The 72,089-nt window shown below is 38.5% G+C and overlaps 1 pseudogene; it reads left to right on the top strand.

Annotated features, from left to right (window-relative positions):
• Positions 1 to 20,391: 20,391 nt before the first annotated feature.
• LOC134376089 (zinc finger protein 717-like) lies at positions 20,392 to 39,563 on the top strand (annotated as a pseudogene).
• Positions 39,564 to 72,089: the final 32,526 nt, after the last annotated feature.

Genomic DNA, 72,089 nt, shown 5'->3' with positions numbered 1-72,089 from the left:
GAGGACATGTGAATGGTGCAGAGTGGCAGCCACTGCTCCCTGTCCTCCAGTTCTCCTAGATGCATCTCCCTCGCCACCCACCTCCCCAGAAACACCCTAGAAAGGGGATTCTAGGAACTGTCCTCTGGCCTAGGCAAGCTGACACTCAAAAAGTCCTCCAGATGGAGAGCAAAGGACAGAGTGCAACCAGCTTCTGCGGTATCTGACTTGCCCAGTGATGAGGTAGCAGATCAGATTATAAGGCTGCCTGTATTTATCACAGTTCACATTCATATTAGGTTAGGGATATTAACACCACGCATTTATGTGCAATTTCATACATCTCAAGCGTTTTCCCAACTCTAATTCATTTCTATTTTGTTTTCTTTTGCTTTGGGCTTTATAGAACACTTTCACATGGGTGGAATGGCTGTTATTCTCCCTCATTTTACAAACAGAGACACTGAAGGCCACAGAAGTTAAGTCTCTTGCTGAAGGTCACAAGAATAGTGCTTGGGAGGCCAGACATGTCTAGATTTTCTGACTCCAAGTTCAGTGCTCACTCCACTACCGCAGACTGCCCAAGATGAGATGCAGATAGCCCAGTGTCCAAAGCATTATCTCCACGGATATTTTTTTACCACTGAGTCTTCTAAAGCAATAGAAGACCTGAAAAGGTTATGTCCAAATTCTGGTTGTAGGCTATGCTTGCCTATGCATAAGTTCCCCTTTATGTAACTGATAGTCTTGCAACTTTGAAAATCACATAAAATCCAGTGTTATGCTCACAGGAAGTTCCATATTCAAAGAAAAACCACTAGGTTGTAAGCCCCTGTAAGGCAGGAATTTCTGTCTGCGCTGTTCACTGTTGTATCTATAGTGCTCAGAGTAAAGTCTGTCACACAGCAGGTTTTCAAATTTTTTGTGTGTGTAAACATTAATGCTTAATGAAGCTATGAATCCTGAATCAATGGGAAACATTTGTGTGTTGCTGAGTTTTGTAAAGTCAGATCATCAAACCTACCGGGTTTATTAATGGTATTAGTTTACTTGTCACTTTGTGGTAAAAATGCACATTATATACAAGCCATATCCTGGGAAACATGTCCTTAACATCTTCAAAGAGCTATGGCCTGGAGTCATCCTGGAGAAGACAGAGTTCTGCACCTTAATCTTGAAAGAGAGTGTTTCTCTGGGGCATAAGAGCAAAGCCTCTTTTGGTCTCAGCTCTATCTCCTTATGATGCTGGAGATAGGGTCTGGTGGGGGGTGGCTGATAGCTGGCCTCAACGCACACAGTCCTCTTAATGGGATCTTGACTCTGCCACAGGAAAGAATTCAAGGGCAGAGTCACAGTAGACAGTGAGAACAAGTTTAATAGGACAGATAAGAAATGCAGGTCCCACAGAGAGTGAGGCATAGCTCCAGAGACTGAGCAGGGCGCACACCAAGTCTAACACTAAAGGAAGTTCAGCACAGACATCAAGTCTATCAAAAGCAAGAAAAATTCAGTACAAAGCGCAGGTCGGCTCAGGAGAGTGAGCAGCTGCTGCTGACTTTCAGATGCAAAGTAGAGTGTTGGCCCCTCAGCCCACCATGTGCAGGCCGCCTCCAGCAAAGCGAGCGACAACCCGCCTTCGGCTGCCATTTGGTTTTTATAGTTTCTCCGTAGTTTTTGTTGCTGGTACATAGAAATGCAATTGAGTTTTTGCACAACTGGTGTTCTATCCAGTGGTCCTAGTAAACTCACATTGTTAATTTTAATAGTTACTCTGTACATTCTTTCGGGTTTTCTGAACACATGCTCATGTCGTCCATAAGGAATTACACTTTTGTTTCTTTCCATCCACCGGTAATGTTCCAGTTATTACACTTCGGTGGGTACATTGATTTTATTATATTGTTTAAGTCATTTTGAATGTTGAGATATTTCTAATAAAGTGAATATTTAATTGATCAAGAAAGTTTTTAGTGGTGATAAATTTTTCTTTAAGTAAAATTTCTTATAAAAATGTCAAAATCACTCTATTCATTTGAAACTGTCTCAAAATTTGCTCATAAAAATGCCTCTGAATCATGTTGCTGTGGACAATAGTAACATTTCTGTACTTCTCCCCCAAAACCGTTACTAGAGGTTAGAACTGGCCCAACATTTCTCCACTCTCCTCCTTTCTCACTTCTAAATACCTTGTAAAACTGTCCACAGTTTGAGGAGTGTCTATGAAGGACGTTTAATATTCTCGTACGGAATCTTTGAGGCCTGTGAGAACGGGTGGCCACGGATGCACTGCTTCTAAGACTGTATTGAAGTGGAACCTCCACAGAAAACAGGGAACGGGAAGATGATGAGCTGTCATTAACCAGGCAGTTTGAATGAGTCTGGCTGCCCCGGCAAACCTGCAATCCCCTGGATACAGCAGGGAGTCTGGGAACCACACGCGATCACATGGCGGTGGTGAAGACCACTCGCCCCTGACTGGGCCAGTAACACAGTTTTAGAACCAACACAGAATGAAGACTTATTTTATTACCTTTGTCCTCACACATGCAGTGAACTGAGATTTATCGTACTTATTCTAAGTACTCTACAAACAGTATGCTGCATACATTGTTAATGTTAAACTCTCAGTAAAAGCACTTGTTTCTGCAAAGTTGTTCTTAAAAAATTCAAGAATCCTCAATGAATAACTATGAGATCTGCAAATCCCGACAGTGCGTCTGCCTCACAGGACCTGAGTGTTTGTGCTGTCTGTAGAGAGACTGACAGCCAGACAGTAACCACAAAGTGTTTCCTCTCCACCACACTAAAACGTCCCCCAGACTGACATGCCACCCTCTCCATAACCCATGGCTCCTGCCTGTCTATTCTGTTCTATTCTAAAACCAAGCATTCATGAATTTAGAAAATTGGCATTGTATTTTCTTCATTACCATGAAGAAATGGAAACTTTAACTAGGTAAAGCAATGGATTATTTTGGCTAAATTTGACAAGTGATTCAATTCCCTCAGTGTAGTCTTACTACTCAGCCTTTAATATTTATTCCTTTATATCTCACTATATGCACTAAATACAGCCAAAAAATTGTTAACAGAGGAAGAAACATTTAAATAACAATTTATTTTAGTTTGATCTAAAATAAAATGCTTAATTTTGTAAACTATGATGACACTTTTTCCTGATAAATAAGAGAAATTTTAATTGAAAAAAAAAAAAAAGCCAGGAATGAACACATATTCAGTGACTCACCTCCTTTTTTCAAATCTGTACAGAGGCAGAATTGGCAGACATATAAAGGGTAGACCTGCATGTTCCTTAGATTCAAGGTATTGCTAGTTCAAATCAGACTCTTCTCTGTGTACAAATCAGAAATAAACATGAAACTGAAGTACCTCATAGAAACATGAAAGTGCAGCACAAATGGAGATGACCCTTATTTCAGAGATGGGGAAACTGGCCCAAGAGGAATTGGTGGCCCGCAAGGTGAGGCCGCCTGCCCCTACCCCAACCCTCTCTGCATTTTCCTAGATGTTATTTGTTTTCCACAAATGCTCACTTTTATAAAGCCACTCATGACAGTAATGCAGGGTGCCTCAGGCTGTGTGAGTACAGGGCAGGGAGAAGCCCCCCACATGTCCCCCACAGGGAGCAGGGAGCAGCAGGTCTGTGTTGGGAGGAACATGCAGGGACAGGTGTTACCAAGTGCTCTCCTCCCACTACCTCATTGGTTCAAATTCATAGGCTATTGCATTGCAATTGATTCCCAACTTGGTTTCAAGTCAGTTTTTTTATTATTATGAAATCAATTTTAAAAAGGACAAAGCAAAAAAAAAAGGTAGTTTTAAAAATAATAAGTCTGAGAAAAAAACATATTTATATATAATACAGATTATTATATCTTAAAAATATTTAGCTATACCATCTAGTGATTTACCCATGAGATGCTTCACACTGCATGATGTGTGAGAACAGCATTTAAGCCCATGCCATACTATGCATCTAGAAAGCAGTCTGCAGCCTAATTAGGCTGCCCCTCTGATCTCAGGCTGGCCCAGATAACCACACTCTGGACGCTGCCACCTGCCTTCTTTGTGGTCAGTTATGTGAATGATGGTTTGGGCTTGAAAAGAGCCCATCATGTCACCTTGTTTGGTGTCTGGCTGATAACCCCATCCTGGCCTGACATAAACCTGCATGAGGAGCTGAGTGGTACCTGGTCCTGCAAAGCTTTTCTGTGCTGTTTTCTCCCACCAGGGCCAATGACACGGTGCGCTTCCCTATGAGGGGCACCTGCCATCATGCCGATCGTCATCATGGGTGCTCACCATCCCGCCTCCAAAAGCTTATAAACTGCAGCCTCTGCTGTGCCAGGGATGGTAATGGAAAAATCAGGAATTCTGTCCTCATGGGTTTCTAAGTTTTATCTGGCCAGCAACAGACCCAGTGTTTATTACCACAAAATGGGTACAAATAGAAATTGTTTATCTAATGGGTTAGCAGGCCATAACAAATTTAGTAATACACTAAACAAAATCTGAAATTGTGTCTTTTGAATGAGAAATAAAATCCATTTGCATTTAGGGTGGCTATTGAAAATTATTGTCATACTCCTGGCATTTTGTTGATTTTTGTTTTGTTCTTTTGAGTACCTTTTGTTTCTTTCTTTCCCTTTAATGTTTGTCTTTGGTGTTCATTGGTTTTTTGATGTGGAAAGATACAGTTTCTTTCTCTTTCTTGATTGCATATCTGACATATCAGTGGGTTTTGTTGTTAATATATTCATGGGTGATTGTCATTTTGGATTTCTCATAGGGCTGATTGTGTGGTGGTGAACTCCTGCAGTTTTTGTTTGTCTGGGAAATACTCTATTTCTCCTTCATTTCTGAAGGATAGCATTGCTGGAAATAGTATTCTTGGCTGGCAGGGTTTTCTTCTTTTAGTACTTTGAATATATCATTATATTCTCTTCTGGCCTGTGGGATTTCTGCTTAGAAACCTGCTGTTAGTCTGATAGGGACTTCCTTATAGGAGATTTAGTGCTTTTCTCTTGTATTTAGTGTTCTCAGTCTGTCTTTGAGTTTTGACAGTTGGACTATAACATGTCTCAGAAAGGACCTTTGAATTGAATCTGTTTGGGGATCTTTGAGAGTTTTGGATCTGAAAGTCTGGGTCTCAGCCAATACCTGGGAGCGTTTCCACCATTATTTCATCAGGCAGGTTCTCAACTATTCATTCATCACCCTGTTTTTAATATTTAGAATCTGATTTGCCTTCAGAAAGATTGCGTTTGTGAGAGAAGGATGCAGACACAGAAAGGAAGATGAGCTGTGGGTTTTAAAGTGTCTGTAGAAGCTGATTCCCAATATGTGCATTAAAAGCATATAAAAAAGGTAACACATCTTCATGATTAAACACTCAACAAACTAGAAATAGAAGGAACCTTTTTCAGACTGATAAAGAATATCTGCTAAAATCTTACACCTACTTCAGAATAAATTTTTGAAAGTTCAAGATGTTTACAGCAAAAACAGAACTGCTTTTTTGAGTGAATTATAAAAGACCTAAATAAATAAAAATACATGTCTGGTTTAATTATTTAACATTCATTGTTAACATAATGATACTTGCCAAACTGAAATGTAGATTCAATACAATCTGTATTAAAACTTAAGCTACATTTTTTTCCTCTAGAAATGCTCATCTTAAGATTTATGTGAAAGTGCAAGTGACCCAGTCTGTTGTAGACAGGGGCTACAGAAAATAAGTATATCAGTTTTTCTCTTTATAAATTGTGGTGCTTGGAGCAAGTGACCCCAAGCGTTTCAGGTACTCAGAAAGTGTCTGCTGGCTTTGCTTTTCTATCAAAGACCCATTGTGTTCTGACTCCCTGGTAAAAAATATTTTTCACTCAGTTTAGATGGACAGCCTAAGTTTCTTTTCATCTGTTGGCCTGGATATTCCCTCAGATCTCTGCCATGTGGGCCTCTGCATAGGGAAGCTGATAACATAGGAGCTTGCATTCACAGTTTGAGAAATAGAATGGAAAAGAGAGAAACAGAAAACATTGAAGAGAGTAAAAGAAAATGACAGCTTTTTGTGTAATCAAATCTTGGAATCTGCAATGGTCTGAATGTTTTTGTACCACCTCGAAATTGTATGTTGAAATTCTAACAGCCAATGTGATAAAATTAGAAAGTGGGGCCTTTGGGAAGTAATTAGGTCATGAGGCTGGATCCCTCATGAAAGGGATGACTGGCCTTATAAAATGGACCACAGAGGGCTCTCTCCTCCCCTCTCTGCCAGGTTAAAAGACAACCTGAAGTCTGCAGTCTGCGACCTGGAAGGGAGTCCTCACCAGAACCCAGCCACAGTGGCACCTTGATTTCAAACTTCCAGGCTGCAGAATGGTGAGAAGTAAATTTCTGTTATTTACAAGTGATCTTGTCTACAGTGCTTTGTCACACACTCTGAAATGAATAAGACAGAAGTGATACTCTCACATTTGTTTTTATCCTGTTGGTCAGAAGCGAGTGAATAACCAGGCAGTGTTGGAGCCACCGTGGAGGCTGCCACCTCCTAGGCTGAGGGGAGGCTCATGGGTCTCATTGTAAACATGATGGACAGGAAGTGGAAGGTTTATTATCAAAGGATAAAAATATCTGAATTTTATTTAATGTTAAAGTTTTACCAGCATTGAATGAAAAAATGAGGCCAAAAAGAGAAGTGACTTCCCCAAGATCACACTGCTGGAACTCAGGCCTGTCAGAGCTCTAGTCCATGCTGCCTCTCACTCTTTTCCTCACCTCTTATCTCTAAACGTGTGCATTATCTTTCTACATGTGGCACCAAGCCTGAGATTTCTCAGTTTTATTTCATACACGCCTGATGAGTTTCCTATGAAGTAGATGCTGGCATGATTCCCATTGTGCATATTAAGAGACAAGAAGGACTTAGAGGACACAATGGTTGGTCTGGGGTCACAGAAATGGTAAGAAAAAGGAGGATCTGATCTAGCTCTGGGTCTTCAAACCTGAGACACCAGCTACATTCACTTTTTCCCAGGGGGCTGAGGAAGGGCTGTGTTTGCACAATCATGGACTCTGAAAGAGGTGACAAAGGAGAGGAGGGTGAGCAGCCAGCAGCCTAGTGGAATCTTTGAGTAGAGGGTATTGAAGACAGAGACCCAGGTCATGTAACATTGAAGATGTGACCTCACTTCCTTAACAATAGACCCAAAAAGAACTTAGAACTTTGGTAACCAGACACCTACATTTGAGAGAAAGCTCCCTGCTCAGCTCACTTGCCAAGAAACACTCAAGAGAGGAAGATATTCTGCTGTGTCCTGACTTTCTGAGGTGCTTGCCTCAGAAAAGCCTGGAGTGAGAAAATTTTTCAATAATGCAGACATTGGCTCAGTCCTCACCCCCAACACCTTTGGTCATTTGGTAGAAGGCAGTCACAGGTAACACAGGGCAGTCCAGGGAAGGTCTGTTTAGGCCAGTCCTCACCTGTGATCTTATCTGGGCAGTTTTTCACCTGTTCCTCATAACTCTGTGAGTGTGTGTGTGTGTTTCTGTGTCTGTGTAGCAGAGATGAAAGGGGCCCTTCCTGAACAGAATCAGGTTGGTAGGGGGTTGGAACCCTCATAGTCCTGTCATGTTTACAACCTGAGCCATGGCTGGCAGGATAGAAACGTGAATGTTTGTGACCAAGTTGATCTACTCAGATGGACTCAGAAACTAAAAGGGGAAGCCTTTAACCTGCCAAAATGTTTTTTAAAGCCCATAACTTGTAAAGACCGTAAGAGGTGTGCATCCCTTCAAATGCACAGACATTAATGCAAATGTAGCAGATAAAGAAGGATCAGTGAATCGTGATGACATTAAAAGAAACTTATAAACTCCAGTAACTTACTGCAAAGAAATGAGATCTATGAATTGGTAGAAAAATAATTCCAAATAACGGTCTTAATGAATCTCAGTGAGCTGCAAACAAACAGAGCAACCAAAAAAAAAAAAAAAAAAGGCCACTGATACAGAACTAAATACAATTTTAAAATACATAAACAAAATTGTGTTTATAAAAGAAATAGAAACCATAAAAAGGGAACCAAACAGAAATGATGGAGTTGAAGAAAACAATGAGAGAAGTGAAAAAAATGAATGGAGACCTTCAGCAGCAGTTGTGATCATGCAGAAATACCCAACAAACTCAAAGGTAGATTATTTGAAATAAGCCACTGAGAGGAACAACAGGAGCAGCAAAAACAGCAAAATGGAAAAAGGTGAAGAATACAAAAGGGACCAATGGAACACCATCAACTGTGAACACATAGAAGTTATGGGCATCTCAGCAGGAAAAGCGAGATAAAAAGGGGAGGAAGGTTTATTTAAAAAAAATACTGTCAGAAAACCTCCATATCTTGGGAGGAATGTGGACATCAAGAAGCTCAAAGAACCTGAGGCAAGATCAACATACATACACAATATAATCTGAAGTGAATTATCAAGATGTTAAAATTCAAAACAATGAGAGAGTCTTGAAAGCAGCTTGCAGACAAAAGACTCATCACATATAATGAAACCCCCATTAAGCTATCACCTGATTTATCAACAAAAGCCTTGCAATCCAAGGGATAGTGAAATGCTGAAAGATGGGGGGGAAAGCCAAACAAGAACAGTTCACATTGGGAAACTGTCCTTTAGAAATGGAAAAATGGAGACATTCCTAGACAAGCAAAAGTTGAAGGAATTTATTACCACCACCTCCCTTACAAGAAATGCTAACATGAGTTCTTCAAATTAAAGTGAAGAGACATTAACCTAAAACATGAAAACCTATGAAAGTAAAAATCATAATGCTAAAGATAAATATATATTCAAATTCAAAACACTATGATAATGTAACAGAGATGTGTAAATCACTTATATCTATAGAATAAAAGAGAAAAGAAAACTATTAAAAACTTCAATATCAATAAAAAATTGTTAAGAAATATACTATATAAAAATGTAAATTGTGACATCAAAAGCATGAAATGTTGGCTTAGAGCAAATGAATATAGATTTTGTTTGCAATCAAGGTTAAAATGTTATCAGCTTAAATTAAGATTTTATTACTCTCAGATATTTTATGAAAGGCTTGGTGATCACAAAGAAAAAAAAAACATGTAGGAGATAGACAAAATATTAATAACTGGGGTTCGTCCTTCCAAGATGGTGCCTTAAGCTTTTCATCCTCATAGCAATGGCAGTAGATAAAAAAAAGATCCAAATACTGTATAAAGAGTTCCTTTTACATAAGTCTTAATACCATTCATAAGAAAGGAGCCCTCATAATCTAATCACCTCTGAAGGGCCTACCTCTTAATGGAATTCAATTGGAGATTAAGGTTGAACATAAAATTTGGATGGACAAATTCAAATCATAGTGAAGAAGAAATTTGAAAAATTCACAAACATGTGAATTAAACAACATGCTCCAGAACAACTCATAGGTCAAAGTAGAAATCAAAATAAAAATTTTTAAAAATATTATGAGATAAACAGAAATGGAGACAAGAAATATCAAAACTTACAGGATGAGAAAAGAAGGTGTAACAGGAAAGTTTATAGTAGTAAATATCCACATTAAAAAAATGTCAGAGGAACAACCTAATATTACAATTCAAGGATCAGAAAACCAAGAACAACCACACCCAATGTTAGTAGAAGGAATGAAGTAACAAAAATGAGCAGAGACATAAATAAAATAGAAACTAAAAAACTAGAGAAGATCAACAGAACTGAGATTTTTTGGTTTTGTTTTTGTTTTCTTAAAAGACAAAGTTGATAAAACTTTACCTAGGTTAATAAGAAAAGTGAGAGGACACAAGTAAGTAAAATAAAAAATGAAAGAGAAGACATTTCAACTGATGTCAGAGAAAAACAAACATGAAAAAATTTAAACGACTCTCAGTGAGTTACAGCAACAAAATGGATACCTAGAATAAATGAATACATTTTTAGACACATACAACCTACTAGGATAAAATTACACAGAAATACAAAATCTGAACAGACAGATAACAAGTAAGGTGATTGAATAAATGATAATAATCTCCCTCCAAATTCTCATCAAATAAAAGCCCAGAACCCAAGGGCTTCATGTTTAAATTCTACCAGCCACTTAAAGAACTAATACCAGTGCTTCTCAAATCTTCTGAAATGTTCAGGATGGAATACTTACAACTCATTTTAGAAGGCCAGCATTACCTTATATAAAAGTTAGACAAGAACACTGCAAGAGAAAAATTATAGGCCAGTCTCACTCATAAATTCAGATGCAGAAAATTGAATTCAATAGCACATTAAAAGGTTTATTCACCATGAACAAGTGAGATTTATTTCTGTGAGGTAAGGGAGTTTTAACATATGCAAACCAATAAAGGTGACATACCATATTAACAGGCTAAAACACAGAAACCATGTGATCATATCAATAGATACGAAAAAGAAAAACGCAACTGAGAATATTGAACATATTTTTAACAAATGACTAAAATTTCAGTAAATTAGGTATAGAAAAATGTGCTTCTACACAATAAAGTTAATGTATGACAAGTTCAATCGAATACGATACTCGACAGTGAAAGGTTGAAAGCTTTTTATCAAGTTCAGAAATAGAAAAGAATAGCCACCCTTTTCAATTCTATTTAACATAGTACTGGAAGTCTTTGCCAAAATGTCAAGCAAGAAAAATAAATAAAAAGCATCCAAATCAGAAAGAAAGAAAAAAATAAAATATTTAGAAATAAATTTAACGAAGGTGGTGAAATGTCTGTGCACTGAAAGGATAAAGCATTGAAGGAAGAAATTGAAAAATACAAAAATAAATGGAAATATTTGGTGCTTATTATTTTGAAGAATTGATATGGAGAAAATACACATAATACCCAAAGTGATCTACAGATTCATTGCAATGTCTATCAAAATCCTATACCATTTTTTCACATAAATAGAAACAAATTCTAAAATTTGAATGGAACCACAAAAGACCCCAAACAGGCAAAGTAAAATTGAGTGAAAAGATCAAAGCTGATAGCATCACACTACCTGATTTAAAAATATAATATAAAGCTCTAGTAATCAATATAGCATGCCACTGGCGTAAAAACAGATACAAAGACCAATGGAATAGAATAGAGTGTCCTAAAGGAAACCCACACGTTTATGGTCAATTGATTTTTGACCAAAATATCATTAACAGACAATGGGAAATCAATAGGTTCTTTAAGAGTGTCAGAAACACTGAATATCTACATCCAGAAAAACAAAAATGGACCATATTTTACCCATGTAAAAAAAAAACCTAAAATAATTAAAGAATTAAACCTCAGACCAGAAACCGTAAAACTGCTAGAGGTAAAACCTTCATGCCTTTGGCCTGAGTAAAGACGTTTTGGACATGAACTCTAGAGCACAGCTCACCGAGGTAGAAATGGACACATGGCAGCTCATAAAACTAAAAGCTCACGTGAAGCACAGGAGACAGTCAACAGAGTAAAGGGACAACGTACAGGATAAGAAAACCATTTGAGAACCATATATCTTATAAGTGGTTAAGACCCAAAATAGATAAGGAACTTACCTCAATAGCAAGAAAGCAAATAACCCAATTAAAAGTGGTGAAAAAACGAACAAAAACTAAAATACGAAAAACTCTGGAAATGTATTTATCATAAGAAGATATACAAATACCACTAAGTATGTGGAAAAAGTAACGTTTAACATTACCAGTCATCAGGGAAAGGCAATTTAAAGAAACAACTAATAGACATTATGTCACAGCTGTTAGCATGGCTATTACTAAAAAAGAAAGAAAACTCTTGGAACGGGTGCAGAGATAAGCGGGCACTTGTACACTGTAGGTGGGAATGTAAGTTAGTAAAGGTATTATGTAAACCAGTATGATATTCTCAAAATATTAAAAATGGAACTACCATAAGATCCAGCAATTTTACATCTGGGTATATATATCTAAAATAAATGAAATCAGTATGTCAAAGAAATATTTTTACTCTTGTGTTTATTGTAATCTTATTCACGATAGCCAAGATATGAAGTTAATCAACATGTCCATCAGGACTAAATAAAGAAATGTGGTATATATATTATTAAAAAGACAGAGAATAACAAATGATGGTAAAGATATGGAGAGAGTGGAACCCTCCTGCACTGTCGATAGGGCTGTAAATTAGTACTGCCATTGTGGAGAACAGTACAAAGATTCCTTAAACAAATACAGATAGAACTTTCACATGATCCAGCAATCCGAGTCCTGGGGATATATCCAGAGGATTGTAAAACATCAGGTCAAAGAGATACCTGCACTCCCATGTTTATTGCAGCTCTATTTACAATAGCTAGATGTTGGAACCAACCTAAATGTCTACGGATGGATGACTGGATAAGGAAATTGTGGTATATAAACATAATGGAATACTACACAGCCATAAAAAAGAATAAAATTCTGCCATTTGCAACAACATGGGTGAGCCTGGGGAAAATTCTCCTAAGTGAAACAACCCAGGTACAGAAAGAGAAATACCACATATGCATAATCATAACTGGGAGCTGAATCCATAAATAAACAAATGAACAATAAAGAAAGACAGAGAGAAAGAAAGAAAGAAACAACAATCACAGTAATAGACTGAACTTTTAAAAAACTAGATGTGGCCACAACCAGCCCAGTGGCAGCCACCTAGCCACCACAGGAAGCAAGCCAGGCTTTCCTGAGCTGAGTTTGTGGGGGAGCTCAAGCTTTGGCCTCACACCCCCAACACCCACTGCCAGCTCAGCAGTGATCACTGAGTCACTGCAGGAAGCACCCTGGGCTCTCTAGAGCTGGGGTGGTGTGGGGCCTTGGGCCACAGCCACAACACCCTGACACCTGCAGCCAGTTCAGCAGTGAGCACTGAGCCACTGCAGGGAGTGCCACGAGCTGTCCCACCCAGGATGGCGGGGGCTCTTGGGCATCAGCCACATACCCCAACACATGCAACCAGCCCAGTGGCAACCACCAAGCTGTAGCAAGAAAGGCCCTGGGTTCCCAAGCTGGGACAGTGGGTGGTGAGGGCTTTTATCACACCTGCCTTACATCTGCACCCAGCCCAGCAATGAGCAAGCCACTGTTGGAATCCCCCCAGTCTCTCCTGTGGGAATGAGGGGATGCCACAGGCCTCAATACCACCTCTCCTCCTTCTTCCTTCTTCCACTCCATTTCCTTCCCATTTCTCCTCTCCCCCTCCCTCCCAACTGCATGGCAACCACATGCTAGAATGTAAAAAATAATATTAATAAAATTACATTTTCTTTACAAAAAACTAGAGGTGGAAAATGGGGGGGGTAGGAGAGGGGAGAGGGAAGGGGGCTAATAAGGATTTGGTCAACAGACACAAAAAACGATTGTATATTGTAATGATGAATACCCTAACTACACTGATCTAACCACCGCACGTTGAAAACAAGTATTGAAAATCAACATTGTACCCACATGCATGTACAGTAATTAAAAAAAACAACAACAGCAGGATACTTTTCATCCTTAAAAGAAAACTGCATGTACCTGGACGACATTATGCTGAATGAAATATGGCAGGCACAGAAAGACAAAAACTTCATGAACTCATTTATATGTGAATCCAAAATTGTCTCACTCATAGAAACAGAGTACCATGGTGGTTATCTGGGGTTCAGAGTGGGGTGACAAAAGGAGATATGTTGGTCAAAGGATAAAATATTTCAGATGGACAGAACAAGTAATTTCAGGATATATATTGTTGTACAACAGAGTGAGCATACTTTAAAATAATGTATTCTATACTTTCAACACTACTGAAAGAAATTAAAGAGGACACAAAAAGGTGGTAAGGCATACTATGCTCTTGGAATGGAAGAATTAACATCCTGAAAATGCCTATCTCACCCAAAGCAATCTACAGATTCAATGCAATCCTCATCAAAATACCAATGACATTCCTCACAATAAAAGAAAAAGCAATCCTAACATTCATATATAAAAACAAAAGACCTCAAATACCCAAAGCAATCCTGAGCAAAATCTAGAAATAAACCCGGTGGCATAACACTACCTGACTTCAAATTATATTACAAAGCTATTGTAACCAAAACAGCATGGTACTGGCATAAAAACGAACACTTGGATCAATGGAACAGTATAGAAAACCTGGGAATCAACCCACATACTTACAGCAAACTGATCTTTGACAAAATCAACAAGAACATACACTGGGGGAAAGACTGCCTCTTCAATAAATGGTGCTGGGAAAATTGGGCATCCCTATGCTGAAGAATGAAACTGGACTTGTACCTCTAACCACATAGCAAAATCAACTCAAAATGGACTAAAGACTTAAATATAAGACCAAAACCATAAAATTACTAATGGAAAACATAGGGGAAACACTTCAGCAAGTAGGATTGGACAAAGACTTTATGCAGAAGACCCCCAAAGCACAAGCAAGTAAAGAAAATATAAACAAATGAGATTATATCAAAGTAAATTGCTTCTGCATGGCAAAGGAAACAATCAACAGAGTGGAAAGACAACGTATGGAAGGGGAGAGAATATTTGCAAACTATACATCTGACAAGAGATTAATATCCAGAATATATAAAGAACTCAAACAACTATACAGTAAAAATAAATATATAGATGAATAATAACCCAATTAAGAAATGGGCAAAGAAGATGAATAGACGTTTTTCAAAGGAAGACATACAAATGTCCAGCAGACAAATGAAAAAATGCTCCGCATCACTAATCATTAGAGAAATGAAAATCAAAACCATATTGAGATATCATCTCACGCCAGTTAGACTGGCCATTATTAAAAGACTGAGAATAACAAATGCTGGCAAGGATGCGGGGAAAGGGGAACTCTTCTACACTGCTGGTTGAACTGTAAACTGGTGCAGTCGTTATGGGAAATGGTATGGAGGTTCCTGAAACAACTACAGATAGAACTACCATATGATCCAGCAATCCCAGTACTGGGCATATATCCAAAGGAATGGAAATAATCATGCTAAACGGATACGTGCACTCCCATGTTCATAGTAGCTCTATTTTCAATAGCCAAAATATGGAACCAACCTAAATGTCCTTCGATTGATGACTGGATAAGGAAAATGTGTATACATACTCAGCCATAAAAAGGAATGAAATTCTGCCATTTGCAGCAACATGGATGTGTCTGGAGAAAATCATGTTAAGTGAAATAAACCAAACAAGGAAGGGGAAATAACACATGTTCTCACTCTTAACAGGGAGGGAGGGAGGGAGGGAGGGAGGAAGGAAGGAGGGAAGGAAGGGAGGAAGGAAGGAAGAAGCCAAAACAATATGTTGAACATTCAGAAGGAGAGAACAAACCTAAAGATACTAGAGATGGGCGAAAAGCAAATTTTGGCCCTCACACTTTCTGATTTCCAAACATATTACAAAGTTACAGTAATCCAGATAGTACGAAACTTGCATAAAGACAGAGATTTAGACCAGTGGAATAAAACAGGAATCCCAGAAATAAAATCTCACACAAGAGGGTACTTCAAAATATTTGTGAAAAAATAAAATAAAAGATAGCTTTTTGAAGTACCCTCATATATGTTCAAATAATCCTCATCCAAAATGGCAAGACTACACAATCAGGAAAGGGTAGTCTATTCAACAAATAATGCTGGGAAAACAGGACACACATGTGCAAAAAAAATAAAGTCGGACCCTTACCTTACACCATTTAGGAAATTATATCTATTGAATTAAAAACCGACATGCTGTGCACCTTGGTTTTCTGTAATTGTAGTCAAATGCCTCCCTGAAAATCTCCCAGTCACTTGTAGGCTATTGTGGGAAGGAGTAAACACATTTGGCTGGGGTGGGGAGTCTCACTGGATGTCTGTAACCTGCTGCTCCCCTCCCCAGCCAAATGTTGTCTGCTCCTTCCCATAATAGCCTACAAGTGACTGGGAGATTGTCATTGAGGCATTTGACTACAATCACAGACAACCAGGGTGCACAGCATTTAGATTACAGATATCCCATGAGACTCAGGGAGAAGGAAACAGAGCGAGAACTCAAGAACAGCCTGTCACACGCTTTCCAGCTGAAGACCCACAGGTGACTCCCAGAGCCCTCTTACCTGTAACAGGAGAGAATGTGGAACAGACACTTCCCACACATGATGGAGGCAGACACAGTGGTTACCATCCAGACTTCTGAAATAGATAGGATGGTATCAGACCCCTCATAAAATAAACCAGAAGCAGTATTTTCAAAATGCACAAACGCACTTCTGAAATCTATGGCCAAAATCTTTTCTACTTCCTTCAACATAATCCTTGTGTAAATAAAGGTTTACTTATTTTTCTCTTTTATTTTCAGCTACACACACCTTTGATATGCTGTATTTTCTACAAGTTCTTCTCCCTTGGTGCTAATATTTCCACTTCACAGTAAATAAAGAGAAGACAAATTTCTAAAGTGTGCACTCTACAGGTATCCTCCTTCCTGCCCTCTAACATTATTGGTATTTGAATTTCTTTTTTGGGGGGGGGGTCGTTTTCGTGACCGGCACTCAGCCAGTGAGTGCACCGGTCATTCCTATATAGCATCCGAAACCGCGGTGGGAGCGTCGCCGCGCTCCCAGCGCTGCACGCTACCGAGTGTGGCATGGGCTCGGCCCCTGGTATTTGAATTTCTAATTTACATTTCATGGGAGTGAAAACCAAACCTCCTCAATAACACAGCAGTCAGCTGCAAGGATAACTGAGATCAAGGGTTCTCAACTACTCATTCATCCACTCACCCTGTTTTTAATACATAGAATCTGATTTGCCTTCAGAAAGATTGCGTTTGTGAGAGAAGGATCCAGAAACAGAAAGGAAGATGAACCGTTGGTTTTAAAGTGTCTGTAGAAGAAGCTGATTCCCAATATGTGCATTTAAAGCATAAAAAAAAGGTAACACATCTTCGTGATTAAACACACACAACAAACTGGAAATAGAAGGAACCTGATAAAGAATATCTGCTAAAATCTTACACCTACTTCAGAATAAATTTTTGAAAGTTCAAGATGTTTACAGCAAAAACAGAACTGCTTTTTTGAGTGAAATTATAAAAGACCTAAATAAATAAAAATACATGTCTGGTTTACGTAGCTAACATTCATTGTTAACATAATGATACTTGCCAAACTGAAATGTAGATTCAATACAATCCGTATTAAAACTTAAGCTACATTTTTTTCTTCTAGAAATGCTCATCTTAAGAATTATGTGAAAGTGCAAGCGACCCAGTATAATCAACATAATACTGAAAAATTTGCTATAAAGCATCAGTAATGAAGGCAATGTGATAGCGACAGAGCACAGAAAAAAATATATGTATCAGTAGAATAGAATTGAAAGTCAACAAACAAATCCTGACATTTATGGTAAATTGATTATCAACAAATACGAGAAGACAATGTAAAGGTAAAACTTAGGGTTTTCAACAAATAATGCTTAGAAAAATGGATACTTACAATGAAAATAATGAGGTTAAACTCTTGATTCGGTGCATACACAAAAATTAACTCAAAACGGATTATAAACCTAAATGTAAAAAGTAAACTCTTATGGGAGAATATAGAAGCAGAGTTTTGTGACCTTGCTTTGAGAAGTAGTTTCTTAGACATGACACCAGTGGACCTGTGACCAGCAGCTTAGTAAATGTGACTACCACTATGTACCAATGTGAACCTCATGGTAGAAGCATTTTGGTGTATTTCAAGCACTCTTTTTCTTCATCCCATTAAACACTGGTGTTAGACAATAAGTCAAACATGCACATTGACCTCAATGTGTCCATGTGGCTGGATGCTGAGATGATTGCTTTTGCATGGGCAGCATTTTTTATGAGACCCTCTCATGGAGAGTAATGTCCCTCAGCTGTGGCCAAACAGAAGGTCTGGGACTGTGGATTTCACACTAGGACCTCAGAAAATTCTAGCCTGGTGGTCTTCATCAGTTCTGGTATATTACATTTCTATATGTTGTAGGAAGAACAATACAATGTAGATATACAACTTTATGAGGTTTCTTTCTAAGTCAATTAAGAGAAGAAAGTAGAAACAATGTGCACTTATATTGCCTTTTATAGTTTCTCATTTACCTTTACAGTGGCTCCATGTTTTTTTTGTGTGTGAATTTGTATTATTGTCTGGGGTTATTTGCTTCCAGGCTTAAGAACACTTTTTCTATTTCTTGTATTCCCATCTACCAGCAACAAATTATTTCAGTTTTGTTAATCTGGGTATAGTATATATTGCACCTTCATTGTTGACACATAGCTTTTTCTCTTCTTTCCTCTTTATGATAAATTATTATGTCAGAACATATTTATTAAAATGCCATTCTTAGATTATCCTAAACAGTAGCCGCTGTTCTCAATCTTACTGACTATCACCAGATCCCCGTGATAATAATCTCTGAGCAATTTTGGTCTCATTCTACCACTCAAGCCCACATCAACCTTGATGACTCAAGCCAGGCATTTCTCTGTTTGAAAAGAAAATTCAGTGGTAGCAGGGGCTTGAGAAACCCATGCACAGAACTCCTTGCCAAGTCTGTGGCAGAAACCAGGGAAGAAAAGGGAAAGTTCAGGCCCATCACATACACTCAAAAACACACAAAAACATATAATGAAATATTTGACTGATGCATATATGGATGAATGAACAGGACCTGGGGGTTTGGGGGCAAATAATTATCAGATACTGCAAGTGTAAATTGACACAGGATTATGGAGTGCACCTACCCTATGACCTGCTATTTTATTTCACTATATACACAATAGCATTTTCCCAATTGTACAATAAAATCCATTGGAGACTCACAAATTAGTTTATTGGATGAAAACAAACATCTTTTGATGAACTGGAAGAAAGTTACCATAATAATTTCTGGCTTGTTAAATCTTTTCAAAGAATGATTACATATTGTGATGATGAATAAGCTAACTATCCTGATTCTACCGTCGCACGTAGTACACAACTACTGATAGTTAACTTCGTACTACACAAATATGTATAATAAGTTACTTCAAAAAAATTAAAAACATTAAAAAATAAAATAAAAATAAAATGAGGTCAAATAGGGAAACAGTTTTTTTCATACTTTAAAATGCATCTGTAGAAAATAGACTTGGGTTCTATAACAGCGATATATATATCTATATAACAGATATACTAATATCAGAAATAAAAATTTTAAAAAAGGAACTTATTAATATCATCTACTCATTTGCCCACATTGAATTTTCCCTTTATCACCACAATGTCTCTCATCAAATAAGGATTTAATCAAGAATCAGAATTCCTCATCACCAACATCTGGATAGAGACCACAGCTGTTCCATCACGGCCTGGTGTCCCAGTAGCAGATTTCCCGCTGGAGAAATAAAGATTTCCTCCATTGTTCCCAAGGGGGAACCACAGAGGCTTGTGGGAAATAAAGTCTCATCCTCCGTTGACATCGCCTGCAGAGAGCTATGGAACCGGCCTTGTGTTTCTTCTGCGCATGTGCCACTCAGTTCGCTCTGCAACCTAGGAAAGGTAGTTTGGCTTTGAAATGACGTCATCCGCACGGGATCCGGGCAGGGCTGTTCTGGGTTTCTGGTGCGCATGTGCGGCCTTGCCCGTTCCCCTCATCTTCCGGAGGCTGCTGCCACCTCCACGGTGCTGACGAGATTCTGTGGTTGGAGTCTGTGTCCTTGAAGGTGGGTGCGAGGGTGAAGGAGGGGACCCTGTGGAGCAGACGGGTGTCTCAGCGTTTGGTGGAACAGGTCCGCTGGTCGGTCTGAGGTGGGCGGAGCCTGATGGGCTGGTCTGAACCATGGACCTGGGCTGGGGAAGGGGGGCCTCCCCCTGTTCTGTCGACTGCTTCGTCAGAGGAATGTGGGCCTGCAGAAGGCGGGGCTTGTCCTTCCTGGAGAACAAAAGCCGGTTGCAGAAGCTCCGCCATTGGGGGCCAAGACCAAGATGGCGGCGGGTCTGGAGTGGGGGCGCCTGAAGACAGCGTGAGCTTGGGAGGTGTTCGGTGAGTTCCCGTTGCGGCCCTGCCATGAGGGCACCTGGTACTAAACTAGTGACATTCAGTTTACTGATGTGTAAGATGAGCGCATTCGCAATAGTAGCGAAATTGCCTCAAGTTCCCAGAGAAAGAATTGTGAAGCGTGTGCACACTCAGTGTTACTCTCTGCAAGTTGTATCTGTGGGGCGTCTTGGTGTCTCTTTTAGCAAGTGTAGTTTCTGTTCCCTCCAGCACTGTGTAGCCTGCCTAGCACTTCTGGTCCGAGTCTACAGATGTTTGTACATGACCGAGTCTCCAGGGACAGTGACTTCTAGGACAAAGATTGGGCCACTGGCTGATGGTCCAGTTCTCTTAGGAGTAAAGGAGGTGTTAAAAAGTTTGAAGGATGGTGCCCAGTGAATTGGAATCTCCCCTGCAAGAATTCCCCTCTGACCTGAGACCTCTCAATAGTGCTTCAGTGCACAGGCAAAAATGTCCCAGAAGGTCAAGATCCTAGCTTTGCACAGCCCAACCCATTACTGATCTCAGTGTCTGGAGTGAACACGAGTTGGTTGATTGAATGAGGTGTTCTCGTGCAATAGCTATTGGGGACTGGGTGCTATTGAAAGATTTGCACCATCTTTCAAAAGAGACATGAGTTTTGGGCCGAGCCTGTGGCGCACTCGGGAGGGTGCTGCGCTGGGAGCGCGGCAACGCTCCCAGCGGCCGCGGGTTCGGATCCTATATAGGAATGGCCGGTGCACTCACTGGCTGAGTGCCGGTCACGAAAAAAGAAAAAAAAAAAAGAGAGACATGAGTTTGAGTATAGGCGAGGGCCTAGGAAATGTTACTTATAGTAGGGGGCTTGAATGTATGGTCTGGAATGAAGGAATAACCTGTCATATCTGAGAGGATCTGCCTACAGTGCCCTCCAAACACGCTCTCGTTTCTTCTATCTTCCCTGATTGTTTCGAGTGTCTGAGCTCTCTCAAACATAGCCTATCACCATTTGTGGCATCTAGAGATAATCCTGAGGCTCTCACTATCCTGATAGTTGTTCTCAATAGTTCAGGAAGTGTTTGCCAAGTTATTCCTACCTTATTAGAAAGATTGTTTAAAAATGGATTTTAGGAGATGTGATTTGCCCATGGTCACATAATCTGTTGATGTTACACAGCCTGACTTTTTGGATAATGTTATCCTTTTGCCACACTTAAGTCAAAATAAGTGACTGCATGCCTTCACTCATAAGTGGGCACTAAAAAATAAATGTATAAATTAAAAGAAGGAAAGAAAAACAATCAATAATACATTGAACTTTTCAAAAGGAGAGCTGAGGTTACCAGAGGGGGGAAAGGGGAAGGGGGAGGGAGGAATTGATAAAGAGCTGTGAAAAATGATGACATTGTATATTGTTGAACATGCCAGTTATCCTTATTTGAGCATCACATGTTGCACACAGGTATCGATATTCAACTCTGAACCCCACAGATATGTACAATCAACTATGTTACAATAAAACTAAGATTAAAAAAATATAAAAAATCATTTGTTTACTTTTAAGATTATCTTTGTGAGAATGAAATTAACTTAGATTAAACATTGCTTTAATATACTTTGCCTTAAATATCACTATCCTTTTTTATTTCCAAAACTTTCTATGGATTATATGATTTCAAAGGGTAAACAACACAAGTGTTTTCCACTTAATGTCAGTAATCTGTTCTTAAAAATTATGAAATCTGCAAGGATATAATGGGAGCCTATTTAACATTATTTAAAATGGGCAAATTAGACTGCATCACTCTTCTCCTCCACACCTATGTCTTTTTTCTTTTCTTTTTTTTTTTTTTGTGACCGGTAAGGGGATCGTAACCCTTGGCTTGGTGTCGGCTGCACTGTGCTGAGCCAGTGAGCGCAATGGCCATCCCTATATAGGGTCTGAACCCGCGGCCTTGGCGCTGTGCAGCTGCGCTCCCAGCGCTGCACTCTCCCGAGTGAGCCACAAGGTGGCCCCACACCTATATCTTAAAATGTAATTAAGTTACAGTGTAATACTTGCTTATAAGTAACAGACACTTTTTATTTTTTATGTTTTTAGGTAAATAGACTTGTTTATGACTTGAAAAATAAATTTTAAAAACTTACAACATACTTTACTGATGCAACCAATTGCTTTATATAATTCACGTGGCCTCCCTGAGCTCTAACAACCTCACTGAAGTCCATCCAGTTGTCATTCTGTGTGATTTTCAAAACTTTTGTGTGTGATTTTGAATTTCTATTGACTATTTTTGACATGTAATTTAAAATGTCTTCTTCCAAATAATTTTGTTTCTATTGAGTTCTGGCATCTTCTGTGTAACAGTTGGTATTTGCTAAGGAAATTGGTAAGAAACTAACCAAAATTCAATGACTTATAAAACAGAAATAAACACAAAATGCATTTCATTTGCTACATGTGTATTTGCTATGGAAACGCTTTTTCGAGTGTGCTCAGGTGGGCAGTTTCTATGTTAGTGTTGCCTGGATTACAAATGAGGCTTCAGTCAGCTTGTGCCCCGACTGAGGCTGGTTGGTTTAAGATGTCATCACTCACTTGCCCTGTAGTTTTTGGTGGCTCTTGGGTAGGTCCTGTGTCTCCAACAGGGTAGCCCCAGGCTTCTTTACAACATAACTGTGTCTAAGAAGGCAAGCACCAACGGCAGTCACTTTCCGAAGCAATGTTTGCATCACATTTTCTAATGTCTTAGTGGCCAAAGAAAATCAATTGCAAAGCCCAGTTTATTGCGAGAACATACTATATGAGAAGATGGATACAGGGATACCTGACACTGGAAATTATTACTGGAAGAGTGTACCACAAGAAATATGTATCATGTACGTCTTTTCTTATACTTATGGGCAAAAAATGTTGGGGTGCAAGATGTACACTTTTCTGATGTTTAGGTATATAAAAGCAAGATATGTTATAGTGGAAACACTCATGTGGACTCCTGTGTGAAATCCCTGTATTAATAGGCAAATGGTTAATACAGCCTAGGTATATTTTATCACATTAATTTTAGTGAAGACATGATATTTTGTTCTTTGGTTTAAATGATTAAATTATATCTTAAGGTAAAATTAGATGTTGCTAAAGCAGTAGGTAATCTGTGAGGGGACTTCAAAAACTGTATTGAAGGATTCACATTATCTTTTAATTTAATGTTTATGCAGACTTTTTAAGTACCCTCATCGGTTTTCATTAACCCCAAATTAAATTGTCTGCTTTTTGTCAATTAATGTATTTGTAGATGCATCTTCAGTTAGTTATGTGCTGCCTCTTTTTGAGGCATAAAGGACTATCATCCAATAGGGAGAAAAGTCTGTTGTGTTGCTGGTGGTGGTGGTTCTTGTTTCCAGCTAATTGGCAGTGTTTTGGTCAGGAGAATCTAAGATCAAGTCACACCAGTTCTCTTCTTAATTCACTCCATTTTCTTTCTCCTTCAGCTGTGCAGCCAGAGTGCTATTTGCATTTCCAAGAGCAACAAAAAATGAATAAGTCTTTGGTGAGTTGTTTGTTTATGTTCTTTACTTTGTCTGACATTGTATATATGACCTTTATGGGGTCCATGAATTAAAATAGAAAAATATAAATAAGTAAAACTTAGCTTGTGGGAAATGTAGGAATAAAAGATAAAGTTGGCATGTAGACACAGCAGGTAGGCAGAAGTTAGGATATTCCATGCTGAGTGCAAATTTGTCTCCAGTCCTTTTGATGTCATGGCAAAAAGGAACTTTTGTTTCTTGATTGAAATGAAATTTGAGAGGACAGTATGCTACATTTTTTACGGAACATCCAGATTTGTTGCCACCAAAGTCTGACAGACAATTTTCATTGAGTGTGTTGTGGAAGGTTTTTTTTTAACCACCAATTTGAAAACAAATACTTTCAGTTTTCTGCAGTAAAAACAATAACCTAGTGCTTAAGAACAATTCCCTTAAAAAGGTTTTTCTGGAATTTCTAAAACAGTGTGAACCCAACAGCTTTTGGAAGGCCTTATTTGATTCACAGCTAAAACCTGGATCATCGGGAGGATGGAGTCAACCACAGATTCTTGAATAACTCTATAAGTTTCTTTCAGTTCCTGTGTTCATGCAGGTGTGTAGCACACTGTGCAAAGTTATATTTTCTGGAAAATGTTCTCACCATTCATTTGCTCTTGAACCCACTCAATATAGTTTTAGTTCAGTTCTTCAAAAGTTTGCCAATCACCTAAATTTTAATCAATTTCAATGACTATTCTCTAGCCTTTGCCTTACTTGAATCTTCTGCCATATTTGAAACTGCTGTTCATGACCTTTTCCCAGAAATTCTTCTGTGTTACTTGCTAGGATGACCTCACTGATGATTTCTTTTTTCTCTGAATTCTTCTACTTTCTATTTGTAGCAGAGCCCATCCAAGCACTCCATCCTGGGCCCTATTCTCACTCTGCAATTCTTCTTGAGAGATTCAATCCTCTGTAGTTTTCAGACCTATTCCTCTCCAGTTTGTACCTCTTTTCCAGCCTTTCAACCATAGATTAAACTCCCTGTTGAATACTTCCTTGTAGCTATTAGAAATGTACCTTAAGGTAAAAAAAATTCAAGACCACAGTTTCTCACAAAATGCTGTCATGTGCACAATATAATTTTCCGCTCTCAAGAGCCTCAGAAATGTTTTGCTGTTAAAGAACGGGCTGAAAGCCCAACATAAACAGGTCCTGTGGCCTGTCATCTGCTCCTCCAGAAACACCCACCTCACAGTGAAGACACTGGCGGGAACGTGTGGGCATTTCCTTTCAGAGAGGGCTGGTGGGAAGGAGAGGCACCTGTAGACACTGGTCTGATCAGTTAGTTATTCCCACTGGCCATGTGCTGTAGTTCTTTGAACAGGGCCTGGTCCTCTTCCCTGGAAAGTTTCCTCGTGACTCTTTACACTTCCCCTTTGGCTGTCACAATTTTCTGTCAGTATCCTTATTCCTCACATGCTTGGGTTTGTACTTGACCAACTTTTTTTTTTTTTTCTATTTCTTGCTTATAGTAATTTGGGGATCCAATGGCCTCTTTTTCACCTTTTATCTAACTCTGGCCTTTTGATACAAGAAATGATGTAATCATTACTTTAGAAAGCACAGGCTTCTGTGCATTAAAATCCATTAGACCAAAACTACCCCCACAGAGCCGACACAGGCTCTTTGATTTTTAGCCTCCATTCAAAGTGTGTCATGTAATTTTCAAATATTTGAGACTTTGTGAATATACTTTTGTTGTTGGTTTCTAATTTAATTTTATTGTGGTTAAAACATATTTTATAGTATTTCAGTCTTGAGACTTGTTTTATAGGTCAGTGTGTACTGTGTCTTGATGAGTGTTTCTGTATTAGTCTGGTTTTTTTTCTTTTCTTTTCTTTTCTTTTTTTTGTTTTGTTTCTTACAACAGAATATGTGAAACTGGACAATGCATTAAGAGAAGAGGTTATATTTTACAATTTTGGAGGCTAAGATCAAGTCCAGGATCTTCTTCATGGTGGGGCCTCTGTAGGGAGTCCTATGGCAATGCAGATTAACACATGGTGGGAATGGCAAGAGCACTTTCATGTGCCCAGTGTACAAAGCCACCAGTCTATGCCCATGATACCTCATTAACACATTAATCCATTACTTTGTAAGTGGATTAATGTATTCCCCAGGGCATTGTCATCACAATCCAGTCACCTCTTAAAGGTCCCACCTTGCAAATATTATAATTGGATTTCCTACCCTCTTAACACTGTTATAATAGGGATCAAGTTTCCAACACATTAACATTGGTGGACACATTTACTCATAGCAGCTTCAGATTGTACTCTACAAATATCAATTAGGTTGGATGGGGAAAACATACTCAGTTTCCCCTCCTATACTCAGAACACACTGCTGGCAGCTGACACCAGATACATGAGGATTTCTCTTCATACACTAAGCCCAGAAGCAATTTTGCAGCAGAAATCAAGCAGGGTGCATTTCTAATTCAAATTTATTTTGGCACTATCTACTTGGAGGTAGCATCATATCTCATAAGTTAAGAGCTTTATCCCCAAGACTATCCCCACTTCAGATGCCAGTTGCAAGTCCATGTTCCTGGATCTTCTGACTGGCTCCCACAATGCCCTTTTTTCTCTTTAGTCTATATTAATTTACTAAAGGGGCTCCAAGAATTCAGTGAAACATTTACTTACACTTATTCATTCCAAAGGACATTTTGAAAAATACAAATAGGTGAAGAGATACAAAGGGTGAGGTCTGGAAGGGTCCTGGCACAGGAGGTTCCATTCCCTTGGATATGAGGTACACCACCCTCCTGTCTCACGGATGAGTTCAACTGTCCTGAAGCTCCCTCAGCCCTGTGTTCTTGGGTTTTTATGGAGGTCTCATTAGGCACAATTGATTGCAGCATAGGCCACTGTTGATCAACTTAACCTTCAGTTCCTCTCCCCACCCTGGAAGTTGGGGGTGTGGGCTGCAAGTCCCAACCCTCTAATTACAAAGTTGGCTCCGCTGACAATCAGCTCCCATCCTGAATTTACCCAGGTGCAGCCAGCCACCAGCCAACTGATTAGCATGCAAAGTGACACTCATCACTTTGAAGAGTCTAAGGATTTTAGGAGTTGTATGCTAGGAGGCAGAAACAGAGACAAATATACATATCCATAATATGATATAGTTACAATTTTGTCAATTGTATCTGTATTCTTCCTGACAATTTTATCTGGTTATTTCATTAGTTATTGAGAGAAAAGAATTCTGCAACTATGAATGTGGATTTGTCAATTTCTCACTTTAGCTCAGTTATTCTTTTCCAGGTACACTCATGTGCCACATAACATTTTAGTCAACAGACCCCATTTATATCTGTGCAGTAATCTACATTACATAGTCCAGGTATGTAGTAGGCTGTACCATGTAGGTTCTGTAAGTGCACTCTATGAGGTTCATGCAGTGACAAAGTTGCCTAATGACACATTTTTCAGAACTTACCCAGTCTTTAAGCACCACATGAGTGTACTTTGTGGCTCTGTGTTTAGGCACAGACATAGTTATAATTGTTACATCTTCCTCATGTATAATCCTTCTGTTATTATGAAAGGGCTGTCTTTTTTCCCTGTTGATATATTTTGTCTTGAAGTTTCTTTTTGCTAGTATTAATATCTCAACTTAGGCTTTTTATACTTACTGTAAATGTAGTACATCTTTTTCCATTTTTTAAAATTTTACTCTGTTTGTGTCTTTGTATTTAAACCATGTCTCTGTGGATAGCATATAGTTGGGTCTTACTTTCCTATCAAGGCTGACAGTCTCTGCATAAAGTAGAATATTTAGTCCAATTCAACTGAAACAAATTATTAATAAGGTTAGAGTTAGGTCTGCTATTTTGCTTCCCACTTTCTCTTTGTCTCAATTGCCATTTTGTCCTCTGTTTTTACTTTCCTAAATTGTTTTTGGGTACTCAATTTATTTTTATTTATTTATTCATTTATTTTTCAGTATGATCAACTACTGGCCTCTGAAAATTATTTTCAAAATAATCTTTTTAATTTCAGTAAAAAAACACATATACACATATAAATTTAACCATTTCTTAACCTTTAAGTGGTGTTAGGTATATTCACACTGTTGTGCAGCAGATATCCAGAACTTTCTATCTTGGAAAACTGCAAGTCTGTACTCATTAAATGACTGCTCTCAATTTCCCTCTCCTCCCAGTCCTTGACAACCACCATTCTACTTTGTGTTTCTAAAAATTTGACTTTCATCAGTGGAGCCATATAATATCTGTCATTTTGTGAGTGGCTTATTTTCCTTTGCATAATATTATCAAAGTTCCATGTTATACAATAAGACTGTGAGGACTTTCTTTGTTTTTAAGGCTATCTAATATTCCTTTATGAAAATAAAATGTTTTGTTTCTGTATTCACATTTCTCTAAGGACATCTGGAATGCTTCCAACTTTTAAGTGAATAATGTTGCCATGAACACAGTTGTGCAAATATTTTGCACTACTATTATTAATTATTTTGGATTTATACACAAAATTGGATTGTTGGATTATATGGTAATTCTAATTTTAATTTTTTTAAAAGCAACTGTATTATTTTTGTAGTGGCTGCACCATTTTACATTCCCACCAACAAAACAGTTGACAAGGGTTCCAATTTTGCCTGTGCTTGTTTTTTTCTATTGTGTGTGAAGTAATATGTCATTGTGGTTTTAGTTTGCATTTCTTTAATGGTTAGTGATGTCAAGCATGTTTTCATATGCTTGTTAGCCATTTGTATATCATCTTTGGAGCAATGTCTGTTCAAGACCTTTGCCCATTTTTAATCAGGTTATTTGTTTTTTGACTTGTGAGTTGAAGGATTCTATGTATTCTGGATATTAATTTCTTGTGAGATATATGATTCACAACTATTTCCTTTTTGGGGTGCTAATGTAAATAGTGTGGTTTTTGTTTTTTCGTTTTTTGTTTTTTTTTACTTCAAATTCCACGTGTTTGTTGCTAGTATATAGGAAAGTGATGAAATTTGCATATTAACTTTGGATCTTGCAATCACATTATAATCACTTATTAGTTCCAGAAGTTTTTTTGTCCGTTTTGGATTTTTTACACATTATCATATGATCTGTAAACAAAGACAATTTTATTTTATTTTCCTTTATGTATGCCATTTATTTTAAGTAGTTATCTTATTGCATGAGCTAGTACTTTAAGTACCATGTTGAAAAGAGGGGTGAGATGGTGCATTCTTGCTTTGTTTCTGATTTTGCTGGAAGGCTTTGAATTTCTCACCATTAAGTATCATATTAGCTGTAGTTTCCGTGGATAGACTATCAAGTTGATGAAGTTTCCCTCTAATTCTGGTTTACTGAGAGTATTTATCAGGAATGATGCTGTATTTTCTGTCATGCTTTTCTGGTTCTATGCTGTGATCATAAGGTTTTTCTATTTAAGTCTGCTGATGTGATGGATTATATTAATTGATGTTCAAATGTGTACCAGCTTTGCATGCCTGGAATAAATCTGACTTGATCATAATGCACAGCTCTTTTAACTACATTTTTGGATTAGGTTTACCAATATTTTGTTGAGGACTTTTGCATGTATATTCATGAGTGGTAATGATTTGTACTTTTCTCTTCTTGTAATGTCTTTTCCTGGTTTTGGTATTGAGGTAATGCTGCCCTCATAGAATGAGTTGGGAAGTACCAATACACAGTAGGGAATTGCTATAATTTCTTCCTTAAATGTTTGGTTGAATTTAACATTGTACACATCTGGGAAGGATGTTTTCTGCTTTGAAGATTATTAATGATTTACTCATTTTCTATAACAGATATATGCTTATTCATATTGTGTATTTCTTATTGTGTGAATTTTGATAATTGTATCTTGTGAGGATTTGATCCATTTTATCTAAGTTTTCAAATGTGTGCAAGAGAATTAGTCATAGTATATCATTATTATCCTTTTATGTCCACAGGATCTGTAGAGATGCCCCTCCTCTCATTCCTAATATTGGTTGTTTTGGTCCTCTTTTTCCATAGCCTTTTTATAGGATTCTTAACTCTATTTATCTTTCCAAAAAATCAGATATTTTGTTCTTTGTTTTTGAAAGTCTCTATTGAGTTTCTATTTTAAAATTATTAATTTTTGTGTGTGTGTGTGTGTGTGTGTGTAAAAGCATACATAACTTTACACATTGTTTCCAAAATTATTGGATACAACCTATTATATGTTAGATCAATTCAGAATAAGAAAAATAAAACCTTTTATTTTACTTCCACTTATTTCTTCTTTAATTCTGTTCCTTTTTTTATGGAGGTTAAGATTTCTGACCTATATGCATCTTTTTCTCCTGTCAACAGAAATTCTTTTCATATTTCTTGCAAGACATTTACACTGGCAGCAGATTTCCTTAATTTTTGTTCATATGAGAAAGTCTTTATTTTTCCTTCTTTTTTGAAGGATGATTTTACAGGGTAGAGAACTCTAAGTTAGTGGGTTTCTTCTCTTGACGCTTTGAGAGTTTCATTTCACTGAGTTCTTACTTGCATGGATTCTGAGCAGATTTTGTATGTAATTCTTATCTTTTCTTCTCTATAAGTAAGATTTTGTTCTCTTTTCCTTTTTGTAGTTTTTTTTTAAAAAATTGATTTTCAGTGTTTTAATAATGATATGCTTAGGTGTAGTTTTTGGCATTTATCATGGTTGATATTCTCTGAGTTTCCTGGGTCTTTGCTTTGGTGTCTGACATTAATCTGTGGGCGCTCTCAAGCATTATTGTTCCAAATATACATTCTGTTTCTTTTTGTCTCTCTTTCTATTTTTTTTGGGGGGGGGGTATTCTCATTATTCTATGGGACAATTTTGTAGTTTTTCCCACAGTCCTTGGATATTATGTTCTTTTCTGTCTTAGTTCTCTTTGCTTTTCAGATTTTGAAGTTTCTATTGATGTATTTTCAAGCTCAGAGATTCTTTTCTCAGCCTTGTTCAGTCTGTTAATAAGCCAATTAAAAACATTCCTAATTTCGGTTACACTGTTTTTGATCTGTGTTACTGTTTTTATGTTTGTTTGTTTGTTTTGGTACTTCCTTAGAACTTTTATGTGTACTTTCATTGCCCATCTGCTGTTGAGTAGTGTCTACTTTATCCATTTGATCCCTAAGCTTATTCATCAGAGTTTTAAAATAAAACTTGTTTGACAGTTTTAACATTCTGATCATGGCTTTTTCTGATGCTTGCTCTATCACTTCCAGCTGTGTTTCTTTACTTGTTTATTCTGTTTTTTTTTTTTTTGTCTTAAAAATGCCTTGTAATTGTTTTCTTTATAGCCCGATATGATGTAACAGGGAAAAGAAACTACTGTAAATATGCATTCAGTAATGTGGTCTTAAGCTGTGGAGAGGGGGGAGCTGTCTTGGTCCATTTGGAGTTCTTTAACAAAATATCTTAAAGTAGGTAATGAATAAACAATAGAATATTCTGGCATATTTAAATGTTTGCCTTTTTGCTCTCACAGGTGAAAGCAAGGGGGGAGATCTTTTTTATTATTAACTGTAGGATCCTGTTCATGCTTTTGACAGTGAATTACATAGTACTTTGGTTTCCTGCTATGACTGGGTCTCCTGGAGTTTTAACCCTCAGAGTTGTCTACAACTCTATTGATGAGCCTCCATCAATTTGTCAGTCACAATTTAAGTTTTCAAGCTCTTACGCTGTTTCCCGTGGTGGTTTCCAATAGTAAATATCCACTCCTGTAAGCCATGACTCCATATATTTGCCTGTCTGCCTCTCTAATCTTTGGGGCAGCAGTGTGCTCTGTGTCCTTTTCTTTCTTACTGTTCAAGAAGAGTTATTGATTTTTCAGTCTTCAGCTTTTTATTTGTTGTTCCAATGGAGTGATGATTTCCAAGTGTTTTTCTTTGTGTGTGTGTGTGTGTGTGTGTGTGTGTGTGCAGGAATAGAAAACTGGAACGTATTTCTAGAAGTACCTTTTTAATGTTTATGTAGATAATCAAATGATTTTCCTTCATAACTATGAAAGTGATCAATTTTATTGGTAAACTTCTTAATACTGAGTTTTCCTTTATTCATGAAATAAATTCAGAAAATTTTTCCTGATCTTCACAGTCTATTTCTCTTCTTCTATCTTTATATATTAATGTTTCTGCAGATTCCCTAAAATTTTAATTTAATGTTATAGATTCATTAACTCTGATTGCTAAAGGTATCAATGAAATTCTGATATTTTCTCAGTCTTAATTATCAGCTTAGATATCTGTCCTAAACACTGAAATTATATATCTAATTGCCATTTGGACATTTTCACAGATATTTTAATTATAATGTGTTCAAATCTGTGTCACTTCTGCATTATAGTTTTTTTTAAAACCCATTTTCCAAATTTTACTTTACAATGCCAATACCTATGTAGCTGAAATCATGTAAATAGCCTTGAAATAAGACTCTTATTTTTATTCTCTGCACAGCAAATTAGAACCATATTCTGCTCCTGCTTTTTCTTTCCTTTTTTCCTCTTTGCTATGCTCACTGCTGTGTGTCCTGATGACAGGTGATCATCTATTACTCTGTTTTTCCCCCTATGATTCTCCCATAAGCACCTTAACCATTCCCTTCTAGTGGATGAATGTCAAATGCAAATCTGATTATGTTATTTACCTGTCCTTAAACGACCTTATTATTTAACCTCGTGGTTTGAAAAGTGGCAGTATTCACCCCGGGGTGGGCACAAGCAAATTTTTGGACACAGAAAGAAAATTTGGAAATGTTTGGTACATGCTTTTAATTTGAAAGTAATTTAAAGTCAACAATGAGTGCATAAGGTTTTTGATATTTGATTTTGGTCAAATTGTTTTTATCCCATCCCCTATACCTAGTACCGTATGTAGTTCTCTTAATATATTGTGAGTTGTTTGTGCCCTTCTGACTGGACTTTTGCTGTTTACTCACATACATTACATGGAAAGGCTAAGCATCTTTGGCATTTCAGTGGAGTTGAAATTGAACACAAAATAGAACTCTATTTTCTCATTCTTTCTTAAGCCAGTCTATATTGAACTTGGTTCTAAATTAGTTCAACTTGCACTTTTTTTCAGGTAATTATTTATACTTATGTCTTCATACTAATCATAGATCCCTTGGAGGAGTAGAATTTTATTCATCCTTTTATCTGTAGCAAGAATGATGGTCTAGATCTGCAAAGTGGCTTTGTAGTAGTATTTTTTATAATTAATAATTTATTACACTTGCAGAATCTTCCTGTTGTGATTTTTATTTCTTCTACCATATGGAATACTGTACCTGTTGTAAGATACCTATGTACATGCACCCACAGAATTATGAACTTCCAGATTTCCATTTTGTGAACCAGGTCTCATGACTTGAGTTGAGGAGAAATGTGCTGTTACAGGGGTTAGTGTCTTTTGAGGATGTTGCTGTGGACTTCACATGGGAGGAGTGGCAGGACCTTGATGATGGTCAGAGGACTTTGTACAGGAGTGTGATGCTGGAGACCTACAGCAACCTGGTGTCATTGGGTGAGTGAAACTCCTCAGTGTCAGGGGCAGTACTTTCTTCCTCTATGGTAAATAAAGGAACCACTTATAAGATTTAATGCTATTTAGGTAGGATTTTATTCCATAAATAATGCATCATCCCTCTCCAAAGAAACATTCAAATTGGCCCTGTCATTTCATAGCATCTTAAGATGAGCTCTTGTCATCCTTTCAAGAACCTGACAACAATTTTGCAAAGTCCCTGTTATTATCCATTAAAGGGTACTGCATTACCAAACCTGAAGTGATCTTCAAGTTGGAGCAAGAAGCAGAACAATGGACAATAGACTCCCAAAACCAGAGTCTACAAGGTCAGTATGTCCTGGGCACTGAGGCTGGAAAGAGTAAGGTCCAGCAGATTTTGGTCATGTTCAGCTGTTTTTACCAATATATTTGCTAGATTTCAGACCAGAGAACTCCTGGCCTACTTAGAAACTCATGCATTATATAATCTCCAAATAGAGCTCTAACACTTATATACCCACGTTTTATTTTAATGAGTAGTTCATATACTTCCACAAATCTAATCTCTACCTTTCTTGTTTTAGACCCTTTTATTTACTGTGAACTTTATCAGTATTCTTGGTATCTCTCTTTTGGTCCATTATCATGTACATCTCCTTCCAGAATGTTTTAGTCCATGTTTTTCTACTTGTAATTTTATACCTGAAAACGGGTAATTTATAAGGAAACAAAATTTATTTTTTATAGTTATGTAGGCAGACAAGTCCAAAGTTTAGGTATCACATCTGGTGGGGGTCTTCTCATTTGTAGGGACTCTCAGCAGAGTCCACAGTTGGTGCACTGTGTCACAAGACGAGAGTGGCAAAAGTGTGTCCACATGCTGTTTAAAGCCACCAATCTACCCTCAATAACCCATTAAGTCACTATTTCATGAACAGATCAATCCATTCATAAAGGCATGGCCTTCACTATGTAATAACTTCCTCAAAGCCTTACAGTTCAAATACCATAGTTAGATTTTCCACACTCTTCATACTGTTAATATGATGATCAAACTTCAATATGAGTTTGGGGGAAAATTTAAATTATAGAACAAACATTTATTTATACACATATTTTTTAACTACATCATTATTAAGTGGGTTTTAAGTACTGTTTATTTTATATATATTTGTACTTAAAATAGCAATAATCTAAATAATGTCTCTTTCAGAGGTTTCACATTCTGATGAGAAACAAGATAATAATATACACTAAATATTTGTATTAGAATCATGAGGAATATGTAACCACAGTGAGAGAGACAGAAAAGTGGGTAGTGAGAATTTAAGAAGGATATCCAGATTGGGCAGTTCTAGGAAGATTATTGTTTACTTTGGCATAGCGTAAGTTCAACTTAACTCTTTTCCAAATTTAACATATTATACTTGCATAAGTATAAAATTGAGAGTTTAGAGAGGACATCACTATTGGAGCTACAAATTTGGAAATTGGTGGCTTACAGCTGATTTTTAAAGCCATAATTATATAGGAGGTTACCTAGGGAGTTGATAAGAGGATGAGCAAAGAGGTCCAGAAGTGAGCATTGTGTACCATGAATCAGAAAGTATGAAGCTGTTATGGATACAGCATAGGCACCTGGAAAGGAGCTACTGGACTTGGAAGGAGATTCAGGAGATTGTGGGTCCCAACATCATGTGAACCAAGAGTTTTATGTTGAAGGGCTCAGATTTTTTTGTGGAGTACTGGAACTTGAAGTTAGCATGTTCCCCTTCTCTTTGTGAATATTATTCTAAACCAACAAAGAGAACAAGGAATGTACACAAGACTTTATTTTTTATGGAAATAGGACACAACTGAAACTTCATTGCAAAACATAAAAGCCTTCAGAAGCAGCAAATTATAAAGCAGAGGTGTGTGCACCAGAAAATAGAGGTAGAATGCCAGTTAAACTCAGAAGGAGCTAAATAGAAATGGAAATATTGTGGGGACATCCTGGGTTGACAACCAAATATCTTAAACCTGCAGAAAAGGGGTGCACAGTGTGGTAAAATGGAGCTTTTTGAGAAGCAGAGGCAGTGAGGTTAAATGAGAAATTTGTAGTAAGATGTCTTTATCTACTGTGTGGGAAAGGAGATGTTTTATCTGAAAAATTTCCAGGTGTCTATAGCCTTTTTGTAGGGAAGAATGAAAACTAAACAAACAATAGGGGCAAAATTCTGCACTAAGCCAAATTTCTGTTTAAAGGAAAGAAAATTGGTTTCCTGCTGAACCTGAAACTACCTGATCCAATAAAGTATTGCCATACTGAAATCAGAATAAGAAGGGAAAAAAGCACTATGTGATACCCACTGTTGTTATAAGAATAAAATAGAGAAATAAAATAAGTTAAACAAATGTCAGATGATAAGCACTTGGTTGAAAATTATGACCAAGCATAGGTGAAAGTTTTACCAAATATTTTCTTATGAATGAAAAATAAAATTGTACATTAGAAAATATGTTAATACAATTTATTACATTATTGTAGTATGTAGGAAACATGTATACTTATAAATCCAATTTCTATTATTCATTTTTGTACAATCCTATGCCATGAGAATATGAAAAAACTTCTTTACTTTTACATGCTCATTTTAGCAATACTTATGTGTGACTTATGGATATGGTAATTTTTTCTTATTTTAGATGTTCAGATAGTCGAAGTTCTAATTACAAAAAGCCAAGAACGTCATGATACATATTTGCAGGATGTTGTAATTACCAACAGCAATACATCAACTGAGGAGAGAGTTGAAATAGAACAAGCATTTCATTTGAGCTCAAACCATATTTCAAGTTCAATTATAAATAATGAAAAGTATTTAGGACTGAGGTGCAAAGAGTTCAATGTATGTCAGAATGTACATCCTCCTAGAGAGGCTGATTGGATGCATGCTGGAGAGAAATCTGATGAGGCTAATATAACTGGAAAATTGTGGAGACATTGTGAGTATCTTAATCAGCATTCCAAGATTCATGTTCAGCAGCAGGCTTTTGAATATAGTGGACAATGGAAATCCTTCAACACAAAGCCAATATTATTGGAACAGAAGAAAGCGTATATAGGAGAGATGTCCTGTAAATTTGAGTATGGGAAAGTCTTTCATAAGTCAGCTGTTCTTGCCCAAGAGATAATTCCAGTATCAGAGAAAGCTTTTCAGTTTGACATATGTTGGAGAAAGTTCTGTGAAAATTATGAACTCACTGAACAGCAGAAAATACACACAGAAGAGAAACCCTATAAATATAGTGAATGTGATAAATCATTCATGAAGAAATTACCCCTTACAATCCATAAGAGAACACATACAGGGGAGAAGCTATATGTGTGTAATGAATGTGGGAAAACCTTTCACAGTTCCTCAAACCTCAGCAAGCATCGGAGAGTTCACACAGGTGAGAATCCATATGAATGTAGTCAATGTGGAAAAACCTTTCACAGGAAGTCACACCTCAGCAGGCATCAGAGAATTCACACAGGTGAGAAACCATATCAGTGTAGTGAATGTGGAAAAACCTTTTATGAGAAGTCACTCCTCAGTGAGCATCAGAGAACTCACACTGGTGAGAAACCATATGAATGTAGTGCATGTGGAAAAACCTTTCACAGGAAGTCACACCTCAGTGTGCATCAGAGAATTCACACAGGTGAGAAACCATATCAGTGTAGTGAATGTGGAAAAACCTTTCACAGGAAGTCACTCCTCAGTGAGCATCAGAGAATTCACACAGGCGAGAAACCATATGAATGTAGTGCATGTGGAAAAACCTTTCACAGGAAGTCACACCTCAGTGTGCATCAGAGAATTCACACAGGTGAGAAACCATATGAATGTAGTGAATGTGGAGAAACCTTTCACAGGAAGTTACACTTCAGCAGGCATCAGAGAATTCACACAGGCGAAAAACCATATGAATGTAGTGAATGTGGAAAAACCTTTCACAGGAAGTCACTCCTCAGTGTGCATCAGAGAATTCACACTGGTGAGAAACCATATGAATGTAGTCAATGTGGAAAAACCTTTCACAGGAAGTCACTCCTCAGTGTGCATCAGAGAATTCACACAGGTGAGAAACCATATGAATGTACTGCATGTGGTAAAACCTTTCACAGGAACTCAGGCCTCAGCAGGCATCAGAGAATTCACACAGGTGAGAAACCATATGAATGTAGTCAATGTGGAAAAACCTTTCACAGGAAGTCACTCCTCAGTGAGCATCAGAGAATTCACACAGGTGAGAAACCATATGAATGTAGTGAATGTGGAAAAACCTTTCACAGGAAGTCAGTCCTCAGCAGGCATCAGAGAATTCACACAGGTGAGAAACCATATCAGTGTAGTGAATGTGGAAAAACCTTTTATGAGAAGTCAGATCTCCGCAAGCATCAGAGAATTCACACAGGTGAAAAACCATATGAATGTAGTGCATGTGGAAAAACCTTTCACAGGAAGTCACACCTCAGCAGGCATCAGAGAATTCACACAGGTGAGAAACCATATCAGTGTAGTGAATGTGGAAAAACCTTTCACAGGAAGTCACTCCTCAGTGAGCATCAGAGAATTCACACAGGCGAGAAACCATATGAATGTAGTGCATGTGGAAAAACCTTTCACAGGAAGTCACACCTCAGTGTGCATCAGAGAATTCACACAGGTGAGAAACCATATGAATGTAGTGAATGTGGAGAAACTTTTCACAGGAAGTTACACTTCAGCAGGCATCAGAGAATTCACATAGGTGAGAAACCATATAAATGTAGTGAATGTGGAAAAACCTTTCACAGGAAGTCACTCCTCAGTGTGCATCAGAGAATTCACACTGGTGAGAAACCATATGAATGTAGTCAATGTGGAAAAACCTTTCACAGGAAGTCACTCCTCAGTGTGCATCAGAGAATTCACACAGGTGAGAAACCATATGAATGTACTGCATGTGGTAAAGCCTTTCACAGGAAGTCAGTCCTCAGCAGGCATCAGAGAATTCACACAGGTGAGAAACCATATCAGTGTAGTGAATGTGGAAAAACCTTTTATGAGAAGTCAGATCTCCGCAAGCATCAGAGAATTCACACAGGTGAAAAACCATATGAATGTAAAGAATGTAGAAAAACTTACTCCAGTAAATCATGCCTCATTGTACATCAGAGAACTCACACAGGTGAGAAACCATATCAGTGTAGTGAATGTGGAAAAACCTTTTATGAGAAGTCAGATCTCCGCAAGCATCAGAGAATTCACACAGGTGAAAAACCATATGAATGTAAAGAATGTAGAAAAACTTACTCCAGTAAATCATGCCTCATTGTACATCAGAGAACTCACACAGGTGAGAAACCATATGAGTGTAGTCAATGTGGGAAAACCTTTCACAGAAAGTCAGACCTCACCAGACATCAGAGAATTCACACAGGTAAGAAACCATATGAATGACAACAATGTTCAGAAATTTTCTAAAGTAAATCAGACTTCAGTGTATATCACAATACTCACACAGGTGAGACACCATATGAATATAAAGAATGTACAAAATCTTTCTACCATAACTTGGATCTCAATAAACGTAAGAAAAATCACACATAGAAAAGGCCCTATGAATACAATGTGTTAAAAAACCTTCAAACATGTCAATCTTCAGCATGCATCAGAGATTCACACAGATGAGAAGCCCTATGTATGTAATGAATGTGGAAAAACCTTTCACCAGAAGTCAAACCTCAGCAAGCATTGGAGAATTTATGCATGTGAGAATCCAGATGAATGTAAAGAATATAGGAAACCTTTCTACAGTAAAGCAGACCTCCGTGTCCATCAAAGAACTCACACAGTTGTGAAACCATATGAATGTAATGAATGTAGGAAATCTTCCTACCAGAAATCAAACCTTACTAGTCATGAGCACACTTCAGGATGCATCAGAGAACTCATGTAAAAGAGAAAACCTATGAATGTACAGCTGTCCATTCATATCCACAGGGGATTGGTTTCAAAACTTTCCATAGATACCAAAATCTGTGGATGCTCAAGTCTTATATGAAGTGGTGAGCTAACATTCTGCTGCACAATTTCACATCATGTCTAGATTACTTATATTACTGAATACATTAAAAACAATATAATTTGTTGTAGTTTTTTGGTATATTTTGAATTGCCATACTTTCTTCTTTTCAATTATTTTTGATTTATAGTTGGTTGAATCCATGAATGTGGATTTTGTGGATATGAAAGGCTGATTGTAATGAATGTAGAACATCTTTTGTCAGAAGTCACACCTAAGCAGACATCAGAGAACTCACATAAGGGAGAAATACTGCATGGCAAAGACTAGCTAATTTTTTCCAGAAACACACACACACACACAAAACACTGTCTTTTGTACTGACAGCTTTTTTCAGCAAATGGTGCTGGGAAAATTATATACACTTGCAGAAGGATAAAGTTGAACCCCTCACTCAAATCACACCCATTCAGAAAAGTATTCAAAATAGATCTCTTATTGTTTGTAGGAGATAAAATTATAAAACTTATAGAGAAATAATAGAGTAAATATTTGTAATTATAAGCTAGGTAACAATTTCTTAGAAATTCCACCAAAATCACATTCTAGAGAAGGAAATAAAAAGATAAACTGCATTTGATAACATTGTGACACTTATGTTTTTCAAATGAGGCCATAAAAAAAATAAAAAGACAAGTTAATTAATGCAAAATAAGTTTAAATTATGTATCTGTGTGAGGGGTATATTTCAGAATAAAGATGAAACTCTTAAAAGTCAATAATAGACAATCAAGTTTTTAAAATGGACAAAGGATTTAAATACACATGTCTACAAAAAACATGCAAATTGTCAATAAGTTCGTGGAAATATGAACATTATTGTGATTAGAGAAATGCAAATGAAAACCATAAGGAGGATAACACCCAATAAAATGGCTATAATATAGACAATAAAAAGTGTCAACAAAGATTTACAGAATATGGAACTGTCATATTGTAAATGAGAATGTAAAATAGTGCAGGCACTTTGAAAAACATTTTGGCAATTTCTCAAAATATTATCTAGAATCACTGTACTACTCAAATTTCTTTAAGTGTATGCCAAAAAAAAAAGATAAGTTTATGGCCAAAGACTCATGTGAATGCTCATAGCAGCACTATTTATAATTGCCAAAAGTAAATGAAACAAATATTCATCCACTACCAGAAGGTAACATGTATGCAGTGTATCTGTGTCATAGAATACTATTCCCCAATCAAAGAAGATATAGTAATGATATGTGCTCTAGCAGGAAAGATCATCAACAGTGTCCAGCTATGTGAAAGAAACTACACCCAAGGAAACTACATAATTTATTTTTGCACTTAAGATATTTTTATAAAGGCTTATCTTCAGAAACAGTAAAGGCATTAAAAATTGTCTAGAGCTGGAGTGGTGAAAGAGTAAATGCAAATAAGATGAGTCATGGACATATTCTAAAGTTTGTGATTATGGTTATATAATTATATTTTCTAGTATTCCACACGTGTGTAATTTTATGTGTTGGACTTAGTGATAATTAAAAAAGAAAAGTTGAAAAACATGAAAATGAACTCTGAAGATGAATATGCTGTAGGTGGAGGTCTCTGGCAAGTACTCTTGGAAGAGTCTCAGTATTTCATTTTCTTATTGTCTGATGGCCACTAGTAGGATTATCCAATCAGAGCTTGCCTACTGGTCTTTCAGAAGTCCTTCTTTGAATATAGAGTATGAATAGGCTTTCTAGGTTCCTATGTGCCATTTTCTCTTTTCTCAGGCTTGGCATGTCTGCCCTTCACAGCTGGGCTCTGCTATTTTTCAAACAGTGTATAAACACCATCCCTGAATCTCAGAGCAAAGACATGAGCTGCAGAGAGTGACAACAGGAGAATGAATGACTCTCCTACTGTGTCAGAGATGGTGGGAGCAGATTCTCCCAGAGGTTATTGTTCCTGGGTCCATGCACTTCTCAATCCTGCCCCAACAACTCAGGCCTTCTGGGAACAGATTTCATAATCTGTGAGATTTTTATATGGGGACCATGTCCATGGTCCCCACGCATATTTCTCCTGAAGAGCAGCAGGCAGGAAGAGTAACTTATGACATATGTGTGAATGTACATCTTCCTGGAATAATTCACTGGTTGTGGTGGTTCTTTGCAGGAGCTGCCTGTTTGCCTTAGCATGTATAGGGGAAAAAAGAGAACAGACTCACTGTCTGCTAATTACCTCCAGGGCTCTGAATCTATGTCGCTCAGGTCATGCTGGGCTTGGGGAAGGGGAATGTAGTCACTATTTGTTGTCACAGAAATCAGGTTGAGTCCAGGGAGAAATGACCCTACCTGACTACCTTCTGTTGCCACGTTCTGGAAAACATCAGGAGGGTCTCCTTCTCCTGATTGGTGAGAGTATAATGACATCCTGGCACTCTGTTGTTTGTTTATTTCTACAGCCTTCCAGAGTTCTCCTGTGGATGTTTCTTAGGAAATTCCAGAGTTTATAGTTGAACATAGTAGATAGGAGGAGGAAAAATGGTTCTTGTCATCTTGTTCAGACAGGAAGTTCCAGTTTACAAATATTTTCTCTGACTCAGGGTCTCCTGTCATTTTTAACTAATTTATCTAAATTGACATCAAAGGTCCTCCAACACAACCGTGATAAAGTTTAAAATTGAAGAGACTCCATTTCCCCACTCAACACTGATACTTTTCCTCCTATAGACTATGGTCCCATAACTGCATGAGTTAAGTTTCTGAAGAAGAGATCCTGTTTTACCCATCTGGTTTCTCTTAAGGTTCATGAATGTGGCTTTTGTAACAAGGTAATTGTCATCTAAAAACACTTAGACCTTTAATTTGTTTGTGATTTTATATTAACTTGGAATTCCAGGATTGTGTTGATTGATTAGTTATCGTACTTAACCTGTGTTGTTCCTGATTGTATTAGGGCTGCTACAGTCCTTTTCAGAAGTAATGATGTTTGCTGAAGATTTTTTCTTACAGATAGTTATAAAATCGTATGACTTCTAGTACCTCCATACCAGTCTATGTTTCCTTGAGAATATATTTTAAAACCTTAAAATAGTCTTAGTTACTGTATTTTTTAGGCCCTTGTAAGTAAGATGGAGAGCAGAAACCACATTGTGGCAGTTGTATCCACAATGGCTGGAGCAAAATTTTCACTCAAATGCTAGAGATGGAAATGAAACCCTTATTTAATTTTGGTTAAAAAAAAAAAAAAGCCAATGTCAAGAAGTTGTGTTCTTCATGGTCTGCTCCTCATGGGAGTGTGGAGAACTTAATTGAAGTTCATTCACGTCAGCAATGGCTTCCTGTCTCCATCCAGAAGACAGTCCTTAGTCCTCGACTTATTATATACTTCTCAGTAGCCATTAAAACTTCTCCTTCATTTTGGTAACACTGGTTTCCCTGTTTTCTCTTCATACTCTCTTGCCCTTCTTTTTAGTCCCCACTGGGAGTTCAAAATTAAAAGTTTAAATGACCCCATGTGCAAGACTTGGTGTTTGTTCTTATTGGTGTTCTCTTGCTAGACAGCATCAACTGTGCTCAGAGATTAACACTGGTTCTGGGTATTATCGTCGCTTAATCCAGATCCTCTCTGTATCTCATTAGTTCTATTCTTGGTCATCTGATGTTTCTCAAACTTGACTCCTCAAACACAAAATGCTTTCCTGCTCTTGCAACAAAAACAAAGCCAATAAACAACACACACAAAAAATTAAAAACTGGGGGAAATCCTGTGTGTGTGTGTGTGTGTGTGTGTGTGAGTGTGTATTTCTTTCTTCTCATAACTATCTACAAAGGTTTTCCAAGTATCACAATCTAGATATTTGGAAAACAGGTTGGTCCAGGATCCTCTCATAGTCACACAAATATGTGAATTTGTTTGTTTGTTTTTGGCTCTCACATATTTCTCAATTGTATCACCTCTTCTCCACCTCAACTCTCATGACGAAGTACAAGGTGCCATCACTCCTAACAACCCTAGGCTCTAAAAAATCACAGTGAACTGCTGGTAAGGGAATATCCAAATCATTACTACATTTTAAATTTGTGTTTTTGTCCTTTCATTATATTTGGTTGTTTTCAGTATAAAATTAGAACACTTACATTCCTAAAATTCTTTCCAGAGGTTTTCATTCTTTTTGATCCTATTTTCAATGGTATCACTTTCTTAGTTGTGTTTCCAGAATGTTTATTGCTAGTATATAGAAATACAATTGATATTTTTACATTCACTTCATAACCTGCTACATTGCTGAACTCAGTTATTTTTGAAGATTTTAAGTTGAATTCCACAGGATTTCTTTTATATAAAGAATTATATTTTGAGCATTAAAATAAAGCTTTACTCTTTTTAAAATAAAGTTTTGCAATTCAGAATCCTTTTTTCTCATTTTTATTGCATGATTTCCTTAGAAAAAGCCTGTATTTATTACAAGCAGTAAAAGTAAAAGATTGAAGAAGAACAGATAAATTTGTCTCCAGCAAAGGAATCCAACAAATCATAGAGTTTGCTATGTTTTTGTTGCTGTTTTTGTTGTTACTGCTCTAAGAAAATTCTTACAACTGTAACATGATTTTTGTAAGCCTCATGGTAACCACAACACAAAAGCTTATGAGACATACTAAAAATAGTGAGAAATCAAAATATAATGCTAGAGAAAACCACTTTACCCCAAAGGAAGACAGTAAGTATGGGAAAAAGGACAAAATAACCTTCAAAATCACCAGAAAAAAATAATAAAATGGCAGTAACAACTCCGTGTATATCAATAATAACCCTAAATATGAAAGGATTGAATGCCTTAATTAAAATATACTAAGAGGAATGGAAATCACTATGTCAAAGGGATACCTGTAGTCCAATGTTTATTGCAGCATTACTTACAATAGATAAGAGTTGCACCAGCCCAAATGTCCATCATCAGATGAGTGGATAAGGAAAATATGGTATGTCTACACAATGAAATGCTACTGTACTATAAAAAGAATGAAATGCTACCATTCGCAGCAACATGGATGGGCTTAGAAAAAATTATATTAAGTGAAATAAATTAGGCACAGAAAGAGAAATGCCATATGTTCTCACTTATTTGTGGGAGCTAAAAACCAATCAAACAATAAACATACAAACAAATAGTGGGCAGGGATTGGCAGGGAAGAAGACACAACAATCACAACAATTCCTTGAACTTATTGAGACAAGTGAACACATAATGTTGATGGGGGAGGGGGGAGAGGGAAAGGAGGAATTGGTAAAGGAACACAAAAATCACTACATTGTATATCGATAAATTAAAATAATAAAATACACAAAGTGGCTGAATGGATTATAAAACAAGAATCCACAATATAATGTGCACAAAAACTTACCTCACCTATAAAGACACACATTGTCAGAACGTGGAGGGACAGAAACAGATATTTTATGGAAATGTAAATCAAAAAAGAGCAGGAGCAGCTATACTTATCTGAGGTAATATGTACTTCAAGCCTAGGAAACTTAAAAATAGAAAAGATCGGGAAGGTTATTATATAATGCTAAAAAGATCAATTCAAAAAGAAAGTATATACAGACCCGTTTTCATCCGTTTTGTGTTGCTATAACAGAAATATCTGAGGCTGGGTAATTTATAAAGGAAAGAGATTTATTTGGCTTATGATTCTGGGATGGGCTGCATCTGTCATGGGCCTCAGGCTGCTTCTACTTGTGGTGGAAAGTGGCAGGCAGCTGGCAGGTACAAGCAGATCACATGGCGACAGGAAGCAAAAGAGAAAGATAAGGTGCCAAGGTCTTTTTAAGCAATGAGTTCTTATGGGAACTAATAGAGTGACAACTCACTCATTAATCACCACTCCCCCAGGGAGAGCATTAATCCATTCATGAGGGATCTGGTCCCATGACTCAATCAGTTTCCAACACTGCCACATTGGGGATCAAATTTCCACATGAGTTTTGGAAGGGATCCAAACTCATCAACACATCCAAGTTCTATCATTTTGCCCCTGGCGCCCCCAAACTAATGCCACTCTCACATACAAAATACAATCATTCTATCCCAATAGTCCCAAAAGTTTTAGCTTGTTCCAACACCAACTTAAAAGTCCAAAGTCTCTTCTGAGAACAAAAGCAAAAGTCCTTCCAGCTGTGACCCTGAAAAACAAAACCAAATTTATCTACTGCCAAGATAACAATGGTGGAACAGGCAATGGGTACACATTCCCATTCGAAAAAGGAGGAATAGGCCAAAAGAAAGGAAGAACTGATCCAAAACAAGTCCGAAGCCCAGCAGGGCAGGCATTAAATCTTAAAGCTCCAAAATAATGTTCTTTGACTCCAAGCCCTGCATCCTGGGCACAAAAGGCATCAGGGCTCCCAAAGCATCAGGCAGCCTTCTTCCCACAGCTCTTCCAGGCACAGCCCAGTGGGCCATGCTGGTGCCTATGGCTTTTCCAAGATTGCGTTACATGTTACCAGTGGCCCTGCAGTTTTGTTGTCCTGGCAGCAGCCCTGCTGCATTGGTTCTACTAGACATTTCCCTGGTGGGGGTTCTCTGTGGGGGCTCCAACCCCACTTTTCTGCTTGGCATTGCTCTAGTAGATGGCCTCTGTGGTGGCTCTCCTCCTGTGGTAGGTCTCTGCCTGGGCTTCCAGGCTTTTCCATACATCCTCTGGAATCTGTGTGGAGGCTGCCATGACTCCACTGCTCTCACATCCTGCTGGCTGCAGACTTAACACAACATGGATGCCACTGAGGTTTTGGGCCTCTACTCTCCAGGGCTGCTGCACAAACCACACTTGGGGCTGTTATAGCTGGAGCAGCTGGGATGCAGGGAGCAGGATCTCAATGGCAGCTGTGCCCCAGGTCTATCCTCCAGGATAACTCTGTCCTTCTAGGCCTCAGGGTATGTGATGGGTGGGACACCCTTCTAGACTTCTAAAATGCCTGCAGGGCTTTCCTCTCATTTTCTCCACTATTAGAATCTGGCTGCCTCACTGCCAAGATAATGTCTTTAGCAACCAGTTTATCTGCTTCACCCTTGCATTGTTCTCTGTCTCTCTACTTCTTTACTGCATGGCCAGGCTGCAAATTTTCCATAACTTTATGTTCTGCTTTTAAATTCTGGCTTTACATCATGACTTTGCCACTATAAGTCAGAATAGGCTCTGAAAAGCAACCATGCAGCTTCCTTAATGCTTTGCTGCTTAGAAATTTCTTTGGCCAAATGCTCTGGTACACAACTCTTAAGTTGCAACTTCCACAAAGTCCAAGGGCATGGACACAATGCAACCAGTTTCCTTGCTATGGTGTAGCAAGGGTTCTTTTGTCCAATTCCCGATAAGTTCCTCATTTCTACCTCAATCCTCACCATCCACATGGCCTTTACTATCCATATTTCTATCAGCATTCTGCTCACCATCACATAAGTCTCTAAGACATTCCAAACTTTTCCTTGACTTTTTCTCTCCTTCTAAGTCCTCCAAACTCCTCCAACCTTTGCCCATTACCCAGTTCCAAAGCTGCATCCACATTTTCAGATGTCTGTTTAGCAACACCCCACTCCTTGGTACCAATTTTCTGTTTTAGTCTGTTTTGTGTTGCTATAACAGAAATAACTGAGGCCGGGTAATTTATAAAGGAAAGGTTTATTTGGCTTATGATTCTGGGACATATGCATCTAGTACGGCCCTCAGGCTGCTTCTACTAATGATGGAAAGTGGCAGGCAGCCGGCGGGTACAAGCAGATCACATGGTGACAGGAAGCAAGAAAGAGAGATAAGGGGCCAGGGTCTTTTTAAGCAATGAGCTCTGATGGGAACTAATAGAGCGACAACTCACTCATTAATCCCCCCTTCCCCAGGGAGAGCATTAATCCATTCATGAGGGACCTGCCCCCATGACTCAATCAGTTTCCAACATTGCCACATTGGGGACCAAATTTCCACATGAATTTTGGAGGGGACAACACATCCAAACTCCATCAACACCTAACTCTGGAGCAGCCAGTTATATGACAAATTACTTTTAGACCTAACAGGTGACATAGACTTAAACTCAATAATATTTGGAGACTTTAATACCCTACTTTTAGCCAAAGACAGATCATCCAGACAGAAACTTAACCAGGAAACCTTAGAATTAGCCTCTAGTACGGGATGACTGACTTTAATAGACATTTACAAAATATATCATCCGACAGGTGCAGAATACATATTCTCAGTGGCACATGAAACAATCTCTAGGACAGACCATATGATAGGACACAAAACAAGTACTAACAAATTTTTGTAAAATTGAAATTATACCAACTATCTTGTCTAACCACATTAGAATAAAGCTAGAAATCAATAACAAAAGGGTTACTAGGAACCGTAAGAAATACATGGAAATTAAACAATATGCTCCAAATCAATGAATGGATCAAGAAAGGAAATAAAAAGGAAATAAGAAAATTCCTGGAGACAATAGAAAATGAAAAGAACATCCCTGTCCCTATAGGATACACTGAAAGCAGTTCTAAGAGGGAAGTTGTATAGCAATAAACACCTACATCAGAAAAGAAGAAAAACTCAAACAACCCAACATTACACCTTAAGGAGGTAAAAAAATAAGAACAAGGTGGAGGCCCCAGGTAGAACAACTTGTTCATGAATTATTAAGCATTTAATAATGGGAACACAAAAATGTAGATTCTGGCTTAGGTGAGAAGCCATCACGGCCTACCCCATGATGCCATGGAAGATGTGCACAAATGACCCCAACAGTCAGTGTGTCCACACCCAGACATTGTCTGGAGCTGTGGGGAGCATCAGTCATGAACAAAGGGGGGAAAGGAAAGGCTTATTAGCACCAGGTTACACAAGAGCAGGGGGCCAAGACCCATGCCAGTGAGGTAGTGGGAGATCAAACTGTGCATGAACCCAGGGTCTAAGCCCCCTGGCATATGCCACATTTTCTCATCAGACAACTTTCAAAACACAAATCCAAGTTAAATTTATTAAATATTTAAAGAAAGCAATCATAGATTATTACACTCTATATGTGGGACCATTTTGTGAGCAGCAGAGCAACTAAACTTGTCACACAACCATGGAGCTGGCCATACATCTCCTTTTCAATAGAATGGTCCACGTTTATTTACAACCCATCCACAATATCTTAGGCTCCACATGTGAACTTGTTGTATATTTGATAGAATGTAGTTTAACTTCCTGAGGGGAGAAATGGTCTCTCTTTTCAATTTAAGTTGTTATTTTCTTTGTCCTTGTTAAATGCACATCATTTTATAATTTCATGGGACATTTTTTCTTTTCTAGATTTAATTTTTTGCCGGGAATTGTAATTTGCTTTTTGGATATTATCTTCTTAGCTCTTCTCCATTCTCCTGCCAAGCTTCCATCTATCTTTTCACTTTTAAATATACTAGACATTTGGGCCGGCCCGTGGCTCACTCGGGAGAGTGCAGTGCTGATAAAAATACTAGACATTTAAAATCTAAGCTACTAAAATTTATCAATATTTTAAAAATTAAGTTTTTCACATGAATCCTTCCCAGTCCCCAAGATACAAGTCTAGTTGCCTACATATATTTGTAATACATATATTTTAACATAAAAACTTGTTGGGTTGATTTTGCTTATTTTAATTTTTTCAGGTTTAGTGTGGTATAATTGACAAATAAAAGTTATATACATTCAAGGCGTCCAATATGTTGTTTTGATGTATGTATACATTTTGCAATGATCACCATGATCAAGCTATGTAATGTATCCATCTCCTCATGTAGTTAGCCTGTGTGTGTTTTGAGATGGAGAAAAGGTGATAGAATTGAGAGTTACATGGAACAAGAACAGATCCCAAATACCCAAAGCAATCCTGAGAACTTAAATAAATAAATAAATAAATAAATAAATAAATAAATAAATAATGTCAGAGGTATTGCACTACCTGACTTCAAATTATACTACAGAACTATAATTACCAAAACAGCATGCCACTGGTATAAAAATGGACAGAGGGACCAATGAAACAGAATAGAGAACTCAGAAATCAACTCATGTTTATAGCCAACTGATGTTTGAGAAAGGCACCAAGTATACACATTAAGGAAAAGGACTGCCTCTTCAATAAATGATGCTGGTATAACTGGATATCCATGTTAGAAGAATAAAACTAGACCTGCACCTCCTGCCATATACCAAACTCAACAAAAATTATACATCTAACAAGGTATTAATATACAGAATATGAAATGAACTGAAATAACAGTAAAATAACAAGCAAACCATCTTTTAAAAAATGGGCAAAGGAGCTGAATAGACATGTCTCAAAGGAAGACATACAGATAAACAACAGGTACGTGAAAAAATGCACAACAGCACAAATCATCATGGAAATGCAAATCAAAACCACACTGAGATATCATCTCTTCCCAGTTAGTCTGTCTATCATCAAAAAGACAGAGAATAAGAAATGTTGGCAAGGAAGGAGAGAAAGAGTAACCCTTCTACACTGTTGGTGGAACTATAAATTGGTGCAGCCACTATGGAAAATAGTACAGAGGTTCTTGAAACAACTACAGATAGAACTGCCTGATGATCTAGCAGGGTATATACCCCCAAAATGGAAATCATCATGTTGAAAAGATACCTGCACTCCCATGTTTATCACAGCTCTATTTACAATAGCCAAGAGTTGGAATCAACTTAAATTTCCATCAACAGACAACTGGATAAGAAAAATATGGCATATATGCTCAATGGAATACTACTCAGCCATAGAAAAGAATGAACTTCTGTCATTCGCTGCAGCCCGGATGAGCCTGGAGAAAATTATGTTCAATGAAATAAGCCAGGCACAGAAAAAGAAATAATGCATATGCTCGATTGTAAGTGGGAGCTAATAAAAAAATAAATATGAAAGAAAAAGAAGAAAACAATTACAATAACATGTTCATCTTTCAGGAGAACAGGATTGTGGTTACTAGAGGCTTGAAAGGGGGAGGAGGGGAGGAGCGTTAGCATGAAACTGGTTAATAGACAAAGAATAATTATGTTTTATAATATAAATGTGTTAATTATGTTCATTTTGTCATCACATATTGTACACAGGTATTGATATTCAACTCTGTAACTCACAAATATGTACAATCATGTTTCAATCTTTTAAAATGTATGAGAAAATGTAGGGGTGGAGATTGAGTTGAAGTATAGGTGAAACCGAAGTGCCACATGATTAGCTGTTGAGGCTGGGTGACAGGTCTATTATACTATTTTGTTTATTTTATGTGTTTAAAATGCTCATTAACAAAACACTTGTATAAAAGACAGAGTTGATCTCTACTGTTAGCTGTTAAGATCTTGGTTACTTTGGGGAGGAGGGTGGGAGAAAGTGATTATTGAGATGCATGAGTCAGGCTGGTTCTATTTGGTGGTTACACAAGTGGGTTCCCTTTGTAGTCGTGCATAGAGCTTTACGTGAATGCTTTGTGCATATATTTTGATATATGCACAAATTTCTAAATATTACATATTTGCACAAAACTTCTAACTCAATATCTCAAAATAACAGCAGTGTTTTGTTTTGTTTTAAGGTACAACAAGTTCATTCTTGGCATCATCTGCTAGGTTTTAACATTCTTAGATGTTTATTTAGGGCCAAGGACAAATAGTAAATTAAGAAGTTTGCCTTTAATCTTTCCCCTCCGAATCCAAACTCAGAGGGACAAGGGTATGGATAGATCTTAGAACACGGTGTTTCTTCGTTCTGGGACCCATTTTTATTGCATTGCTGTCTGATGATTAGGAAGGTAAATGGGCCCACACCAAGCAGCAGATGGCAAGCAGTGGTTTCTCTTTAGACACTTCCTGCTTGCAGCCCTCTGCTCTCTGTCTGGGCACCACCTCTCCCACCCTTGGGCCTGAGGAGAGATGTTGGTGGGAAGCAGGTGTTCCCTCACCTCTTACCTAGAGGGGGTTTCATTTCCTTCACCCCCCTGATATCAGGAACATCAGAGCTCTCAGAGCTGCACTTGCAATGTGGTAGCTGCTGGCCACGTGTGGCTACTGAGCACCTGGCATGTGGATGGTCTGAATTGAGATGTGCTGGAAGCATAACATACTGAGCGAGTTTTGAAGATTTAGTACCAGAAAAAGGAAATACTTCATTAATATTTTCATATTTCTCACATATTAAGATGATAATATTTTGAGTTAAACAAATTATTACAATCAATTTTATCTGTCTCTTTTGATTTTCTTTTATGCGGCTACTAGAAAATTTAAAATTACACACGTGGATCACGTTTTATTTCTATTGGACATTGCTGCCTCAGATGACCGCCTCCCTTTTCAAAGCTCAGGCTGCCTCCTCAAAACACCAGAGGCCAGGAAGGTTATAAAGTTTTAAATGTTAAAATAATTGTCATCATATTGTTTCCACTTGTGAATAACGTGTGTGTGTGCGTGTACACATAGATATACTCATATATATACATGTCATAAATGAACATAACCTTATATACAAGGTCACATGCCAATGTCTCCTCTGGCAGGGTTAGATCCCACAGCAGGGAGGAAGCCCTGCCTGAAAAGGACTGCAGCCCAAAACCTGTCACTCTGGCCTCATTCAGCAACGTGTCTGTGCTTACCTCCTGCCACTCAGGGCCTTAGAGGGGCGGGTCCTGAAGCTCTGTCCAATCAGGTAACAGCCAGGGAGGAGGGGTCGGCCTTCCACAGTCTGGTGGAGCGCCCCGGGTCTCCACAGCTCCCTGTCCTCTGCTCCGGGAGGCCCACGTGACTACGCCATGGCCTCTGTCGCCCTGTGACCTGCAGATACTGGGAGATCCTCGGGGAGGAAGCAGGGACAGTCTAGAAGCTGGGAAATGATGGGTGTATGGGGAGGGGCCTCTGTCCCGGAAGGGGGCTGCTCAGAACCGGTCCCCTACAGCCACGGGGTGGGCACTGGGTAGCAGCCGAGATCCCCTGGGTGTTCTGTCTCTTCCCTTCATGGCGATTTCGGGAGCTCTGAGCCCTCTGTGGGCAGCTGCGCGCCAGCGCCCCGCGTCTCCTCAGATTGCGGTGACAGCGGGAGGGTCATCGAGAGAATCCCCACCCGGTGTGCGGTCCGGGACAGAAGGAGATGCAGTCCCTGGGGTCTCCAGTCCCTCATTTCTACTGTTAAAAATTAAACTGAGGCTTCGTTAAAATATTGGAGAGTTTATTTAAGCAAACAGCGATTCATGATTAGGGAGCACCAGCTGTGGTATGTGGTTTGGGGTCCATGGGAGGGTCTTGAAGGAAAAGCGTTTGTAAGGTGTAGGTGGAAGCAAAACAGCAGATAATTGATTGGGTGCAGTGGTGTAGTCTCCTTATTTGCACCATTTGTGTGGAAATTTCCTGGTTGTGTAATTAGAGATTAATTTGTGGTTCCTGGTTGCTTAAGCCTAAATTTTGTTTTTCTCTAAGTTAGTAATTTACGAGAAATGCGTGTGAGTTAGATTTCAGTTTCCTTAGGGACCTACGGCCCCTTCGCTCTTATTGCCTAGTTTTAATTAACACTCCAAAGTGGGGCTGGCCTCCCCCTGCCTTTTTCAATTGTATGGAAAGCAGAGTCTCAAATCCAGTCCCCTGTCCCCTCAGCCTACCCTCTTCAAGAGCTTGCAGTAAAACCCGAAATTTCCAGTTCCTTCTCCACATTCCCAAAGCCAACTTCTTGTCTCCAATTCACAACGTTGTCAACTATTTGTTTATTATTGTAAATTTCAAAGAGAAACAGTATTTTAATTGTTCATCATACTTTCACAGAGCAATTGATGGCTCTTTTTAAAATATTTGGTTTTTTGTTTTTGAGCATTTCATATGAGAGAAAAGCAGAGAATAATTACCTCCCACTCTGCTATAAAATATCTTTGTGCCTCACCTCCTAGTATCATCCCTAGGCACAGACACCTTATCAAAAATTTTGTCTTTTCTCTTTTGATGGCTGGCTGGTATGGGGATCTGAACCCATGACCTTTGTGCTATAAGGCTGTGCTCTTACCCACTGAGCTAACTGGCCAGTCCAAGAAAATCTTTTTTATAGAGGTCCTCTTTGGAAAATTGACAGACAGCTTCGATACCCAGGACAGGAAGATAGGAGGATGGTGTGTTTTCAGCCACCCTCCTATCTTCTTGCCCTGGGTATCGAAGCTTTCTGTGGCTGACACAATGTGTGCATGGCAGCCATATCTCTTGGATTGTCTAGTGGACATCAGCCCCTGTGTCATCTCCTCTCAGAAGACAGCCTGATGTGTGGGGCTGGATGGAGCTTCTCAGGGGAGCAACTGGTTGTCCTGGCACTGGTGGGAATCTCCTGGCCTGCCCTTCACCTAAAAACATAACCCCTTGGACATTAAGCTTTTCTTTCCCTAACCCCAGTTTTATTCCTTGTAGACAAACTGGTGGTCAGCCAATCAGATGCTGGTATTGAGAGGAAATGACAGAAATTATTTCTGTCCTCTGGAGTCTCTCAGATTTGTGAAGAAAGAAAATCTATCCCAAAAAACAAGGGAAACCCACACCAGCAAGGTGGTGCAAAAACCTGCAAAGCAAAGTTCTCTTTGGACACAAGGTGGGGTGGGGGCAGAGTGCAGGGTCTCCAGGGAGGGTGGTCATTGATTTCTTCAGTGAGCTAGATGGGGTGAGAGGATGTCCCAAGTGATAGGATGGCCTAACTTGACACTTGTGTTTGTGACTGTTGTTTCTTGAAAGGTGCAGTTGTCCATTCGTTTAGTGACTTTTCAAAAGTATTTCTGCAGAGACTGTATTACATGTTGTGTGTAGTCACTGTAAGTCTTTGATTTTTTTTAGGTTTGTGTAGCCCATATTTTCACAGAGATTTTCTTGAATGTCTGGCATTCTGATAAAGATTGCATCGAACCATACATTGTTTGGGGGAGTATTGCCACCTTAATAATATTAAACCTTCTGATCCATGAACATGGGATGGTTTTCCATTTATTTAGATCTTTAGCATTTTTCAAAAGGTTTGTAGTTTTCAGAGTATAAATTTTGTACTTTAAAAAAATTTCTTCCTATGTATTTATTCTTTGGGTGCTATTCTAAATAGATTTATTTTCTTAATTGTATTTTCAAATATTTTATTGCAAGTGTATAGAAGTGTAGTTGTTTTTGTGTGTTAATTTTGTATCTCCAACTTTGGTGAACACATCTTCATGTTGGTTGCTTCCAAGTTATGAAAATAATCAACAATGCTGCTGTCAACATCCCTGTGCATGGTTTTGTGTGGACCTACATTTTCAACTCATTTAGGCAAACCCACACTTAGGAATTGGTTTAGGGTCCAAGACATACCTCTCTGCCCCATGGGATGGGAATGAGAACAGTTCGCTCTGTGCAAATTGAGTGGATATGGGTCTATGATGACGTTTGTGTAAAACCTGTGTGTGTGTTGGAGCCCAGTGATTTATCAAGTGCTGCTCTTCTGTGTAACAGCCCTTCCAGTAGGTGCCACTGAGAATAAAACTGAACAAATGTCCCTGTTCACTTGAAGCTGGCATTCTAGGAAATAAGAGATGAGGGGTAGAAGTAAAATACACAGTGTGTCAGATGGTGGTTATTGCTGAAGAGGGAGACAAATGTGGTGAATAGTGCAGAGGCCTGGGCTGTGTGTGTCTCTCTGAGCATTTCTTGGCATCCTTTGTCTGTTATCTCTAAGGGTCAGTGAGTTTTGTATCTGTGTGGGTGCACCCACCTGTATGTGTGGTGACACAGTCTATGTGATTTTGTATGTATTGGGGGGGTTGTGAGTGTATGCTCTTTAAAATTTGGATTACTTTCCTTTGTGCCTATTTTCCCTGGTAGCACCTTTGTTTCCATGATAAATAGAAGTGGTGAGAGCATGTTCCACTTGCCACCGTGTAACGGAGACAAAAAAAATATTACTCAAAGCACCATGAATGCGATAAGAAGCCCAAAGGGTCTGCACCCCAGCAACGCCTTTGTTAGAAGGAGAAAATTGGGTGCACAGCTCTCATTCAAAGTTAGCTTTTGTTTTTTATTGTAAAGCCAAGGAAGTCTCATGAGAAAATTCAGTTGATTCGATCATTACAAAGGGACACAAGGACATGGGCTGCATTACAAAAGTTATCTATGGCTAAGTATACTTAAACAATGGAAATTAGTAACATCAGTAAGATTAATAGTGTGACATTCCAAAGTACAATTAGTGAAAAGTTAAGTTGGTCCAACTGGCTCATTATCTAAAGTATAACCTCTCCTTAAGCGAGAGTTACATTCTTATGATAAAATCTAAGTATAATTATTTCTGAAATTTCCCCTAACAGACATCTTGCCCATAGCAAACATTTTTTTCACATCTTTCCCTTCAGTAATTCTTAAAATTTCTTAATAGGATCAGTATGACAACCACCTGTTAATGCTAAAATCATTAAAGCATACAATCCCATACCTAAGAGTTGATTAGATGGGCTTTTACCCTCTATCTGTAAACTATGGTCTCCTACCCAAGGGCTTTTTACCCATACATGCATTTACCTAAAAACCCTATTCTAAAATCAAATGAGAATCAAGATTGCTAACCCTCTACAAGAGCAGACATTGTTGTCTTGTTTCTGATATTAGGGAGACAGCATTCAGTCTCTCAGCATCAAGTATGATGTGGGTTGTGGGTGTTTTCATAGATGTCATATAGTATTTTGAGGAATTTCCCTTCTGTTTCTAGTTTATTGTTTTCATTGTGAAGGGGTGTTGAACTTTGTCAAATGCTTTTTTCTTTATCCGTTCTAGATATTAACACCTTGCCAAATATATGATCTGAAAAATTTTCTACCATTCTACCTGTTACCTTTTCACTCTGTTGATAGTGTCCTCTGAGGGACAAATGTTTTTAATTGAGATGAAATCAAATTTGTATATTTTTTGTTGTTGCTGACAGAGTTTGTGGTGTCATATCCAAGAAATAATTACCACGTACAATGTGGTGAAACTTTTGTCCTATATTACTTCTAAGAGTTGTTTAGTTTTAGCTCTTTCTTTTAGGTCTTTGACTCAAGGGGCCAGCTTTATACTTCTGCATGTGAATATTCAGTTTTACCAGCTCCATTTTTTCCATGGAATTCCTTTCCCACTGAATGATCTTGGCTGTTGAAAATCATTTTATTTTATATATGAGGGTATCTTTCTGGGCTCCCTATCTTTTCCATTGGTGCACATGCCTGTCTTTATGCCAGTACCTCAATGTTTTGATTACTGTACTTTTGAGTAAGTTTTGAAATCAAGAAGGGTGACACTTCCAACTTTGTTGTTCTTTTTCTTTTGTTTTGGCTATTTGGCATTCCTTGAGATTCTGTTAATTTTAGGATGTTGCCTTCTATTTCTCTTTGAGAAATATCATGGGGCTTGTGATAGGAATTGCATCAAATTTGTACATCCTTTGGGATAGTACTGACATCTTAATAGTAAGTCTTGTAACCCTTGCACATGAGATGCTGTTACTGCCAGACCAGGCTCAGCTTGCCCTCTTGCATTAAACAAATGACTCAAATGTCCAGAAGTTGGTGCAAGGATGAGAAGGTTTATTCAGATAACCAGCATCTGGGGAATTACCAGCTAAAATCACCCCAACTTCTGATGCCTATTCTGGGATTTATAAAGGAGAAGAGGCAGGAAGATGAGAAAGGGTCTTTGTGCTAAAGTAAAAAGTGGGGGAGAGTCTGGGAGCAGCAGATGGTCTGAATCAAAAGTCAGGGATCCATGATGGAGTGGAAACTTCAGCGTCACACAGTCTGTGGTCAGTTTCAAATCCTTGATGTTACCTTGAGGTTGGTGTCCTTACCTCTTAGGGAGAGCTCAAGGAAAATAACCTCAGTCAAATATCATAAAAATACTTGACTAGGATTTTGAATTAATGTGGATGCAATTTTCCTTTAAGTAAGAGGGAGAGTTTACAACGAGCAAGGTTGTCTTGCCTCTCTCTTATGTCTCCTCTTGTTTGCAGCCAATTAGAGAGGTTAGAAAAACAAGAAAGTTACTTTCAGCCCTTAATTGCAGGTGCACCCCTCTGAAGTAAATTGACATAAGAGCTGTTGATTTCATCTCCTGGCGGTTTCTCGATTCTTCTGCTAACTTCAAGGAATTGATAATTATCAGTTTCCAAGGTAAGGGCTGACTGTAACATTCTGCTTGGTCTTAGTTACCCCAAAGATGGTTGTTTTTCTGGCTAAGTTCCGTTTCAATGCCCTGCCGTCAATCATTCTATCCATTTCTATGGATATGGGCCACAGTTGTTGCCTCACTACCTCCTGCGGAGGGAGGGTATCATACAATTTATCTTACAATGGAATTTCTTGACATGGTGGGAGAAATATTCTTTAGTTCCTTTCTTCATCTTTGGGGTAATAAGACGTAGCTTTCTGTTCTGAGTTTTTGATCTTCTTTTGCATAGTTTTCTTTCCTTTGAAACATTTGTATAAAATGTATATGAATAAAATAATAAGGATTAACATGATTATTGTAAAAACGATTCACCCAAGAGTTATATATAAAGAGTGAGTGGGTAATAAACATTCTCACCATCCCCAAACCCCTCTGCTGGCATTGCTGTATTCCTTTATTAGGTTCAGGATATGTTTCCATTCATCATCTACTGTCATTTGAACTTTATGGTAGACCTCATTGGAGGTTTGTAAAACTCATTCTAAGTCAGCATCTAAAAGTCATAATTCCTCTTGTGGCCATTTAGTTTCCATGGAAATGACATCCTGAGAGGGATATAAATTGTTCTTAAGGAACAATTTGTCTTCAATATCTAAGTTATCATGGGATTTATTTACAGCAGGCAAACTTATATTTCCCATAACCATTGTATTACACCAGATGCCAGTTTTAGAGATGGGGAAGGAAGATTCTTTACAGGAGTAATCAAACAGCTTCACTGTGGTGTTGTATTGACCCTCCCAACAAAAATGACCCTTTCCCATATACCAGATGTTGTGGCTCATAGGAGTTGATACTAAAGGCCATACTTGGGAGGTATCAGAGTTCCAAGTAAATTGAAGGCAAAGCCATTGTCCCCTCTTATTCTCATAGTCAGAAAGAGAAATAGGATTCCATGTGTTTGAATCAGTTAGAATAGCCCAATGACTTCCCATAGGAAGGACTTTGGTGTGATTGACAATCATCCCAATGCCTGCTAATTGAATTACTAACTCTGGGTTCTATTTAGTTTAGGCACCTGGGCTTTAAGAACACAGTACCTAAGGTCACATTTATCATCCAGGAATTGCTATAAGGCAGGGGGGCCATAAGCCTCCCAAAGGTTGAGATGGGATGTCGGCTCTGAGTATAGTGGTCCATTGTCTCATACCTATTTCAGATTCCATTTGTATCAGTATGGTCATTAGTGCCCATTGGGTTCGGGTGCATGCATGTTCCATCTCTGAGTTTCAGAATAAGATTGTATGATTTGTTGGTTTTTTCTATCCATTTGATAAGGACCTCATTATCCTTTTTTGCTGCTTTCCAGCTTTTCTGTTCTTCTTGGTATAATATCCCTTCTATATGTCCTATCTTGGATAAAGAGGGTTTTCCTAGAGAATGCCTTTCTTCTGTGGCTGCAAATTCTGCTTGTCTCATAATGCCTAATCCTGTTCCTATTCCCCCTATGAGATCTCTTTTCAGTCTCTGTGGGGGCCAGTTCTAGTGTATCCACCACGAATGTTGCTGCCAAATTATATTAGTAGCCTCAGTGGAATTAGGATATATAGAATTGATCCAGAATCTCTGGGTGTCCCAAACCACTGTTAGGTGGGTGGATGTTACTCCCAAGTTGGCTTTTGTCTGGGTATTCCATAAAGCTTCCCACAGTTGACCTGATCTAACGGTCAAGTTTGTACTGTCAGGTATCTCTGCCCACCATGTTATTCCCATAAATTTATTTTTAAGAGTTTTATTATCCGGGGTCATGGGCATCCATCCACAAGTACAAGACTGAGGAGATTTTGAGCACATCATACTGTGGCAGAATACACATGAAGCTGCTGTCCTTTTCCCGTTATACCCAAGCAAAGTTCTAAGCCTCTGATCATTAGTTTCTATAGTAACACAATGCTCTTTCTGATCAGAATTCTCTAATAGTTTATCAGTGTCGTTGTTGGGCAAATACTCTTGTAACAAGTCATATTTTCTATAGCTTTTGAAGTAAAGGTATCCCAGGAAAGGATTTCCTTTAGTAAATTCAAAATTGAGCTGTTCCATCTGGTACCTTTCATTACATCATTGTCAAAATCACACCATACGATATATACTTTTCCCACAGGGAAATCTGTAAGATTGGCAACTTCCCCAAAATATTCTTCAGGCTTAAAAAGTGGTGGAGGGGGTGTCATACAGATAGAAAGGACCATGGGAAACAAGGTAGAATCTAAAAGCATCTTCTATTAATTACATTAAAACGATAATAATAAAACCGTTTATTTAACTTTCCTGAACAGGTATTTTAGGTCTTCCACTGGATTATAACTCCACTGAGGTTTGGAGCTCTCTGTTCCTGTATTTTCTTCAGCAGGTGCCTTTTTGACTCATGTGTGATGAACCCAGGGCTTTATACCTGAAAGCTTTAAGGCAGAATGGGTGGTTAATAAAACGTCATAGGGCCCTCCCCACTTTTCTTTTAGCTGTTGCTCAGGACCCTGTTCTCTCCAAGACTTCAATAACACCTTATCTCCTGGTAAGAAAAAAAAAAGGTGCAAAGGATCATCAGTGGGATAAGTGCACCTGGAAAGAGCAAACTGATGAATTAATAGCAAGTTTCATGTAACTGTCTTACATACCATTTCACTTGGATCTCATTTTCTAATTCTGGATTACTTAAGTATAACCTAGCTTGGAGAGGTCTCTCAAATACAATTTCAAAAGGACTCAATTTGAGTCCACTTCTAGATGCTACTCAAATATGGAGCACGGCAAGGGGCAATGCCTTATCCCAGGTAAGGTGGGTTTCTTGGCAGAGTCTGGTAAAGTCTTTTTCAAGATTTGATTCATCTTTTCAGTTTTCCCAGTGGATTGTGGCCTCCAGGAGGTGTGGAGCCTCCAGATGATCTTTAAATTTTTACTCACTGCTTGCAGCACTTCAGCCACAAAAGCAGGTCCACTATCACTCTGTATTGAGGTGGGCAACCCAAATATTGGAATTACTTCCTTTAATAGTGTTTTTATTACTTCAGTCACCTTTTCACTTCAGATGGGAAAGGCTTCTACCCACCCTGAGAAGGTGCCTACCATTACCAACAAATACCTGAAATCCCCAGCAGCTCTGGGCATCTGAGTGAGGTCTATTTGCCAGTCTTCAAAAGGACAAATGCCTTTCTATTGTACACCCTGTTTTATTGGGTGTACTTCTGTTTTAGGATGTTTTTTGGCACATATTTGGCATCCTCTGGTTACTTGCTGAATAATTTTCCTCATATGAGGTCCCTAAAGTTGAGGCTGCAGCCATTCTCTCAGGGCATCTCAACCATAATGAGTCCCCTCATGTAAATGTTTGATAATTAAATACACAAGTGCCTTAGGAAGCAAAATCATGCCTGTCTTATTTATTTTTCACTTCTTGGAATGATCCTCACATGTGAAACCCCATTCTTTGGCTTTTTCCTGATCCTCAATGGTGTATTGAGGTGTAAAGCTGGTGAGGTCTATGAGTAGAATTAAATCACCTACTAAGGGGGCTTGTTTAGCTGCCTCTTTGCCTGCTTTATCAGTGGCCCAGCTCCCTTGGGTTATCATAGAATATTTCTTTTGATGCCCAGGACAGTGCATGACAGCCACTTCTGCAGAGAACATAACTGCCTGTAGAAGTGTTAGTATTTCATTAGGGTATTTCACATCTTTATTTCCAGAAGTTAGCAGTCCTCTTTCCTTCCAAATGGCCCCATGTGCATGCAAAATCATAAAGGCATACCTGGAATTGGTGTAAATGTTGACTCTTTGACCTTGAGATAATTCCAATGCCGGGGTGAGTGCAATCAGTTTGGCTTTGGGGGCTGAAGTCCCAGTGTGGAGGGGAAAGGCTTCTATCACCTGATTAGCAGTGACAACAGCATAGCCTGTGCAGTGTTTACCTTCTCCCATAAAACTGCTGCCATCCATGTATAGCTCCCAATAAGGATCCATCAATGGCTGATCAGCAGGTCTCATCTACTAGAGTAAATCAAATTTAACACTTCAACACACTGATGCTGTAAAGGGAGCTCATCAGAAGAAGGCAGTAAGGTTCCTGGATTCAAGGAGGTAGTAACTTGTAGGCTAATGTTAGGATTATCAAGGAAGATTGTTTGATATTTTCCCATCCTTCCCACTGTTGGCCAATATCCTCCCTTCTGTTCCAGGAGGGTGAGCACTTGATGAGGCACATAAACAGCAATTGGCTGTCCCAACGTAAATTTCTTGGCTTCCTGAAGTATGTCACATGTTGTGGCCACTGCTCGTAAACATGGGGGCCATCCTTTTATAGTCTGATCTAATTGTTTGGAGAAGTAAGCGATAGGTTGTGGATTTTCTCCTACTGTTTGAATAAGAACTCCTAACCCCAGCCCCAGTCTCTCATGCACATATAACTTGAAAGTCTTTCTGGGGTTAGGAAGGCCTAGAGGTGGAGCCAACTGCAGATGTTCTTTGTGTTTCAAAGGCTTGTTGACATTCTAACGTCCAAACTAGGGGTTCAGAGTCCAGACATTTTAAGGCTTCATATAGGGGCCTTAGTATAAATCCATAGTTGGGGATCCAAATATGGCAAACTCCCATCATGCCCCACAATCCTCACAATTGGTGTTGGGTATTAGGGGTCCTGATGGCCACTATGCCCTGTTTTCTCTCATTTAAAAGTCTTCTTTTTCCTTTTTGTATTTGGAACCCCAAATAGTTAACCTTTTCCTTGCAAGTTTGGGCCTTCTGAGAAGATACCTTATATCCACACTTGGCAAGGTGGTGTAGCACTTCTATAGTATTTTTTAAAACATTTTTCATAAGTGGGGCTGTCTAGCAGTATATCATCCATATATAGTAGTAAAATCCATTCATCGAGTTGTAAAGGCTTTAAGTCATGAGCAAAAGCCTCACCAAACCGGGTAGGAGAATTCTTGAACCTTTGTGGTAACACAGTCCAACAATATTGAAAAATCATTTTTGTCTTTGGATCCTGCCATTTAAAGGCAAATAGCTGTTGGGACTTCTCATCTATAGGGATACAGAAAAAAGTATCCTTCAAGTCTAACATAGAGAACCAAACATAATCTCCAGGAATTGTGGTCAATAAGGTATATGCATTAGGAACAGTGCAGTGAATATCTTGTACTGTTTCCTTAATGGCCCGGAGATCTTGTTCAAACTGATATTCTCCCATGTGTGACTTCTTTACGGGTAATATTGGAGTGTTGTAAGGAGATTGACAAGGTCTAATTAGTCCATATTTTAAAAATTTCTGTAAGACTGGTTGAATCTCCTCTAAAACTTCTTTCCTCAATGGATACTGTTTCTTTCTTGGTATGGATGCCTTAGGCTTTAATTCAGCGGATAGGGGTGGGACATTGATTGCATAGCCTAGGATCCCATCTGCCCAGACTTGTGTACTCACTTTCTCATGGATTTCAGGTGGAAATGAGTCCATGAGTGGATCTTCAGTTTCAGCAAATAGGATGTGAAGTCGCAGAGCTTGTTCAGGAGACACCTGTAGTTAGCTGTTTATCTTCAGAAAAAAAGGTTACTTGAGCATTTAATTTGCAAAGTAAATCACAACCTAGCAAAGGAATTGGACATTCAGGCAGGTACAAGAAGCTTTGTCTTAAGGTTTTGTCCCCTAGATGGCACTCAAGAAGTTGCAAGAAGGTCTTTTGTTGGGGTTTGCCAGTTACTGCTATTATAGGCACAGATCGGTTAAAGTCCTTTGCCAACCTAGTGTTTAACACAGAGATCATTGCCCTCATGTTGATTAGAAAATTGACTAATTGATTCCTCACTGTCAATTGTACCCAGGGTTCCTGTGGGGAAACAGTGATTGGTTTGTTTAGATTGAGAGGAGCCCCTGGGCCTCTTTATTCCTCATCTGAGTCTCCTTTTTCCACCATCTGTTTTTGTACTCATTCCTTCTGTTTCTTTTCTTTTCCCTTCTCTAACTTTGGACATGAGATTTTCCAATGTTATGTTTACAGTATGCCCATTGATTGGCCCCCAAACTCCTTCTAGGGTCTCTTTTTCCCTCTCTCTTCTTATAATCTGCAGTCTCCAAAAAGATAATAGACTGTCTGGGTTTTTTAGCCTCTCTGGCATTGTAAACTTTGAAAGCAATATCCACCAGTGATGAGGGACTCATACCAAGAGTGCCATCTAGCTTCTGCAGTTTTTTCTAATGTCAGGGGCACTCTGTCCAATAAATGTTAAGTTGACTGTCCTCAAATTTTCTGGGGCCTCTGGGTCCACATCACTATACTTTCTATAGGCTTGATACACTGTTCTAAAAACTGTGCAGGTCTTTCGTTAGTCTCCTGTCATAACTCCTGGATTTTGTTTAAGCTTATTAACTTTGTTCCCCCTTTCTTTAAGCCAGCCAAAATGTATTGATGATAATGTGCCAGTCTCAGCATTCCCCCATTACTGGAATCACAATTAGGGTCTACCAAAGGCACAGCAGTTGTTGGGTCAGAGGTCCCATTAAGATCTTCCTGATGTATTTGTCAAGCCTCTTCAGTAGCCTTGTCAATAACTAGTCTCGTTTCATCGGCTGTTAACAATATACACATTAGGGACTGGATATCACCCCATGTGGGGCAGTGGGTATTGAACACAAGAGTGAACAGTTCTTTTATTTTCTGTGGGTCCTCCCAATATGGAGGATTTGAGTTTTTCTAATTCATCAGATCTGACATTGAGAACAGTGTATAAATCCAAAAATTACCAGCAGGTTGTCGCTGAGCATTTAGTCCCCCTGTGGGGAACTGCTTTAAAGAGAATTGCCCTGCTGCATATGAGCTTGCACCTGGACAAAATTGGGTGCCCTGGTGATCATGAAAGGAGAGACCATTCCAGCTTCCTGACTATACCTTGGGAGAGCACTGGGGCCAGACATCTCTGTGTCCTCATCTCCTGACAGTGGTGGAACTGGAGGAGCATTGAGGTGCCCTGGCCCCTGAGGTGCAGAATCAATTGGGGCAGGAAGGGCATTTAAGGTCTCTATTAAATGCTGGTCTTCAATTTCTTTTTCCTCTGAGTTTCCTAGCTGTAAAACAGTTTTCTGAGATTTCTTATCCTCTCTTTGGACCATGAGATTATTTCCTTCTTTCTTAGCATCCTGATTGTGGAGATGCATAAAGGCTTGGATATATGGGATCTGATCCCATTTTCCAGATCTCTGACAAAATAATTCTAATACTATACCATTTTAGGTACAGTAGTTCAGACATCCATTCAAGGGGCAACGTTTTTCTGAATCTGACACATACACTGGCCCCACGGTATTACAATAATATTTCATCACTTTCTTATTCATGGGGGTGTATGTATTCACCCATTTTGTGATTATGCACCCGAGTGGACTCTCAGTGGGGACTGATAGGTAATTCCCATATTACTCCACACCCTTGATCTTTAGTTCAAGTCTGGTGCCAACCTTCAACTTGCAGATTCTTATGATTAGCTGGGACACAAACACCACTGGATTTTCCAAATTAAAATACTTCACATGAAAGGCCCGAGCCTAACACTAAAGGCTAGTGGAGGAAGGAGGGGTAACGCAAGACAAGAAATGGGCAACTGACTGTGACTTTGTTCCAGGACCAAAAGTGTCTTTCTCAGAGAGCCGGTCCTTCCTTCAGTTTCCTAGTGAGTTAAAAACAGCTGTGGTTTGGCATTACCTTTTCTCAGTGACCCTAAGGCCAAAAGACATGGAATTAGATCTTGTGACTCCAAAGTAGTAGCACAAAGAACAGGCAGAAACAGTTTCCACATATAGATGAAAACACTCAAGCACGTGCACACATACACATCCCAATGAGATGTCTCAACTAACAAACAAATTCTTCAGGCAAAATTCTAACTTGCCATATTCCACACCTATGTTACCAATACCAACATTAGTCCTAACAAACAGCATGGAATAGAGGGTGTCTGTGGTGTGTGAAAGGACGAGTCGACACCAGTTGATGATCCACCAGAGAGGGCCTGTTTATTAGGCAGCACACACACACATATGTAGGGCTTTAAGGGGAAAGCTGATTGGCTTAAAATACAATCCCTACTTAGCATACCGCATGGGGTTTGGGCGGGAGCTGATTGGTGTGTAATTCGTGCCAGCGGGAAGGAGAATACGGAAGAGAAGGGCAACCAGCGCCATGATGGGGTGTGGCCAAGAAGGGCTTATGTGATCGGGGTGTGATCCCTTGGGGCATTTGGGTCCCTACAGTGTGCACACCAACAATAACTCACTGATCCAAGGATTCATCAATCCAGCTACAAACTCTTCTTTCCTCACCAACCAGGAGAAAACTGGCAGCCAGCAGCATGGTGGGGAGAACAGGAGAATCCACAGGGTTAAAAGGACCCTGGTGGCCACTTAGGAAAGTCCCAAATTCTCCATCATAGGGCTTGCTTACCAAGGGCAACAAGATCCCCATTGACAGCCCAGGACAATCTCCAAAAACGTGACTGGGTTAACCCACTGTGCTTCTGCAGCCAATTGCTCCAGCCATTGGGGTTCAGGGGAATGTCCAGGCAACTAAGGTGGCTCTCCTGGCTTCGCTCACCAAATTTGTTACCACCAGACCAGGTTGAGCTTGCCCTCTTGCATTAAACAAATGACTCAAAAGTCCAGAAGTTGGTGCAAGGGTTAGAAGGTTTATGGAGATAACTGGCATCTGGGGGATGACCAGGCTAAAATCACCCCTACTTCTTTTGCCTCTTCTGGGCATTATAAGGGAGAAGAGGCAGGAAGATGAAAAGGGTCTTTGTTCTAAAGAAAAAAGAGAGGGGGAGAGTCTGGGAGCAGCAGATGGTCTGAGTCAAATGTCAGGGTTCCATGTTGTATCAGAAACTTCAGTGTCACAGAGTCTGTGATCAACTTGTGGTAACATCAAGTCCTTGATGTTACCTCGAGTTTGGTGAACTTATCTCCTAGGGAGAGCTCAAGGAAAATAACCTCTGTCAAATATCATAAAAGTACTTGACTTGGATTTCAAATTAATGTGGATGCAGTTTTCCTTTAAGTAAGAGGGGGAGTTTACAACCAGCAAGGTTATCTTGCCTCTCTCTTATGTCTCCTCTTGTTTGCAGCCAATTAGAGAGGTAAGAAAAACAAGAAAGTTACTTTCAGCCCTTAATTGCAGGTGCACCCCTGTGAAGTCAACTGGCATAAGAGCTGTTGATTTCATCTCCTGGCCATCTCCTGATTCTTCTGCTAACTTCAAGGAATTGATAATTATCAGTTTCCAAGTTAAGGGCTGACCCAAATGTTCTGCTTGGTCTCAGTTATCCCAAAGATGGTTGATTTTCTGGCTAAGGTCCCTTTCAATGTGCTTTTATTTATTTGTATCTTCCTTAATTTCTTTCAGCAACATTTTGTAGTTTTCAGTGTACAAGTGTTTTGTCTTCCCAGTTAATTCCTAGGTATTTTATACACTTCAATGCTTTTATTTGTGGTATTTTCTTAATTTTCTTTTTAGATCATTCATATTAGTGTATATAAATGCAACCAATTTTAGCATATTGATTTGGTATCCTGCAACTTTGCTTATTTTATTTTTAGTTCCAATTGTTTGGGGGGTGTTTGTTTTTGTGTGTGCAGTCTTTATGAATTTCTACTTATAAGCTGATTTCATCTGTGAACAGGTATAACTTTATTTCACCATTTCAAATTTGGATGCGTTTTCCTTTTCCCAATTGCTCTGGCTAGGATTTTTAATTATAGTATTGAGTGGAAGTGAAAGCAGGTGTTCTGTGTTTTTTCTTAGGGGAAAGACTTTTTGAATTTCACTATTGATTATGATGTTTCTGTGGCTTTTTCATATATGGTCTTTATTATATTGAGATAGTTTTTTTCTAGTCCTAGCTTCTTGTGTCTTCTTATCATAAGTGGGTTTTGTATTTTATCAAATGCTCTTCTGCATTTATTGAGACACTTGGGGTGTTTCAGTCAGTTTGCTAATGTGGTATATTACATTGATTGATTTTCATGTGTTGAACCATCTTTATTTACATTTCAGGGATAAATATCATTTATTCATGGTGTATATCCTCTTAATATCTGCCAAATACAGTTTGCAAGTATATATTTGAAAATTATTGCATTTATATTCATAAAGACATTTGTCTGCAGTTTTGTTTCATGTAGTGTCTTTTGTTCTTGGTGTCAGTATAATTTTGGCCTCATAGAATGAGCTGGGTTTTTAGCTTTTTGGAAGAGTCTGAGGAGGATTGGTATTCACAGTTTTTAAAATGTTGGTAGATTTCACCAGTCAAACTATTTGGCCCTTGGTTTTTATTTGTTGGAAAGTTTTTAATTACCACATCAGTCTAAAACTACAGGTCTATTCAAATTTTCTGTTTCTTCATGACTTTGTCTCAGTACATTGTTTGTTTCCTGACATTTGTCCACTTCACCAGTGTTTTCCACTTGTTGACATACCCTGAGAGACTTCTTCAAATATGTCAGAGGCATACAGTTTAAGCAGCTGTGCTCTGCCGTTTTTATGCATGTGCTGTGCAGCTGTTGATGTGGTGGGAAGGTGTGGGGTGAGGAGAAACATTCTACAGATCCATAGTTTAGTTTTACATTTAGGAAGCCTGTGTCTCTGTGGCTTGACTTGCATAAGTCCTTCTCAGTCACTACCCTCCTCCTTTTGCTTAGTGAGACAGGAATTTTAGAGGGGGATGGAAGTAAGTGTTTTCCTTTCCCCAGATATTTAGTTCCTGGTAAAACCTCAGTTTGTTAGTCATTTGAGAAATAGTTGGGCTTTTTGGAAGGCAGAACTTGTTCAGAACAGAATTCTCTGGGCACATTCGGAAATGGCTACTTTCTCCTCCACGCCTCCCTTTGCTGAAAGGAGGAAGAAATTTTTTTCTAAGATCTTCACCGAAAGAGCTTGGTATTATTTCTAGCGGTAAATCATGTAAATTTGTGATTAAAAAATAAAAAAACCTTAATAAAAACACTAAGGATTTTAGCTCACGAACTTCAGCAATTCACCTATTATACTTTAGGTTTTCCTATACCTCTACTCTTCTTCCAGGGGTTTCTTATGGTTTCTGTTGAAGTAAATTATGGTTCTCTGTATGTGCCTCTGGGTCTCCAATTTGGGGCACTGGTTTGACCTGAGAACTCAATTCTGTAATGGATATAAGAAGAATTTAACTGAGAAAGATAGGAAAGGTTCTAGAACCTCTTGTTACTTGCTGGAGGGGGCTTGTCAAAGAACAAAATCAGTTGAATTTATTGTGATTTTAGAATTGGGTGACAAGTTGTTCCATAAAATAGAATTAAATGTTCTAATGAGCTGAGCAAAGAAGGTTGATTTTACAGAGAGCAAAAGGCAGAAGAAAGCAAAAACAAAAGAAATGAGTTGGTTATTTCATATTTACTTTCCTCATAAGGTGAGGATAGGAAGACAGAATAATAAAGATAAAACTATTCCTTTTGTGAAAGAATTAAAGGAGAGGAAACTTCATTATCATGGCTATTGAAGATTTAAATTAGCCTGTTTGAGAAGCTGCTGTTATCTCTTTCTCCTGATTTCAACCTACTGTGACCTGGAACTTAGCCACTTTGATTATTCGTCTGTTCTTGTTGGGCCAAGTACAGAAACTTAGTCCAAAACAATGGCCTCCTAAAATTTTTATTTAATGTTTCAGAGTGTGGTCTGGAGTGGAGAAATAAGCTTTGATGCCTGAGAGATCTGTCTGCAGTGCTCTCTAAACACGCTCTCATTCCTTCAGTCTTCCCGTATTGTGTTCCGTGTCTGAGCTTTCCCTAATGTAGTCTATCATGAATTTTGGCTTCTAGGAAAGTGCTGATGCTCTCGCTGTCCTGATAGTTCTTTCTGGTAGTTCAGAAATTGTTTGTCAAGTTATTTCTATGTTATAAGAAAAATGTAAAAAATTGGCTTTGAGGAAACATGACTTGCCCAGGCTGTCATTATTTGTGGATGTTAGGCATCCTATCTTTTGGCTAGTGTTATTCATTTTGGCACACTTAACTCAAAACAAGTGTTTGTTTACTCTTGAGATTATTTTTGTGGTACTGAAATTAGTTTGTTCGATCCTTGCTGTGGTATACTTTGCCTTAAACATCAATATATTTTTTATCCCCAACACAACACTTTCTGTGGATTATGTGATCCCTAAGGATTATATAAACAAGTGTTCTCCACTTAGTGTCAGTAATCTGTGCTTAATATCATGAATTCTGCAGGAATATAATGGAAGTCTATTTAATATTATTTAAAATTGGAAAATTAGATGGCATCACACTTCTACTCCAAACCTATGTCTTAAAATGCCATATAAATACAGTGCAATATTCACTTATAAGTAATAGACTCTTTGTGTTTTACACTGTTTTAAAAGTAAACAGACCTTTTTAAAGATGTTAAAAGAAAAGAAACAAGAAAACCTCAGGCTGGATAGTTAGCTCAGTTGTTTAGAGGGCAGTGTTAAAGCACCTAGGTCAAGGTTTCAGATCCCTGTACAAGCCAGTCACTTAAAAAAATTTAAAAAGAAGCAAATGAAAAGCTTACAACATAGTTTACTGGTTTGCAAACAATTGCTTTTTATGATTCCCCTGGCCTGTGTCAGTGCCAGCAACCTCACTTAAGTCTATCCAGTTGTCATTCATTGTGATTTTCAAAAGTTCTGTGTCATTATGAAGTTCTATTGATTGTATTTGGCATGTAATTTTAGATAATCTCTCTCAAATGATTTTGTCAGTAATGAGTTCTGAGGCTTATGTGCATCAGCTGGCATTTGCTAGGTCAGAAAACAACCAAAACTCAATGGCTTAAAAAAAGAGAGAGAGAGAATAAGAAGTCCTGTCTGTGCACAAAGCACACTCCAGAGTAATGGAAGAAACATCTGATTTACAATAATAGGGAGGACTTTATCACACTGTCTCAGCACTGGACAGATCGTCTAGGCAACAAACCAACAGAGCAACAGTAATCTGCTGTCACCGACAGGCCAGGCTTGGCTGCCCTCTCACATTAAACCAATGACCTGAAGGTCCGAAAGTTGGTGCAAGGACTGGAAGGTTTATTCAGATTACCAGTACTCAACTAAATGTCTAACCAAGCAAACAAAGAGAAAAGAGGAGCAATGGAGTCCAGTTTGTCCTAGTCCCAATCTGTGGGGCCAGCCTATTCCACTGACAGTAATTGATAAGAGCAGTTCTCCCCACTGTTGTTGGCATAAAGAAGAAAAGTACCGACGAGGTGTAAATCAGAGAAACAAAGCATAGCTGGGAGCCCTCCAGGGTGCACCTACTTAGTAGTGGATACAATCCAACCAAACAGCAGAAGAGGTCTCAGAAAATCAGGGAAAGGTAAAGAGAATCAAGCATTGCCTTGTCAGAATTTAGGTCAGGGACTCCAGGAGAGATCTATCAGCAGCAGAAACATGGGAGCAAAATAGTCCCAGTGGCCACTTGCCTTGCAGCTCGAGTCTTCTCTGGAGCCCAAAGATTTCCAATTTTCACCAGTGATTAAATTAGGCCCTCCAATTCCAAAGTCATAGAAATGAACAATGTACCCAGCAGTAAAGCAAGCAATGCATTATTAAAAGAGGAGATAGACTTATGCATGGGGGGGGGTAGCGACAGTAAAGCTAGCCTCCCCCAAGGGGCACTGTTCAGAGTCTTTTATAAGGAAAGGAGTTAAGGGGTGCAGGCAGCATCACTGGAGTTTGTCCATTCTGTTCTTCCTGGTTGTGTCATTGGTGCATGCTCAGTAGGTCCAAAATAGAAGTGGTGTTCATCATTGTCACCCGAGGAGGATCATTGTAGCAGTAACCTTAATGCTTTGTGCACAGGTGGGAATTCCTAAAGTTATCTTAAGGTTAATCTGTAACTTTTACAATTATTGTAAAACAAGTCTTGGGGAGGGGTTTTGCAACTCAGTAAATATCTCTCCTCTCTTACCTCAGTCTATTTTGTCAGGACAGCCTATGGGGTAATAATTTGCCATGGGGGGGGTCTCATGACTGAGGAGTGGAAAATTAACAAAGTGTCCTCTGCAGGAAAAATGAAGTCAGTTTTGTTCACAGACCTAGCCTTACTCTGTTTCACTATAAGATGGAGAGAAGAAATCTATGGTTTTTATAGAGGGGAGGGAGAAGAAGGGGGGAAGGGAAAAGGGAGAGGATGGGATAGGGGAGGGGGGAAGGGGAAAGATTGGATAAGGGGCATAAAGAATAAGTATGATTTGTAACAGTGAATATGCTAATAAAAATTTTTTAAAAGAAAAAAATTATATATGTGTATAGGGTCTAGATTTCAGAATGTACAAAAAACTCAAAAGTCAATAATAGAAAGACAATAGATCAAAATTTTAATTTAATTTTATTTTTTATTTTATTTTAATTTTAAATTTTATTTTGTTGATATACAATGTGGTTGATTATTGTGGTCCATTACCAAAACTCCCCTCCCTCCTCCCTCTCCCCCCTCCCACCCAACAATGTCCTTTCTGTTTGCTTCTCGTATCATCTTCAAGGAATTGTAGTTGTTATGTCTTCTTCCCCCCCACCGGTTTTTGTGTGTGTGTGTGTGT

Source organism: Cynocephalus volans, chromosome 4, assembly GCF_027409185.1.
Source record: "Cynocephalus volans isolate mCynVol1 chromosome 4, mCynVol1.pri, whole genome shotgun sequence".
Taxonomy (NCBI): Eukaryota; Metazoa; Chordata; class Mammalia; order Dermoptera; family Cynocephalidae; genus Cynocephalus; species Cynocephalus volans.
This window is presented reverse-complemented; position numbering and strand designations above follow the sequence as displayed.